This window comes from Micropterus dolomieu, linkage group LG19 (assembly GCF_021292245.1).
Source record: "Micropterus dolomieu isolate WLL.071019.BEF.003 ecotype Adirondacks linkage group LG19, ASM2129224v1, whole genome shotgun sequence".
NCBI classification, from domain to species: domain Eukaryota; kingdom Metazoa; phylum Chordata; class Actinopteri; order Centrarchiformes; family Centrarchidae; genus Micropterus; species Micropterus dolomieu.
In genome coordinates this window covers 162,351-230,358 of record NC_060168.1, presented here as the reverse complement: position 1 = coordinate 230,358, position 68,008 = coordinate 162,351, and the positions used below count along the sequence as shown (strand labels likewise).

At 39.2% G+C, this 68,008-nt stretch overlaps 1 long non-coding RNA gene and 2 other non-coding genes across 3 annotated transcripts; 1 reads left to right on the top strand and 2 right to left on the bottom strand.

Moving 5' to 3' along the window:
- Positions 1-7,308: 7,308 nt before the first annotated feature.
- trnal-uag lies at positions 7,309-7,390 on the bottom strand. Its single transcript has one exon. It is a non-coding gene; the product is annotated as a tRNA-Leu (tRNA).
- Positions 7,391-12,214: 4,824 nt separating this feature from the next.
- On the bottom strand, positions 12,215-12,296 carry trnal-aag. Its single transcript has one exon. It is a non-coding gene; the product is annotated as a tRNA-Leu (tRNA).
- Positions 12,297-27,406: 15,110 nt separating this feature from the next.
- On the top strand, positions 27,407-30,247 carry LOC123958269. The gene is made up of 5 exons (XR_006822022.1): positions 27,407-27,501; positions 28,672-28,695; positions 28,856-28,949; positions 29,123-29,324; positions 29,950-30,247. It is a non-coding gene; the product is annotated as an uncharacterized LOC123958269 (long non-coding RNA).
- Positions 30,248-68,008: the final 37,761 nt, after the last annotated feature.

The window sequence follows — 68,008 nt, the reverse complement described above, 5'->3', positions numbered from 1 at the left end:
GGTTCCCCTGCTTAAACCAGCACATGTCAAGGCCCGTCTTCAGTTTGCCAATGACCATTTGGATGATCCAGAGGAGTCATGGGAGAAAGTCATGTGGTCAGATGAGACCGAAATAGAACTTTTTGGTCATAATTCCACTAACCGTGTTTGGAGGAAGAAGAATGATGAGTACCATCCCAAGAACACCATCCCTACTGTGAAGCATGGGGGTGGTAGCATCATGCTTTGGGGGTGTTTTTCTGCACATGGGACAGGGCGACTGCACTGTATTAAGGAGAGGATGACCGGGGCCATGTATTGCGAGATTTTGGGGAACAACCTCCTTCCCTCAGTTAGAGCATTGAAGATGGGTCGAGGCCGGGTCTTCCAACATGACAATGACCCGGAGCACACAGCCAGGATAACCAAGGGGTGGCTCTGTAAGAAGCATATCAAGGTTCTGGCGTGGCCTAGCCAGTGTCCAGACCTAAACCCAATAGAGAATCTTTGGAGGGAGCTCAAACTCCGTGTTTCTCAGCGACAGCGCAGAAACCTGACTGATCTAGAGAAGATCTGTGTGGAGGAGTGGGCCAAAATCCCTCCTGCAGTGAAACGTTTGACCTCTGTAATTGCAAACAAAGGCTACTGTACCAAATATTAACATTGATTTTCTCAGGTGTTCAAATACTTATTTTCCTCAGAGTGTGTGTGTGTGTGTGTGTGTGTGTGTGTGTGTGTGTGTGTGTGTGTGTGTGTGTGTATGTATATATATATATATATATATATATATATATATATGTGTGTATATATAAAATAATGCAATAACGCAAATGGAAAAAAAGATGAAATACAATTAAATACTGTTAGAAATTAATACCTAAATATATTTTAAAAGTAAGAGCCCTTTCACTCACTTCAAAGCTTTCTACCTCCTGCTCGTCATCCTCTCTGGAGCAGCTCTGGGAGAACAAAAGAACAATGCAGTATGGCGATTTAAAAAATGTTATAAAACAAATCAATCAATATAGAAGAGATACAAAACATACAAACTCACTGTCCTGCGCTTTTTGTTATATATTGCTTGTGACATATGACACAAAGACATGAAAGCAAAAACAATGAAAGCAATATAAAAAGAAATCCCAATAAAACTGTATGTACAGTTTATGTCTCTTTAGTAGTTATTGCTGCCAAATTCTGTTAACTGACCTTCAACCCAAATAAGCAACCTTTGGAGCAGCGTCTGTAAAGTTTTATTTACTTTGTCTCATCTCCTGTACTGAGCACTACTAAGGCCTTGGAATTACTAAATACAATATTGTCACACAATGATTATTATATTACAACTATACATGTACCATTACAAACAGTTGACACTTTTGACCATAATGCATGATTTAGTTTATTTTTTGAACAAACATTTAGATAACAGAAATCTAAATCATTGTTTATGTTTCATTACCTTGGCCATAATAGCAGCATAGGACTTATAGAGACTGTCATTTCCAAGTGTTCTGTAAATAGGGAAGACAGATGAGATAATATTAGTGAATGTCATACAATTGCAGTATTTTAAAAATGGCAGGGTCCAGGTAAATCTATTGCTAATCCTCACGGGATCCACTCACAATACTTAAACGCCTTGATTCCACAGTCGAATGCAGCACCACCTCGAATCACCCCTGAACAGTGCACTACAGAGCAGTCTATAGTGTGACCCTGCCCAGTGGCACTGAACATTTTTATTGACCACGCCAGCACACCTGGAATCCGGCTGATTTGACTACATCTGTATGTTAAGTGACTGCACAATTAAAAGTGCTCTCCCGCCCCTAATGTCCTTGCAGTGATGTGGAGGGAAACGGTTCACTTAATGTTATTCTCTCAGATAGCATTTGAGTCTCTGCAGGATCATGATGGGATTGTCACAGAGATACCTCAATGAGATGAAAACAGCACAACAGGAATACATACTGACAAGTTTGTTTGACAAACAGCAGGTTAGGCATTACGCCAAAGAAATTGTCCCACCAAGACCAAGAGTTGTGTCCACGCATAACTTACCGGATAGAAAAATGAGTTAAAACTATTGGAATACTGTGTTATTACCAAAACTTCTATTTAAAAAGCATCTGAGAGAGAAATACATTACCAGCAAACATAACTGCAGGGTGAACCTTTATACAACTGAAACCAAGAAGATAGAAATTTCAGCCACAGATAACAAAAACACAATTGCGCTTCTGACCAATATTGACTTTTCTAGTGACCAGTAATAAAAGTAGAACAGGGTTTTCACTGCATGTGATGTTTTATAATTAACACACACACACCTCCTTTCTGTCAGGGCGCTTCGACTGAAGAGTGTAATGAGTTGTAGGAGGGGATCGATTGGTTTGGCACCGTCCTTTTCTTCCTCTCCTTCACCCCCACACCGCTCCATTGCTCTTCCCTTCTGCAGTCAAGAGAGAGAGTGAAGCCACTACTATGTGATCTTAAATGTCACACACTGACTGTCCACAGCCTCTGGTGGCTGACTAACGTTTACACACTGGCAGTTTGTTCAGGAAAACACACACTATACGGTATACACAAACACACGGTCAAGTTTATTTGCACAGTGACAAGACACAAGACAAAACTATATTTATTTGGAACTTCTGCTACATCTACATATAATTACAGTAAAGGGCCTGGATGTTAGAACTTTTTCAAAGAAAGAGTAAGAGTAAAAAAACATAATCACACAATAAAGCGTACGCAAGTCAGATCACAACTGTCAACTTGACCACAGTTGACTTTTTAAGGAGCTTCAGTGCCAGGGAGTGTGCCCTACTGGCAGCACTTACTCCATGTTGTAAAAGCTCCTTAATTCTGCCAATCCCATCTGTACGGTATGTACTGATTCTAACCAGCATTTAAGAATGTTGTGTTCACACTAAAAATAAAAAAAATAGGAAAACTAAAAACAAAATCAAGTACACTAAAATATGCATATTCAGTTCGCTTAGTTGTGATGACCAAATTGTGCATGGTGGTGAGAACGCTTCAATATTATTTATTTCCAAATTTGCAAACAGCAGTGGCATCTTGTATCACTTCTTATTGGTACAAAATGGTAAAGTATGTTAATTTCATGTATACTGCAAAAGTAGCATCATGCAGTATTAATATATTTTGAATTTGGTGCAGCAAAGGAGGTGGGATTTGTACACAACCTAGAGGGTGTGCTGCCTAAAAAGCTCAACTGAGGACAAGAAAATGGCCTTAGCCGCAGCCTTGATCACAGAATCAAGACACTGAGGAGGAGTAAAATGGAAATCTAGGTGAAATGTTTTATTTTTAAAATGCTGCCTGGGTGCTTTGGTATAGGAAACCTAATGTACAGTATCCCTATAACGTGCTAACAAAAGTTAAAACTGCAATAAATATGTTCATCAAAAGCAACTGTGGGCCATATTTAAGGTGCATTCACATTTGTCATGACAGATGTAGGTTATAGACGGAAAAGTGGCATTTTGTGTTTCTCGCTGATCAAAAAAGGAGTGTTTTAACTCTTGTATGTTACAGAATTATTTTTAACAACTGATGTCAATATGGCTTGTGTTTCCACTTACAGCTAAATCCTCCACAAGCTTCTCCTCAAAGCTGTGGTCCTCAGCTGATATCCAGGATTTATTGTAGCCTTGGAGGAACAGATTGACAGCCCTGTGCCTGGAGAGATAGAGGAAAGGGTGAAGAGACAAAAACAGATTTGCATTTGTCCTGTTATGAGATTGAAAAACAGGCAGTATAGAAGGAAACTATTAAACAAGCTCTGATTAAAACAATTTTTACTCATTCATCAAGGTTTCTTATGCCCTTCCAAGGTGGTGATTATTACATCCACTAGAGAGTAAAGCGTGTTACACCCAAATGATAATTCACATCAACAAAACACTATTCCTATATCACATACAAACCACATGCAGCTACAGGGTTTTCATATGCTAATGTATTTGCTCCCTTTAGACCTGACATAGCTGTGCCTAATTACGTTTTACATTACCTCTCCATCACAGTAAGGCAAGGCAAGTTTATTTGTATAGCACAATTTAACAACAAGGTAATTCAAAGTGCTTTACATAAAACATAAAAGCAACAGGGAAATATGTAAAAGTTTAAAAGCAAAATATAATAAAAGTTACAGTGTTACAATCAGGGTTAAAAGAGTAAAATGGAAAATAATAAAAAGCTAAAAACAAAGACAAAGAAAACAGGACAGTAAAAGTTACAGTGCAAGTTATCAGTAAAAAGAAAAATCTTAAATATTTAATTAAAAGCAATGGTAAAAAGAAAAGTCTTCAGTCTTAATTTAAAAGAACTGACTGTTTCAGCAGACCTGCAGTTATCTGGGAGTTTGTTCCAAATATACGGAATATAATAACTGAACGCTGCTTTTCCTTGTTTAGTTTTGACTCTGGGGACAGAAAGCAGACCTGCCCCAGACGACCTGAGAGGTCTGGATGGTTCGTAACGAAGCAGAAGATCGGAAATGTATTTTGGCCCTAAACCATTTAGTGCTTAACAGCAGGATTTTGAAATCAATTCTTTGACATACAGGAAGCCAATGTAAAGACCTCAGAACTGGAGTGATGTGGATCCTCCTTTTTGGTCTTAGTGAGGACTCGAGCAGCAGCGTTCTGAATCAGCTGCAGCTGTCTGATGGATTTCTTAGGGAGCCCTGTAACGACGCTGTTACAGTAGTTAAGTCGACTGAAGATAAATGCATGGATAAGCTTTTCCAGGTTCTGCTGAGACATAAATCCTTTAATCCTGGCACATCCAATCGTTGACCTGCTCAATACAGTTACTCAGCGCCTGTATGGGATCATAGTCCCCTGGTGAAATGGTTATGTAAATCTGTGTGTCATCTGCATAATTATGGTAACATATTTTGTTGTTTTTCATAATCTGAGCCAGTGGAAGCATGTAAATGTTAAACAAAAGAGGTCCCAGAATGGAGCCTTGGGGAACTCCACATGTCATTTTTGTCAGATCTGATGTGTGATTACCTATAGACACAAAGTAGTCCCTGTCCTTTAAGTAGGATTCAAACCAGTTTAGTACTGTGCCAGAAAGTCCAACTCAGTTTTCAAGTCTGTCTAGTAATATGTTGTGGTCGACCGTGTCGAATGCAGCACTGAGATCCAATAATACTAAGACTGAAATTCTGCCACTGTCAGTGTTTAAATGGATGTCATTGAAGACCTTAACAAGAGCCGTCTCAGTGCTGTGGTGTGGTCAAAAAACCTGACTGGAAGACATCAAAACAGTTATTTAGTGCCAAGAAAGCACTAAGCTCTAGATTGCTCTTTTTTAAGAGTGGCTTAATGACTGCAGTTTTCAGGGCCTGTGGGAAAAAACCTGTTGGCAAAATATCAAGGCAGCATGAGGAGGATTTCAGATGTTGTATTATGTCCTCCAGGTTTTATGGTTAATAGAATCAAATTGTCTCATGCTATATGAATTGTTTTTAAGTGGACACAGGGACAGGACATATCCTGTAACTGATATGGAGGCACTGATTACTTGTCTAATTGTTTGAATTTTGTCTGTGAAGAAGGAAGCAAATTCATTGCAGGCCCTGGTGGACAGGTGGTAGTTACAGCTACAGACACAGGAGGGTTGGTTAGCCTTTCGACAGTAGCAAACAGGGCATGTGCATTATTAGTGTTTTTGGTGATGATGTCAGAGAAGAAGGACCGCCTTGCATTTCTCAGCTCTAAATTACAAATGCGAAGTCTCTCTTTATAGATGTCATAATGAACCTGGAGATTTGTTTTCCACCACCTGCGTTTAGCTTTTCGACACTCTCTTTTTTGAGTTCTAACCAGCGTGGCATTTCTCCATGGAGATCTTCTCTTACCAGAGACCACCTTCACCTTGGCTGGTGCAATGGCATCAATAACATTTGTAATTTTAGAACTGAAATTATTTACAAGCTCATTCACTGAGACCCGTGAGAGGGCGGGTGTCGAGGAGAAAGCCTCAATAAATGTTTCACTAGTGTTTTCAGTGATATGCCGTTTTGTGATCACCTCTGTTTTAACATTTGTGTGCACGCAGATAGCACTCTCAAAGAAAACACAGGAATGATCAAAGAGAGCAACATCAGTCACCACAACCTTGGAAATGTTCAGACCCTTGGAAATGACCAAGTCCAAAGTGTGCCCCTTATTGTGCGTGGATGTTGAGTCAGTCCATAATTATCAAGAACACAAAACAGTTCTTTAGTCCCTCTTTCCTGGGGGTTGTCAACATGGATGTTAAAAACACCAACAATAACCACAGTCAAAGTCAACACAGATTATAGACAGCAGTTCACCAAAGTCATCAAAAAAGGTGGCATACTATTTAGGGGGCCTGTAGATATTTAGAAAAATAGCTCGAGAAGATGAATTCAGCTGAAGAGCCATATATTCAAAATAAGCAAAATTCCCATAAGACATCTTTTTGTAGCTGCATTGGGCAAGGGAAATCTCTGCCTATAGCTGTTACCACTGCTATAAATGGCTTGTTATCTGGCTCATCCTCTGTCCCTGCATCTTCCTCTAACTCCCTCATTACATGTCCTGGGAGGCACCTGGCTGCTACAGCTCTCCAGTCACTAAAGCTAGCCTTTGTCCTGCTGTTAGCTTATCTAACTGATCTAACTATAAACCTCCTCCTTCAGTTACTGTATTTTGTCTACCAGTGCCTGTACATCCCCTAGTGCCCAAGGTTTGTATTTTTCTGTGTATCCTCCTCCTACCTGGATCAAGGGCATTGCATAGTTAATCCTCCTGTTTTCTCTCAATCCCATTTTGTGACGTTCCATATCCTCTATCTCTGCTAGCTTTTGTCTTACTGCCTGACAATCTACTGCCAAGGCAAACCACTTCTGTCTTTCCTCCTCCATTTTCTCCGCTTCAGCTCTGCACTTAAGGTTAGAAACTGAATTCCAATAAACTTGAAACTGAATGTTATATTATGAATCTGAACTGAAACTGTATTTGAGCCTCACTAAAAAAATATGTTGCATTCCATATTTGGTCAAACAGACCGAACTGTCCTACATCAATAAACTTCAACCCATGTGAAAGCCCCTGAAGGCACAGCACACTCACCCAGCACAGTCCCGTTGCACCACTCTGCTCTCCAAGACCTACAGAGCTTCCTGTACAGAAATAGCAGTATTTGACCATAATTGAATTTTTTTGTGTGGATGGCATTCGTTCAGCGAACCGTTAACCAGTTTCAGTAATCTGGACATTGTGGACAGATATTCCATGCACCTGACATTAAAGATAGCAGTGGTGGGATTTGAACCCACGCCTCCATAGAGACAGGAGCCTAAAGCCAGCGCCTTAGACCACTCGGCCACACTACCACATGTGCCAAAGGTGCATTTGCTTGTACTGGTGGTTTTTCCAAGGGAGCACTAAATGATCAGATTCCAAACGGTCCTTGTCCATAGCGACATTGACAAGGAACAGTGCTGCCATCCAGCGCATTAAAGCGATAAGCCATACTAGCAGCGGTTTCACGCTTGTCTCTGCTTTGACTAGAAGTATTCCTAAAGCATAAATGCGCAAACATTTGTCTTTGGTCACCCCTGATATCCAGTTTATGATCGCCAAAACACGTTGCGGCTCCATTTGGTCAAACAGACCGAACTGTCCTACGTCAATAAACGTCAATACACGTGAAAGCCCCTGAAGGCACAGTACGCTCACCCAGCACAGTCCCGTTGCACCACTCTGCTCTCCAAGACCCAGGATCTAAGCCCACAATGCTGCTTGACAGGACCCTAGCCTTATCTGTTACAGTGAGTCTCTAAGGTAACATGTAACTATTTCTTTGTGTTTAAAGGGATACATTTTGAGTTTGCCAAGACACACAAACCTAAATAAGGCTACAAACCTGTTAAATGGTAATAATAAATGGCAAATTAGTTAGCCTCACTCGGCTACAATACACGGAGCTCTGAGTCTCAGCCTGTTGGAGCGGTTTGGACATTTCTACATGTAGATATCAGATGAATAATGGCAGGCTGTGTGATTTATTGTAGGGAGAACCTCCATGAAGTCCGTGTTCCAGTAGGTGAGTGAAATTCCTGTATTTTATTTGTGTTAACAATATTTAACAGGTATCGCTGTTGGCATATAGGTTGTTAGCTTAGCTCGTTACACTAATTAGCCAGATACGAGCAAGCTGCTCACATGGAATCTGATCTTTTCCAGTTCGGAATTGGGCCACTTCCATATGTGGTCCAAATCCAATACAGATCGGATCTTTTTAAATGCGACCTCAGTCTGGACACTCAGGTCGCATTTGATGCGACTTTGACATCACTGTAGAGCAGCTGTTCTGCTGCAGACGGAGCCACGTTGAAAGAAAAAGCTCCACAAAAAGCCATAATTAAACACATGGCTCTCTTCCTTCTCTACCTCGCTATCATCTGCTCACAAATTCCTTTTCTTATACCTAAAACTCACCGGACCGGGGCTGTCTTCTGGGCAGATGCGTACAGCGCCAGAAACTGTAAAGAAAAGAACAGAAAGTTGTGAGCACTTGTCATAATTCGGGAGAAATGTGACCCGTGAGAGGACAATAAAAAACGGGAGTCTCCCACGAGCTAACTGGAGATAACCTCTGTTGCTCCTTGTTTACTTCTGTAGCCTGCAACATCGCGCTGCGTGTGACATTGTGTTATTCTTCTGTGCATGCGTATCACTTTCAGACCGTGGCCAGTTCACACTGAAGTCTGATATGGGCCACATTTAAACAGTAATGCGAACTGTCATACAAAAACAATCGGGTCTGGGAAAAATATTGGAATTGAGCATTAAGGCCAGCAGTCTGAACGTAGCCAAAGACAAGTCAGCAAGAAGAGAGAAGCCAAAATGTATTAGATTAACCTTAGTGTTAAGTTATACTTCTACGTCGAATCGACGGTGTAGGTGACAGTTGCACCTCCTCAAAAATGTAACTAAACATCGAGTCGACGTGGACCGTAAACTCTGTGATTGGACGGCTGGGTAGCCTCGCAATGCCTCCGAGCCGACTGGAAGTACCCCGTGCTTTGAAGTAACATTTACTAGCAGCCAAAACGGCGGCTGTAACACAGTGAATCAATATATTTGACCATCGCAAACCGAGCGAAATTACTCGTTTCACTATCAGAATGTGATCCATCTGGTCGGTAACATTTGAAAAGGCTACACCAGCCGCACGTTTACAATTTTACCCCCATTTATGTTAGTGGAGTGCTAAAGCGGAAGTTAGCCTACTCACCCAGCAAAAGTCAACACAGTGGACGCTGTAGCGCTTCTGCCGGCTAGCGTTTGGTTGTGTAATTGCAGAATGACAGACACACCTACGCAGGAGTATAAATGGGCCTTTAGACATTAGGATGACAATGCTTTGAAGAAAAGGCGTCGGTGTGAAGTTGTAAAGGCTCAGCCAAACGTCTCTGGCTCAGTTCTGTTAGCTGACGTTATGTTAACTGTAAACTTTACAGACGGGCAATGTTAGATTTGGCTAACGTTTTGTACTGTAATGGAGTCACTGTTCAGTTAAATACTAGTTAGATACTATTATAAGTGCCCGCACCTGAACCGGAGGGACACGAAGCATTTAAAGGCAGAGAGCCGAGGGGGGAGCGGCAACAGAGTTCTGATGTAGCATTCATTGTGATTCAGCAAACAGTCTGAGGTGATAACTGCGTTTGATCAGCGACGTTTCTGATAAGGAGCTTAAGAGGTGGATGCATAATTCAGCAGAACAGATGTTGTAGGTTACCTGCAGAGATTTACATCCACCTTTTTTAACAGCATATAATGAGCGTTATTCCTGCAGACAGGTAGCTGGGCTATAACTAGGGCAATGGTTTAGTTAAGGCGAGACATTAGGTGTGTGAGAGCCGCCTCTAAGTTTGTTTGGTGGATTAGAATTTGCCAAAAAAAGGTAGTACAGTTCAACAAGAAATATAAAATTCTTATAATAAACATTCAATAACATCTGTATTGAGTAGTCAACAGGTGTCTAGCAGCATGAATTATTATTGCACAGTGTCCAGCAGGAAACTGTATATTGCACATATTAGTAAACGGTGTATTTCACATTGCCACCCCTAATTACTGTCACATGCCAGAGAGGTTATCATGCTGAGGCGATCTCAGAGTTCAGTAGCTTTATGGCACTTTGGAAGAAGCTGCTTAACTGTCTACCCATTGTTGTCTTTACAGGTGCCAGAGGAGCTGACTGCAGAACACATCCAGATGTGATTTGCTGTGTCCAGCTCTTCTGGAGAGAACAGCTCCAGCTCTTCAGCTCCTGCTTTGCACAGCCTTTTACTTTTAACACACAACACCTGAACACTACTGATGTGAAATTATGACACTGGGTTCTTATCAACAGATTCTATCATTATAATAACTCTTACAACACATTATTTCAAGTCATACAAAACTAATTTTACATTTGTTACCTTTTAATATTGATGTTTTCATGAATGCAAACCACGAGTTTAATATTATGGATGGTTATTATGGTTTAGTATTAGAAATACTAAATGTGACTGGAGGAAAATGTGTGATAAATGCTTCAGGTGATGAAAAATATAAAGTAAACAATACATATGAGTCTTTAATAAATAGAATATTGTGGTAAAGTTAATTTTCTAACGTAATTCTATTAAAAAGTGAAGCTTTGATATATTCTAGATTCATTACACAAAGAGAAGCATTTCAAACCCTTTTTGTTTTCATCTTGATTACGGATTACAGCTTGTAGAAATAAAAACTCCACTATCTCAAAATGTATAAACATTTTAGAATAGCATAAATACATTTCTGTATTGTAAATTATACAGATATGTCAAATGCAGAAGAGCTCTCTAATCAGCTAATTAACTCAAAACACCTGTAAAGGTCTGGTTCTGGTGCTCACAATGAACTTTTCCTCAGTGTTCAAATTTCTTGAGATGCTCTTCTAAAAGATGCCTGTGTTAAAATGTTGACAGCAATATTATGTCACATAAGTGGGAGAAATGGAACAAAGGAGACATTAACATTACTTACAGTTGAATATTTGAGTAGCAGATGTGGAGGAATCAGATCCTCAACTAAAATCTTGTGACAAATATAAAAAGTACCTTTCTCTCTCCAGTGTCCTATTCCAGACAATAATCCCACACAGCCCTGCCGTCAGCAGCAGCATTACTCAAGATAGCGGTGTGGGGGATTAATTAACATGATAGCAGCCATGGCTAACGTTTTACGAGTTATACAGCTTCCATCATGTAGCTAAGGACTCTGCTAGCTTATTACGTTTATTACAAGTAACATAATCAGATGACGTCCAAATAAACGACTCGTAACTAATGTTATGTAAAAGAGTTTATAGATTTGCTTCAAACTGATGGTTTGAGGTGTAAGTAAACGTTAACGTAATTAATAACTGATTCATAGTTAACTGTTAAAGTTGGTCTCAACAAAATCTAACGTTAGTGTCACAAAATAACGTTAACACATTTATATATTATATTATTTATAATAAACATTCAATAAGATCTGACTTGAGTAGTCAACAGGTGTCTAGCAGCATGAATTATTATTGCACAGTGTCCAGCTGCAAACTGTATATCGCACAGATTAGTAAACAGTGTATTTCACATTGCCACCCCTAATTATTAACATTTAAAACCTTCTGTCAATAACAGATATGTGAGTTACTTTAATATTTTCCGGTGTTGTACCTTGACTGTGAGCTGGTAATTACCATAGACAAAACAAAACAAAACGGCCACAGGTTCCAACCTCCAGCAGCACCGGGGGTTTAGAAGCTACCTCTGCTAATGCAGAGTAGTATATAGCATTAGCTCCTTAGCATGAGTTAATTCGGTCATGTCGAGCTAGGCGCGCGGTGAAGATGGCGACAACCAGCTCCGCCCATTTCGGGCTTCAAAACTGCTCTTCAGAAACCTGCGGGTGTTGTCACGGATACTACGTCCATTTTTATATACAATCAATGGGTTGAGCGCTAAATCATACCGGCAGCAGTTTCAGACTTCTCTGCTTTGACAAGAAGTGTTTCTAAATGAACAGGCTTGTTTGACCACAACTGGAATTTCTAGTGTTCAATCAACCGCTCCCCAGTTTCTGTAATTGTGAGTTTGTGGGCAGAAATTCCATGTGCCTGGAGATAAAGTTGGCAGTGGTGGGATTTGAACCCACGCCTCCATAGAGACTGGAGCCTTAATCCAGCGCCTTAGACCACTCGGCCACACTACCACATTTGCTAAAGGCCTATTTGCTTGTACTGGTGTCTTTTTTGGTCATTAAACAGCACAGGGCTGCATATCAAAACAAAATTTGGATTTCCTTTGTGCTACACACAAAACATATAATTAAGTGTAGGCCTATATTACTGAAAACAGCTCGATTGTAGTCCAGTCTTTTCACAGCAAAATCTGCGTCATAATGCTCGCCTAGCGGCTAGTCCGACATGCTATCAAAAACAGCGGTGGAAAAACACTGAGCTGCAGCAGACAGTGACAAGATGTCCGCCTGCTGCCTCTCCTCTCCCTTCCAAACAATACCTACCCTCCAGGCAGTCAATGGACAAAGTTGTTACTGTGATGTAGAGACAGTGCTCAGTTATAACTTAATGGATGAAAGATACATTTGATCCAAATAATAACTCACCACTCTGAAACTCTTGCTCAGAAGTTTAAAGAGTAAAAAAAAATTCTACTTCAGTGAAAGTACTATTACTTTGATAAACTTTTACTTAAGTACAAGGAAAGTTACTGGTATAAAAATCTACTGAAGTAAAAGTAAAAAGTAGCTCATTTAAAATGTACTCTTACTTACAGTAGTTACTTTTTTAACCTCCTAAAATAGCTTAATGATATTGATGTAAATCTTATACTTGTTATACTTATTTAATTAAATTGTAGTTTTTTGTGATTTATAACGGAACAAGGCAGATTTTGCTTAGTTTGTTTGACAGATACTTTGCCAAATCAGTGGCGAAAAACAATGACATTTAATGTTTTAATTTAAGTTTGAGAATGTTTTGGCTTCATTAAGAAACTGTGGTGGAACAGATTAGACTCTGGACTGGACTGGGAAAACAGGACTGTATATGAAGTCATATCCTTATTTTCTAACAGGTGGTAATTGTAATGGGATATCATAAGTCTTAGTATAATAAATACCTAGTTACCAGCATGTTGCTAATGTCAATCAAGACTGTCATGTCTATTTGTTGTCACTAGAAACTGAATTTGAATCATTTATATTTGAATTTGAATTGCTCAACTTGAATAATTGCATAAGAAACTGAATTGAATAGCACAATTTGAAATTAAATAGATAATTTTGGAACTGAATTTCAATAAAGTCGAAACAGAATTTATATATATATATAAATATTAAGTTTATTCAGTTGTCCTGAAACTGTAGTTTTTGGTCCACACTGAAAATTCAACTCTCTATATGCTTCCAATTTCAGTTTTAACTTAAATTGAGTTCTTGTAATTCAATTTCAGTTTACTGAGACACACATACAGTCTCTGAGGAAGAGGAATAGAGTAGAGCTTCACAGGTTTGTGCAAATGTAATATATATTTCTTAATGGTCAAGTGTGTACATTTTAGTAGCATCTAGTGGTGAGGTTGCGAATTGCAACCGATGGCTCAGTCCAACACTCACCCCTCACTTTCCAAGCGAGTAGGAGAATCTGAGGTGGCTGACAATGGACAAAAGATGTCGTCGTCTGACACAGCAGAGTAGCTAGTCATGCAATGAGGTTTCTTTAGATAGATATATTAAGAAATGATATTGACTTAATTATTCAGAATATGCAAGGCAAGGGAAATACATAACTTTTCTCTGTGATTTTGCCCATCTTCTAGCTAAAGCTATCAAACACAGTTTTCATTTGCATTGCTAAAGTTGGACTAACTTACCTGTCCACCAGAAAACGGGTAACTTTAGCATCGCTTTGAAAATCGATCATCTGTTCCGACTTTGTCTGTTTTCATCAAGTTTTCGCTTCTTTGACTACGGAGATTCATGCTCTGTCGGCTCTTGTGCTAAATAATACGAGTGGTCCTCCGTTAGTCGAAATTTCACTTCTCTTTTTACTTTTAATAAACCACTCGACTTCTTCGTACGAATTCAACGTAGTGACGATACGCACATGGCAACTTCCGTGTAAGGGGACCTGCTGTGTTGTAGATAGAAATGGCTCATTCTAAGTTAATAAAAACATAGTTCATTATGTAAGGTCTTTATACAGCACTGATGACATAGTCAGTACATTATGTAAATTACATTGCAATTCTGTCAGTAGATCCTCCTAAATATTACACGCGGGACCTTTAACAGAGACACAAAATATTTTCTGCATGAGAAAGTTGTAGTAGTTGCATTTGTTGAATAACCTGTGCCATCATGACAACAGTCTAATCCTTCCTTTCCTATAAGGTGTGTAAGTATCATCCAAATGGCCATTTTGTGTAAAGCCCTATTCCGTACAAATTATGGACATGTACAGGATTAAGATCACAGATGTACTCAGCAATTATTATATATTACTAGAGGTGGGGAGGGGAAAGGTACTCCTCTGTCCTGAGGGGATGATCATTTCAGTCAGCAGAAAAGTTGGCCAAATCAGCCTTGATGGAGGCCTTCCTTCCTTGAGGGAGGAAGGTGTACTGAGCACAGAGGAGAATAAGATTATCTGAAATGTTGAGAAGTGTTTCCCCTAGGTTTTTTTTTTCAGGGGAGGTGGGATTGGCTGTTGTGGAGAGCGCCCCGAGCCACTTTCTTTGTGTTCCATTTACAGACCCAGGTCTGTGGGGGGGAAAAAAAGAGCATACAAAGAGCACACAGAGCGAACTGTGAGGAAACATTTGTTGAATTGAATTGAGCTGATTAGAATTTCTTAGTATCCCTTTAAAGCTACATTCACAGGGAATGTAATCTGAATTTAGTGCAAAACAAAATGTGATTAACTGAAATAAATATATATTTGAGCTACAACATTAGCAAAAAGGATTTAGCTCATATCAGCGTTGGAGGGAGTTGACTACCTTCATACAGTATAAGTGTAAAGCTTGATTGATCTGTCATTCTGCAGTTACAACCCCAAACGCTGCATAGGTGACGGCATAGGGTAGGGGGCTATGCAGAGGCCATGCCGTCGATTCGACACAGAAGTATAAATTGCACTTAATCTCACAATAGTTTCAGTAGGATAGCTTGGATTGAGATGATCTGCTTAAGGGTATTTGAACTGCAGATACAGTGCTGCAAATGAGTGGAATGTGAGTTGAAAGAGATTGACCTCACTTAACTGTGGTGAATCAGGATGAGTACCAACGGTCAATCCTAAGGATTATAGCCAGCTCACCGCTTAATCATTAGGAGCAGCCAGCCTTTCTAGCCTTTAGTTTTTTACACTTTTGACCTGTTTTTTTTTTTGCTGACAACACTGGGAATAAAGCTTTTGTATCTTATAGTCAGGCTTCCCTTCACAACTCTCAACTTTTCATCTTTTGCTGAGCTTTGTAGAGTTTGATGGGAAATTGAAATTGTCAGCATCCTGCAGGTACCTCCTACATATTTAATATGTAGGAGGTACCTGCATCCATTTTTCCTCATTGACGCTGACTGTTATTAAATGGATACCAGTTATTTTGAGCCAGATGATTTTCATTGATATAACTGTATTAAAGATGACATTAAATATGTCAAAGATCGCTGTATATTAAACCTTTTATTAGTTATTGGTTGTTTTAACACACTCAGAGTTCTGGCTTATTTATTTGGCATTTAAAATATTGAATATTTCAGGTTGTGTAAGTGGTAGAATTTTTTTTCTGTACAACAATATCTCTGGAGTAAGTGCAGGTTCTGGAGTATTTGGCATCAATATTTGACTCTTATTATTGTAAGTTCACATGCTTTAAAATTATTTGGCACTTTCAACTAGGGATGGCACTGATCTGATACTGAAATCAGATATTGGTCCTATAGCCTATTGACTCAAATAGCTGGATTGGGTATCAGTGACAGGGGGCCTGATCCAGGGCCGATTTAGTCATTTCAATTACATGCGTACTATGCGATGTGTCAGCAGTGTGCCAGTAGACCAATACATTTGGCGAGGAGAGCTGGCATGGTACATGAACATGGCATCTTCAGCAAGCAAGGTATAAGAAGAAGCAAATAATAGTATATAATGTACAATGTAAGTTCTTTGGAAGAAGCAAGCTCAGTGGAGTTGCCATTTCAATGTTATTAATAAACATAATAATTATATTAATAAATTAATAATTATATAAAGGTTAGGCAAGTAGGTGGTACCGTGGTGCTCTATCTAATTGGGGCAGAAGGAAAAGCCTACTAGTTTTTGACCACCACGGACGCCGCTGCCGTCGCTGTTTGTTTGTTGGGTAGGATATCGGAAAACTGTTGATGGAGATGGGATATTGTACCATTATGGATGCTTGCCAGTTGTTGAAGACAAAGGGTTAGGGTTAGCCACAGCTACATGAAATAATATTTCAATCTCTCGACACACTGACAGGATAAATCAAGATCTAATGTCGATTCATGTTCGGTGTTCTTCTCCACATTCAAAAGGTCTCTCACACAATCCAGGTTCATACAGTGAACCTGTTTGGAGTAAAGCAGTCATCCTCCTGATCAATACTGATCTCCATCAGATCATCTAAACATTTCAGAGGCTAAAAGTTGAATTCTTTTTCCTCTTTCTGTCCTTTCAAATTTATTACTGCAGTTTTTTTATTTTGTCCCACGATATTTGCTGTGACATTACTGCATGCATGGAAACGTTGAAATGACTGCCTGCAGCCTCTCTAATCATCAAAGTAAATCGTAAAAGAAAACACTAAGTACAATAAACACAAGGAAAGAAAGAAATCACATGGAAAGCCATTGGAGGTGGGGGTAATCTGTGACTGTTTTCAACATACGCTATAATTTTTATTGAAACCTCTAGGTTGAAAACAATAGACAGGAGATGTGCAGCTGTGCAACATGTCATATTTAACTGACGTTGCTTTAAGATGACGGCTCCAAGGGAAGGACATCTCATTTCTTAAATGCGTGTTTCCTCAACTCCTCTCTGCTCACATCTCGTGTATGAAGGACTAAGATTCAAGGATCGAGGAGACACAAATTTGGGAAATGAGAAAAGCCCTGTGTGACAATAAATGTCATCTGTCATGACATTAGCTAATGGCAGAGGCGAAGAGACCGAAGAAGACGTTGACAGAGGAAGTTAAGAAGAGAAAAGGAGAGATGGCTTTGTGAAATAAAAGACTGAAAGACAGAAGCCGAGCTGGCATTCTTTCTGTGGACACAGTTGGACTAGTAAGTCATATTGCTCTGTCTTGTGTTGTTGCATTTGCTTGACGTTTGCCTGTGTTAGCAAATTTGGCAACTTCCTAGATGGTGATTGTAATGTAATCATAACAAATGCACATGTACAGCTGTCCTTATTTAGACAGCGGTGAATTACACTCACAGTAGAAGAGCCAAATCTCACCAAATCTTACATAATGTTGTCTTACACAGAAAAGAATGATTCCCAGTCTCTTCCTCACAGTGAGGTATACAGTTTACTTGGTATTGTCGAATATCCAAAGCTCGAAGTACCAAAGTATTGGTATCAGGACTGAAAAAGTCTCATCAGTGCACCCCTACTTTCAACCAAACAGGGGTTCTCACACCCACTCATTCTCGCTATCTCTCTCCTCTTCCACTCCTGTGTTTTTCTCTGTCTTTGTGAATATATTCTGTTTCTTGGGATGGAAAGATTAGTGACTGTGAGCTTGTTTGGTCTTAAAGTCTGTGTGAGTGTGTATTGCATTGAGCTGGTATTGAAGTGATCCTTTATCTCCAGAGGAAAGACATAAAAACTTGCTTCAGAGGGAAATGATTTCTTTAAAAACAATGTTTTATGGGCTCTCTCAACATATATTCTTTTCTTTTTCGGTGGTTGACTTAGCATGTTACTTGTCTTGTATATGTGGCCAGAAAGGAAGTTAGTTTATGTTGGTTAGGGCATATCATTTTGCTTGCATTGTCTCTTCTCCACGGCCACACTCTGATTAATACTAATACTAGTCCACTATGGCAATAGGCAATCTATATAAGGTGGGATCTTCAAATGTCTTCTCATTGATCTGTGTGATTTGTGTGGCTACTTCTTCCTCCTTAATTTTTATTTATGTCTATAAAGCAAAGACCCACTCTAGTCTTTTTTGAGACATTAAGTTGGTGTTCTCTTCCTTGTTATCCAAGCAGTTGTTAGTGATAAGATGTAAACAAAATCGTCATCTCTCGACCACTGGCAAAAATGCAGTACAATACAGCCTGAGCTTCATGGTCCATACCAACATTCAGTGTCTGCTGCTGAATCAAGACACCCTGTCCCAAATATATGCCTGCAGTTGCAGCCTTGGCCGTCTTCCTTAAATAAAACCTATCATGGCTTTGGTATAAGTAATCTGTGTGTGTAACATGTAAGACAGTTAAGATTCTATTACTTTCTACTGTTTTTATCAACATTAGTATTAATAGCCTCAGTTTAACACCTGAAACAAGGCAGCTTTCTTGGACATGCAATCTCTATTGCAGCAGTCACAGTCCACGTAGATCAGATGGGCGGGTGGTACCCTGGCATGTCGGTACCGCCTCATTAATCTGGCTACCATCCTAGACAGGCCCTCGGAGCAGGTGAGAATGCTTTTATCTTGCTTTTAGATGTCTGAGGAGCTTCAAGCTGCACTCACAAAATGCTAAGGAATGTCCTAATGAGGACAATGCTTAGGGTGGCCCTATGGTCAGAACAGGGAAATACTGTACACTTGGTTTACTCTCAGCATTCCCTTGAACAATTAATGGGCACCTGCCCTAATACCATGAGAACCTGCCACAAGCACTGTACATCTGTGTATTCTATACCACCATACATATTTAAATACACATTTTGTCATACTTTTCATTTTCATTAATTTTGCTTCTTTATATAATGTATTAGCTCTTTTAGATTGTAACATTATATTTCATATTTTGCCCTCTTGTTGTGTTGTGATTGTTATAATCTTCTGTTGTGACTTAAAATTTTATATTTGCTCCGTTATATTGTGTGTTTATTGTTCATATGTCTCATATGTCAGTGGAGAACGAAACTTAACATTTGACTGTTTGAATTTTGTGATGCTTTCTCAAAATGTGGGCAACTGTGGTGTCTGAAACTACTGCATTTGTTTTCTCAATAAAAAGTTGCAAAACTGGTGTCTGTGGCAATATGGGGCCCATTTGAGTGTGTGGATGAGATGCAAACAGTATTTGATTGGATTAGACTGGGAACCGATAATTAGACCAACCAGTCTTTGAAACTATTATACATCACACACTCAGCAAGCCAAATTGTTGCGGCAGTGGACTCAGCGTGTGCTGTGTCACCAGCTTGAGATAAAACTAATGATTCCTGTGGACATACTCAACTGCTGCAGCAGTAGAGAAAAAGAGATATTAGCAAAAGTAAAAGCAGTAACACTTTACTTTGGGTTGCTAAGAGCAGAGAGAGCCATTTCCAGGCACATTTGCATCTTTTTTTTTTTTACTGTAGATGAAGCCTTAATTGGAGAGAGCAAATGACCCTGTACAACCACCACTGTTACATCTCTGTGTCTTCATTAGTGTGTTACAGGTTACAGACCTCATACAGGCCACACACATGGACAAACAGCTACAACCATGACAAATTAAGCAAAATTGTGGTTTGGGTAGAAATTACTACTTTGTTAAGGTTACACCTTCACACATGAACACGTGGTGAAGGTTAGTGAATGATTAACCCGACTCCGGCTTCGGCACGGTTTTGATGCGTCCAAGTCCACTGGAAGCGTCTCAGAAGTGTTTCAGCAGCGGAGCGTGCAGCCTGCCCCACGTTATTGACTTATTAATTCGTCATTTTTGTGCTTCTACTACCTTCTTCATAGCTCTCTGTGACCCCGTTTTGTTCTGTCAACATGAGGCTGCATTTCCCACAAGGAGCATTTTAGAATCAGAGCATTTTGCCTGCCTGATTTTGCTGATATGTTTATGTTTGGTAATCTGTGTTTGCATTTTGTGCTTCTATTGTGATTAAGTAGGCTACGTATTCAAATGATTTCTTTTCTGTGTCTGTTTTAACCATGTTTATTGTTGTTTTACGATCAGGAGCCTCCACAGGGTGTTTTATTTTGAAAAGTGTCTGACTTCCTGCCCAGTTCGATCTGCTCTGTGCTGTTGACACGGCTAACATCAAAAATAGACCTGCTACCTATTCTCTGCGGAGCAGAGAGCCGCTTCTGGGACACGCTGGTGGACTCACAAGCATTGACTAGTATGGCCACGATTAGCTCCGGCAAACGCGGCGCAGTTTTAACGCGCAGTTGCCGAGGTCAGTGGATTTTAGGAGTTAAGGACAACGTATCATGGCCCAGCTCAAGACAAAAAGTGGACCAAACAGACCTGTATAACCAATTTTCTTTAATGAAATATTAACAAGGAGTACTGTCAGCGAGCAGGCGGAGACCAGAGGCTTTTAAAGCCTGCTCGCAGTTCACTTCTTCAAGACAATCACCAAAAAGACTAAATACTCACTAGAACATATAGATTACTGGGCAAAAGTAGGAGTGGTGAAGGACCGTGCCATGACACAATCAAACAAGACTGGAGATGGCGCCATAGAGAGACGCAACGATATCATGTCTGTGAGACATTTGTTGTGGTGGTGAAGAGAAATAAAAAACATTTTGATGATCATAACCAAACTCCATGTTGGAGATGATGAAACCCCCTCGTAAGCAGGTTGCAGTCCCTTCCCTGACACAGTCAAACTTGAGACAGCCAAAACCAAGGTGACAGTGACCGATTTAATCTGCAGCCAGCCGCTAACTGGCTTTTATCTCAATTCTCTTGGGTCCTGTGACGAAACTGGCCTTAATGTTCTCCCTGGCGTCAGTCGTCTCTCCATCCTGTTTGTACTTCTCTTCACCCCCATTCTTCCGTGTTCTTGTTTTTTCCATACTCTCTTTTCCTTCCACCTGTTATGCTCACTCTATTTCCTCTTTCTCTTGTTCTTGTTTTTCACTTCTATACGTCCCTTCTGACTGCAGTCCTCCATCGCATGTTGTATCAATACAGTCTTGTGTTGTTGTTTCTGTCATATTGTTCTCTTCTTCTCTTCCTTCTTTCCACTTGTTTCTTGTCCTCCCTCTCTGCTAGCTCTTCACTTTTTCTTGTTCCCTTTGCTCCTTCCACTCTTCTCCTGTTTTACCTTCTCCCTTTTCCTCTTCTAAAATACTTTTTTCCAACCTTTTTTGGAACCCTGCACCATCTCTTTCCTCTTGCCCTTCCATTCACCCATCTTCCTTGCTCTTTCCATTTTCCCTTTCCCCTACATTGTTGATCATCCTCCATCCTCTTCTCCTCCCTCACCTATTTCTTCAACATTACTCTTTGCACTCAGGTGCACTCAGGTCTCTGCACATCAGAGGTAGGACAAGATATAGCAGAAGCCATGAAGACAAAGAAAGAAATGTTAAAAAGAAAGAAAATAAAGTATGAGTTTAAGTTGACAGCCCATTAGTCTTCTCTTGGTGGCAGCCCTGTGTGCGTTTGTTGATCACAGTCCAATTATGCAGCAGAGAAGGGACAAAGATACAATTTACAGTAATATGTATAGAAATTTTGATGACATTTTGATCATCATATACTGTTATTGTTGCATTAGCACAATACTGTCACTCTAACATTTTCGTAATAATCTAGCCCTTACAAAATCGCGGCAGTTTGTTGTGGGTTGTTTAAAAAAGAGGAATCCATAAGTGAATCAAAAAAGACATCCTCCAGGTTTTGAGCAATATTCTTTCAGTTGCTTTTGAAATCCAGACCTCTGGAAAGATTTTGCAATAGATGGAAGTATCCTCCGTTGTCCATACAAAATCATCTTGGTTGCTTTCCACAGTTAATCTTCCACATTCATTGTCAGCTTACCAACAAAAATGTGTCTCTGGGTGATATTATCAAGATTATCAAATCACACCACAAGAATAAATTGGCAGTGAAACCTTAGATTCCTTTTAATATATTTTCCACTGGTGTCAGCTCATCAGTAACTCATTTGGGACCCAAGGTTACATCACCCACTGTAACATATTACAGCATCACTTTGAGCCTTGATGCATTATTGAGAAAAATAACTGACTGAACTCAGAACTGGTACTGTTCTTTCTCTCTTTTTATATATAAAGTAGAAGCATGATGATCTTTATATTAACGAAAGCAGGAGCACTGGTAACAGCAGCAGCTGCACAATTTAGTTTGGAGAAATAGCTTTTACCATGTATTCTGATTAGATTTGTTTACCATGATTGGCTTTTGAAGACCTTACAGTAAAAAAAACTAAATGAAATGATGCGAAAAAGTGACATTATGACCACAACAACAAGAAGTTCAGTTAACGCTTGTTGAGGTGTTTTAAATGGATGCAATGAAATGAAATCCTTTGCCATTGGAAAGTGAAAGCATCTACTTTTTCCAGTTCCAAAGTTCCAAGCCCTGTTTTCCACTAACCATGCCCATCAGTGATGTCACAGGGCCCTGGACTGCAGCTGTACATCACCACAGCAGAGAGTGTGCAGTTAGTCTTTAAGTCTTTCTTTTTGGAATTTTTATTATTATTATTATTAATAATAATAATAAATACAGTACAAAGAATTGCTTGAATGTAAATGTATTTTTCCAATTCAGAAAACTCTACATGAAATGCTGAGAGAGAACCAGAGAGAGAAATGGAACAACAAATACTTAAAAAAAATACCTGACAAAATAATGTCACCTGCCTTTTCTTCATCTGCCAAAAATGTTTTCCCTACCTGTTTCACAGATGTCCTAAAAAAAAAAAAAAGGAATCTAGAAAGATTATTCTGGCAAAACCTTTTCCCCATCTGTTCTTAGGTTATAAACAACGGAAAGAAAATAATTTACATCAGACTCGGTGGATCACCAGATTTTTTTTTCTCACTTGCCTCTCAGGGCTTCCATAAGAAACTTTTGGACAGAGTTTTGTGTAGTCACTGTACCTTTTAATAAAATTAAAGGCAGATTATAATGTATGTCATGATGTCTATTTTAAAATCATCCTTGTGAGAACAAATGGATATTTAATTCCTGATACGTTTTAATAAACAGGGCCAATTTATGGAGAGAAGCATGATAGATGTCTGAGATTTGCCGAATACACAAAGGGAAAGGTGTTAGCTAGCCACAGTGGAGAATGCAACTTTTAGCTGTTTAATTGGATCAGGCAACAAAAGAATTGTTTACCATTGTTGAAGCTTAAGAAGATCTTAGAGGCTGTGTTGGAAAAACACACATGGGGGAGATGGGGGGCAGTGAGAGGTAAATGAGGTATATAGATGTAAGGGGAGGTAGGTATAAAAGGGCGGGAGAGGGACTATTTATTATTTCTGTGACAAACTAAAATAAAGACAGGAGTAAGATCTTGACGAGAGGAAACAGAAAACTTATACGAAAATACAGAAATGGTTAAAGAGAAGCATCAGCCACGAATGAGAGAGAGGAAAGAGAACAAATGAACCCCTGTGAATAGAATAAATACAATTGTTTTTTCCCCCTCAGGCGAATTAGAGCCAGGCCTTGTGCAGAGAAACCTGACTGCCTCTCTTTGATCTTCCCTTTAATCAGATTGGAGCTCAGGGTTTAGGGAAAAGGCATAACATTGTATTGCCTCTTCTCTCTTTGAAAAAAGTATGTCTCATTATGCATAACTGTTTGTGTATGCATGTGGCTTGGGTCATGTGTTCAATACCAGATGGGATGTGTGTGTGTGTGTGTGTGTGTGTGTGTGCGTGTGTGCGAGTGGCAATGTTTTTAGGGGATGAATTGGAAAGGCCCCAGAACTATAACTGGGCCCGTGGCATACATAAAAAATAATTAAATGAATACCTATGCATTTTTATGTTAGTTGTTTCATTTTGTCAGCAGACAAAACCTCCACTGCAGTTTGTATGAGCAGTGTATGCAGTAAGACAGACATTCACTTAGTCAGATTTATAAAACCATGTATATGCATGTTTCTATTATGCAAATCTCAATTATGGACCAGGGTGCACATGCAAAAGCCTGAGCTACACATGAACAGCCATGAATGGATTCAAGCACACTTTGGATTGGATTGATATGTTAGGTAAACATACTACCAATAAGGCTTGTTTTGTCAATAGCATTTTATACAAAAAAAATAATTAATACATCTCACATTACACCATGCTTTGCGTACATGACTCACTCTTCTTCATGCATTCTTCTCTGCTGCTGTTATGTGCATATGGTTAATGACCAGCTCAGTAGTTGCGAGAACATTTTTTGGAATTAACTATTTTTAACTGTCTAGTTTTGTCACATCTGATTAGGTTATTAACTGAAAATACTGAAAACAAATGCAGAATGTTTGGCAAATAGTTCATTCCTAATTTAAAAAATTCCATTGGTCCAGTCATTGGTATACATCTTGATACAAGAGAGCACAGAGCAGCTTTTTATAAATAGCGGTTTTGGTAAAATGTAAGAAAAACATATCGAAATCTTATGTATAAACAACTTAGATAACGTCAACATATGTTGTGGCCTTTTAAGTCTAACTTGTGTTTACCATACAGTATTATGTATTGTTATTTTAAGAAGTGGGAATTGTTATTCTGGGGAAGATACACTGTGACTTCTGCGTTCAAAGCAAGGCCAAAAACAGGGCAGCAAGAAAGGAAAGTGACTTGTCTGGCTACATGCTGCAGTAGTTGTGTCTTTTTTGAAAATGTCAACAAAGAGTCCCCATGCATTTTAATGGGACGTTTGGGTTGAACTGGAATGACAGGGTTTTTTTACCATTTGTGCAAACTTGACCGGAGTTTCAACTTTGGTGTGAGTTGCAGATAACTGCAGATTTGTATTCTGAGATGAAATTTTGCTTCTGTTGAACATTTTGCCGATCATCAACTTTAATTCCAAGTATTTGACATTTGCCATGCTTGTATTACACCAGTTCACTTGTCAGTTCTTTCTGCGCCTACAGAAATGGTCCGTTCAAAACTGATGATGCAAGTACAGGCCAAGTGATGGCAAGACTTATTACAGCCAGAAGACCTTTAATCACTCGCTCAGACTCAAAACTGTGAAACTCTGAAAGAGACTTAAGTTGAACTTTATTTCACAAGAAATGTGCAATGAATTTATAAATGTACACATATTACAAGTATCTAAAGATTTACATTTAAGGTTTACATTTCAATTTATTGTGCTGCACTATTTTCGGTTTGAGATTTTACTGCTTTACTGTAACTGTAGTGCATATCACAATAAAGAACTTTGTTTGGCTCGGGTGGAACGTGGCTTTTCAATGCACAAGTAAGTTGTTGAAATTAGTTATTTCATAATTAATAATAATTATTATTAATAATCATAATTAATGAAGTATGTCATAAGACCAAAAACGCAGAAATTGAGCATTCAGTTTGTTTTTACCCAGGTTAGCAGCATGGCTCCTAAGATGACAATGTTGGTCAGTCTGTTGGTTGAAATATCTCAACAACTTTACAGTAAAAGACATTCATGATTCCCAAAACATGAAGCCAAGCCCTTTTTTGGTAATCCCCTAACTCTTTCTCAAGCTCCAACGTGAGGTTTTCACTTCTGGTTTGAAGTGGAGTGTCGCATACAGACACACCCAGGGCGTCTCACAGTCAAATAACTACGCTTTGTCACTTTTTCTGAAAGCGTTGGTATTGGACCCCCTGAGATGAGAACGCTCCATATATTTAGTACCATTAAATTTTTATTTTGCTGTGAATATTCCACATTTATTAACACTATGAAGTTCCACATAACACCAAAAAGAAAAATCCTTTAAAATGTTTTAAATGCTTTTATTTTTTTTTACAGGTCCCAGACTTTCTTGTAATTTCCTACTATGAACTGATTCACAGGAAAGTCTCTAGAAAGCACTACATATTTCGGGACTGGTATTAATTTTAAGATGCCCTGTGGACGTTTTGACCATTAGTAGTGTATACTCATCGGCCACTTTATTAGGTACATCTTGCTAGTGCCGGGTTGGACCGCCTTTTTGCCTTCAGAACTGCCTTAATTCTTCACAGCATGCTTTCAACACGGTGTTGGAAACATTCCTCAGAGACTTTGGTCCATATTGACATAGCATCACACAGTTGCTGCAGATTTGTCGGCTGCACATACATCATGCGAATCTTCTGTTCCACCACATCCCAAAGGTGCTCTATTGGATTGAGATCCGGTGACTGTGGAGGCCACTGGATTAAAATAAACGCATTGTCATGTTCAAGAAACCAGTTTGAGATGATTTGAGCTTTGTGACATGGTGCATTATCCTGCTGGTAGTAGCCATCAGAAGATGGATACACTGTGGTTATAAAGGGATGGACATGCTCAGCAACAATACTCAGGGAGGCCGTCGCATTTAAACGATGATCAATTGGTACTAAGGGGCCCAAAGTGTGCCAAGAAAATATCTCATCACACCATTACACCACCACCACCAGCCTGAACCTATAATACAAGGCAGGATGGATCCATGCTTTCATGTCCAAATTCTGACCCTACCATCTGAATGTCACAGCTGAAATCGAGACTCATCAGACCAGGCAACGTTTTTTCCAATATTCTATTGTCCAATTTCGGTGAGCCTGTGTGAATTGTAGCCTCATTTTTCTGTTCTTAGCTGACAGGAGTGGCACCTGGTGTGATCTTCTGCTGCTGTAGCTCATCTGCTTCAGGGTTCGACGTGTTGTACGTTTAGAGATGGTATCCTGCATACCTTGGTTGTAACGAGTTACTGTTGCCATCTCAAACCAGTCTGCCCATTCTCCTCTGACCTCTGACATCAACAAGGCATTTTCGTCCACACAACTGCCGCTCACTGAATATTTTCTCTTTTTCAGACCATTCTCTGTAAACCCTAGAGACAGTTGTGCATGAAAATCCCAGTAGATCAGCAGTTTATTTTTAAATACTCAGACCAGCCCCTCTGCCACCAACAACCATGCCTAAGTCCCCTTTCTTCCCCATTCTGATGATCTATTTGAACTTTAGCAAGTTGTCTTGACCACATCTACATGCCTAAATGCTAAGTTGCTGCCATGCAATTGGTGGATTAGCTATTTGTGTTAACAAGCAATTGAACAGGTGTATCTAATAAATTAGCCTTTGAGTGTAAGTGCGCAATGTTTTTAAGAGTGGGTCCCTGTTGTTTTCATTTCGAGCACATGTGGGACACATTTACAGTACTTCGGACGGTTTCACGCTTTTCCACTGATCAGCAGCAGGTGAAGCTAATGCATCAAGATATGTAGTAAGTATGTACTCTGTAAAAAAGAAGGAGACAAAGAAGACTGCTAGATAGCAAACATTGAAGTAAATGCTACATTTTTATGTTTTTATAAATTGCCTTTGAAAATGACTTATGAGGAAGGAAATTAATATTATCTAAACATAACTGTGTTTGTTTACAAGACATCTCGATGGGGTACCTTAAATTAATTCCAATTATTTGCAAGCATGACCTACAGTGTCTTTTAGTCAGTGCACAGCAGGTCATCTGAACAAAATATTACACTTGTCTACAAGCAAGTATATAATTCAACATACATGGAGAATAAAGTCTCTAATATGACTAATATATATATATTTACTTGGATTTATATTAGGCAGTCAATTTCAAGAAAAAGGAAAGTGCTTGAAACCCAACAAAGCTACTTAAGAAAGAAGAGACTTTATTCAAGGGAATTATTTCTGTAGACCATCAGAGTGATCATAAGATTTATACATTCCTATTTCACATGAAGTCAGTGCACACAAGCAGGCACGCAGGTACGCACACACGCACGAACAGGGACAGTAAATTAGTCCTCACATCCAACACACACAGCAGCGAACACATATACACAAATGGATGATTGTTCACATACATGCACTCTCGTATTTTACACACTCATTCTCTCTTTCTCTCACTCTCTCACACACACACACACACACAGACATGGTCTATGGATCATTTTGTGACAAGGCCAATCTTTAAGCCTGACTCTTTTTGATAAGTCAGTGATTGATCTGTAAAGGTCTATTTCCTGTATTCACCTGTGATAAATCCCCCTTACATTGTCGTGTGTGTGTGTGTGTGTGTGTGGCGGGGGGGTTAAAAGTCTATACAAGTATTAGTGCCACCCGGAGAATGAAACTACAATGTGTATTTCTCCATATTGCTAATATCAAAAGCAAACAGGTAAATTTCATAAATTAAGGTCATGTTACTGTTTTCCATCCATAAAATCCATCCTGTGTCATGCCAAATATTTGGCCCATCTCGCATTTGATTACAAGACACCATTACTTACGAAAATTAAAAAAATTTAACATACATTTTATTTATGAGAAAATGTTAAGATGAATTGTAATGGTAGAAGAAAGAAAAGAAGAGCTACAAGTCTTCAATTGATGATGAATTCTTTTTCTTATCTCCCAGGTTTGCACCGGGTAACTGGCTAATGTAAGAGAGAGAGAACTTTTGCTGTTTAATTTGCTTATCTAATGAAATGTATTAAATTAATTGTTCTTATGTACTTTATATGTAGCTTTGGCAATATTGTCTTATTATATTGGCGGCTGCTATGTCCCGTTCCATCTGCCTTCTCACCTGTTCTGATTAGATGAAAGCCTCTACAAGCATATGTCCTGCCTTCAACTATGTTACATTATCTCCTTGCCAAGGCCTCAGATACACAGCACTGCCTGTCTCAAAAGGTGCACCCTCTTCATCCTTCTCTTTCTACTTTTCTGATAATGAATACCTTCTAAAGTGACTGTGAACTTCTCAACATGGAGAACATCATTGAAGTCTGCACTTCAATCAAGTTCTTTCATGATATTGTTATGACCAATGTAGTTTTTTGTGAAGTTCTGTTCTTTTTTCCCAGGAAGCTCTCAATCAACTAACTCCTGTCCAATCTGTGGCACCTGATCCACCAACAAAAGGCCCTTCCTCTGCCTACCACACTCTCTTTGGGCCTTTCCGAAATTAGACCCTCGCCACTTCCACTCTGACACGAAGTGAACTCTGGTCGGAGTCAACCTCCAGACCAGCGACAACCTTGAGACAAACTACCCTCTCCCCCCAGAGTAAATAGGATCTGATGCTACCGCTGCACTCACTGCTATAATATGTGTATCAAATAAACAACAATTGTATTGTCTATCATACAAGATCATTTTTTATTAAACACAATGTTGTGAGTGTAGTTTCGGAATTAAAAAATCTTACATGTTAACCGGCGAGGTCACACGGAACTTAAATTGAAAGAAAGGTCCCCCATCGTGCAGCAAAGGGTGTTACACACCTTCAACAAGCCAGCATCGGTGCTCACTCAGCATTGGAGGGTTTGAACAACCCAGTACCAATCCGCCCTTATTGGTTTCAGATGGCACTCAATGTGGCGGACCCTCCACATGAACGAGCAAACGTAGTGGAAGTAGGTAGGGAGAGGGAGGAGCAAGCAGTTTTAGAAAGGCCCTTTCTCTCAGACAGGACTCTCTGCAGGATGTGACGCAGTCTGTGGGGTCATGTGTAGGCAGTCTCTCTCCCTTGCAGGTGAAGAGCTGAGACTGATTGCAGTAACTCTGGGCACCTGGGCTAATTGCCCTGTTGAGTATTTGTAAGGCCTTATTCTCATTCTTAGGGATGCTGCTGCTGGGCTGAGGTCACGGACCTCCCTGCTAACTTACTACCCTCTGTTTTCCTTCACAGGGTCCACCATTGCTTTGGTTTCTGGACATGCTGTTTTAGCTGACTACCAATGAGTAATGGCTAAAATACACCATCAGTCCCACCTTCATCGAAACGGTGAATGTCTTAGCTAAGCAGAAGCAGTGTTTTCTAACAACAACAATTTCACCCGGACAGCCTGGGGTTTTTGTTCTTAATAAAAAAGGACAGATAAAAGTTCATGTCCACCAAATTGTGTTAAGTGTATCAAATCAATGTCAGACATAAAATACCAACATGTGTGGGAAATTGATAGCAAATAAATACCATGTAAACAAAACTTGGTGTAGGTTTTGATTTATAGTTCATTGTCAGAATTGGTATAACTCATGTTGTTTTTACTATCTACAGTGGTCTGAAAAAGTGTTTGCCCCCTTCCTGATTTAGTTTTTTGCATGTTTGTCAAACTTTCAGATCAAACTAATTGGAATATTAGACAAAAATGCAGTTTTTAAACGCCGTTTTTTAATTATTAAGGGGAGAAAAAAATCCAAACCTAGACAGCCCTGTGTGAAAAAGTGATCTTATATAGTTCTTAAGGGATTTGGAATGATTCTTACAGGTACACAGATAATGGTGATCGTTAAACAGTGGGTGTAAAACATGAGTGTAGAAAATTCTGGAAATAAATTGATGAAGACGGTCCCTAGTAATTCAGCACACACCTTTAAAACCCTACTACTGGCACCATTATCCATATTTTTAATAATATATGGTGAGATATGGGTGAGAATAGTGTGGAGCTGATCAAATTTGTCAATAAAACCATGTTTATCAAATGAGGAACTATTTTCTATTCAACTGTATAAAAACATGTTTGCATCATCAGTACACTTCACTATCTCCCACAATATACTTGGCTATATTTTTCTGTTCTCATCATCTTTTCGAGAGTTAGATTTTCTCAGCGGCTGCTCTCTATTGTTCTGCGATGAATGCAAATTCTACATTTCAGAGCTTCTCCCGGGACGTGGAAATGGCCTCCAAAAATTACTTTGCACACCTCACTGACTGTCAGACAGAGAGGAGGGAGTCAGAGAGAGGGTCAGGGGGGAAGAAGGGGAGATAAAAAAGGAGGGAAAAGGGAAGACAAAGCAATTGAGAAACATATGAGGGAAGAGAAGACGGTGGCTGACGCAGCGATAGCTTGCGTACTAATGCCATAGGCTCTGTAGCCTTTCCTGACCCTTCCTCCAGGCCTTCTAACCTGAGAGCAGGCCTCCTCATTAGAATGGATTTTGTGATGCTTTTGTGAAGGTACAACCACTGGGTCAACTTTTAATAAGAGGGCAGGGCAGCAGGCCCACAATGTGTTTTGAGGGCTATTGACCCTGTTTGGTTTCTGCAGTCTAAAATGTTGTAAAGGTCATAAGGACCTGAAGACCATACAAAGTAACCCCCCTGTATTACCATAGTTAAGATAAATTTTTTTTTGTCCTTTCGTAGGATTAAATCAATGACTCAGAATGGGCAAGTGTCTGAAGTTCGGAAGGCTAGAGACACACACAAGTTGGGGCATGAAGCTGAGGGCGGTGGCGCTGAGGTTAGCACAACAAGTGGATTGGTGTTCGAGTCAGTCACACTATGGTGAGCGCCAGGGGTGGACTGGCCATTGAGAATTTTGAGAACAGTCCCGAACGGCTGGTCCATTTCATTTCATTTTTTATTTTTCAGTTTCTTATGTTCAACTTTAAATGATCTGCAACCGCGTTGGCCAGCCGGTCAGCTGCAGTGAATGCAGTCTGTTTCTATTAGACTGGGCCAAATACTTTCAATATAGAGGGGGGATACGGGCAGCCCCTGTCAACGGACCGATCCTCGATTTTGCTGAAATCTAGATGGCTCAACGGCGCCGATGAAAAGAGTTTACTCTCCATCTAGGACGAGTTTAATCTCAATACGTTTTGTCGGGCTGCCCAGGTTTGTGTGACAACCACAACAGTGCAGGAAAATAGGCCTATGTCGAAAAGAAAGAAAGAGGAAAAAGAAATGTTTGGTGTCGAAAAATAAGAATTTAGAAGACAAAAATGTTGGCACAACAGGCAGCTAAATGCTCCAAATTAACCAACCTCTTCCTTGGTGAAAAAGGTGCTGTGGCAGGCACAGAAGAGGCAGGAGGACCCAGCACAGGCACAGATAGGTAATGCATTTATTATAACCTGATGTGTTTTTAAGGGTGTGCTGGAGTAGACGCTTGGCGAGCGTTATATGAGGCGCATTTTGTTTTCATCCCTGTGTCGTCACAGCGGCTGGACCACAAACGAGCTGTTTTCAGTCAGTTCAGAGCAGAGCTTTCTGTAGGAGATGGGAACTCCCTTTTGGCTGGACTTTGGGCTTTTTCACTTTGCAAACCTGTTACATGCACAAAAAAGTTGTTATGTGCTGTGTGCAATTCAGTTGTAGGACACCCAAGATGATTGAATAGAACAGCCCCACCCACATTCAGAGGTTGGCAGAATGGAGCAAACAGAGAATAGTGTTACGCTGTGTCAGTTTGTCTGCATTTCCCGGTGTCTCTGGTGTTTTTCCCCATCCTTGTGTTTCTGTTTGCCCTTGTCTGTTTCTCGGTGTGTTGTCAGTCTAGACACCTGGGCCCTGTCCCAGAGAGCAGGTTTAGTAAACTCTGAGTCTAACCCTGACCTCTGAGTTGATTAAGCCTGTGATGGAAAACTCTCCACAACAGCTGATCAGAATTAGTGTAGTGTATAAGTTAAATATTCACATTATCTCCACCATGATAACTATGATAGGAATGTTTCGTCAGTACAACTAATCACAACATGGCCAATGATTTTTTTATAAAGATTTCTTTGATTCAAACAGTGATTTCTGCAGTAATGCAGCCCGCGAGAATTGTTTCACAATCTGCATCAGAGGGTGTATGGTCCCAAGTTGCTACCACAGCTACCTGTCAGGCGTAGCAATGCGTATCCCTCCCCAGCTCCACCGTCTTGTCCCAATATGGCCACAAAATCAAGATAGCTATGGCCAATATGCCAAACTCAAAACTTCAAAGTGGTAGTCCATAAACCATTGGGTGACATCACTGTGGCCACATCTTTAATACTCCAACCCCATCCCCCTGCTACCCAGAAATGTCAAACTTCTTAAGACATATTAAATTGTTTAATCTTATTTCTTACTACAACACTTCCATTCTGTAATTCATTGTGTTACTACCCATTAGTCACCTGGCAGAAGGTACATTTATTTTCAGGTGAATATTTCTTGAGACAAATGCTCACATTCACATTGTTGTAAATGGCTAAATAAGATTGGAATATAAAATATCAAATATACATGCTTTGTCCACCCAGAATCCCTCAAAGGATAATTCAATAAACTGAAAAATGCTTAAAAAAATAGGATAATTTTATTTTATTCATAATGTGCTCTTTTTAGTGCTGTTCTGGAAACTATCATTGCAGCATACAGCCTTTGTTCTCTGTCATCTTTAATTTATGAGAGCCGCAATTATTTATCCATTTTCCAACTGCCTCTCTGTACGTCATACCGCAGTACAACTGTTTTATTTTCAGGAAGTTGTCTGTTTACAGAGCAGATCTTTGGGGACTGGTGACGATAGACCTGCTTGTCCTGTCTGGAAAACTCTTAACTCACAGTCTGTTTTTTTTTTTTCTCACACAGTAATTGCATTTTTTTTCTTTCGTACACTTTTTAAAGATATGACAGTTATAGATGAGGATCAGCATGAGCTAGTAGATATGATGTAAATGTGCTCTTACACTGTTTAATATTTATAATAAAGCACTATTCAATCTTTAATTGAATGGGAACTTAAAGTCTTTAAAAAAAAGTCTTAACTTGAGTCAGAATACTTTATCAGTCTCCTATGGTGAGGCTGCCTCCCCCTCATGTGTAATGCTTGTTTTTAATCTCAGTAGCTTTTATATTTTCATTTATATCACATCTATTTACAGAATACTTCTCTGAAGAGACAACAAGAACATTGTTTAGGTCGCAAGAGGCTCACCAATGTGGTCTGGTGACATTTTTAAACATAGCACAATTAGAACAGAACAAAACTACAGAACTCCCCCGCTCTACTCTTGTATTTCTTTGCATGGAAATAAAACTTAAGTGCAACTTGAGTGCAAAATATGTTCACCATGATGGGGACGCAAAGAAAGAAAACAATACAAATAAGATACAATATTCTTACGTATGGCAACACATTATTTCTAGCTTTTATTGAAACTGTATTGATTCTAATTTACAATTTCTGAAGTGCATTCAGTGCATTTTTTGGTGGTGTTGTACTGTATACTATAATGAGGTGCTGCCTGTGTCTCTGATGGACCAGTATGAATATGTATCAACCTGCATTAACAGAGTTTGAGTGAATATACTATGTAGCGTTAGCTGATAGTGCATGTCATTGTCCTGCTTTGTATGTTGTGGCTAGATAGCGGTCAAGTACTGGCTAAAAGCTAATTCTAGCAGATAGTATAGTAATATAGTCAGAATTTGTCAGTTACTTTTTAACCTACAAGCCTCTTTTAAACATCTTGGCTGTTTGGGAGCAGTAGAAACAAGTTGTGAATCCAACATTGGCAGATCATCATGGCAAAGAGTTGCTTACATCCAGCTTTCTCATTCATTTGAAGTTGTGCTTCTGGACACCTGCTGAATGACAGTCCAATATCAACTCTGTAGCTCTGCTTTTGATCTCTACTAATTCCTGGGGAAAATATCTGGCTTTTTAGCTGCTTAATGCTCCATTATGTTCACCAGCTAGTTACATACTGTGTCTGTCTGCCATTTGGTGGTACGCAGGTAGTGTACAACTACCTTTGGCTGAATATAGCTCAACAAAGAGCTGAAACTCTGTGATGAAGCTCTGTAAAGCTGAGTGGAGCTGCAGATTCAGGCAACATGTCTCTGTAGGTTCATTACTACAAGCAGCCACATTGTTTTTACATCAATTGATACATTGTTATTATAAACATAGTGATTAGAGCCACTTCAAATACATCACATGAATATCTTAAGCACCTGAATTGGGATCTCCATAGCGTTTAATGATGACAAGCAGCTTTGCTGTTAGTGCTATAACTGTTATTTAGTGTTAAATTACTTTAGTTGGGTTAGGTTTTATATATTGTGAATGTTTTATTTAAATTTCTATTGTTTTGTATTTTCTTATATTTAAGAACCCTTTAAAAATATATTGTTAAATTTAAAGAATTTTAAATAAAAGAATTGACAAAAAAATCATCTCTTTAATTTGAAATTTTTTTATAACGATTTGGCAGCAAAATCCTAAAAAACCCAAATGATACCCAACCCTAGTTATTAATGTTGTAGGTGAAACCTTTGTGAGTGGCACACTTGAATAAGCACTGCACTACATCTAAAAAGCGCAGGGAGGTGTCACATCGGCCTCTGTGAATGGGCACAGCACTAGTTTTGTAATAATAGTGTAATGTTTTCACACTATTGTGTATTGTCCCTTTGGAGAAAGCAGTGACCTCCTAGAAAAATTACTGCAGGGGCCAGTCCTGGCTCAAATACTGCATCAAGCATCACTATTAAAATTAATGCAAACTGAGAACGAAGGCAGTTACGTCAAAAACTAGATTGGAATGTGCATCATAGTGTAACTTGCTACAGAAGCACATTTGTGTAAACCAGGCAATTAAAAATCCACTTCACCATGCAAGTATTCTAACTATGTCGGGACTTGGAGAATGAAAAAGGGAGGGCGTCTGATTGCTCCAGACAGCAATCACAACAGAAGATGTCATTGCAGTGTACACTGTTCCCCTGGTATGTAGTGGTCTCAAATGTATCTCTGTGGGGTAATTTAAGAAACAAGGTCCTTTTGTAAGATAAGACACAGTGGTACTCATGGTGCATGTTATCTGTTATGCTATAGCACAACAATGGTGGCCATCAGCCCATTTAGATCCAGAAGAGATGATGTTTTTGGAAATGAACATAGATGGGACTTGCCTTTTTGTATGTGTGCATGTGATAGATTGTGTGTGTGTGTGTGTGTGCGCTTTGTCATACAATGGAATTATCAGTGCATGTGTTTAATGCTTAATTTGACTATTTAGTGTTTTCTAAACCTCTAGAGCATATCTTGACTTACATAAACATCTAAATATGGGTCAGATGTAAATTATGTAATGTGATACTTACACCCCACCTACACCTGGTATTATCATTCAGTTAGAGTCTGGATACATTATATGTTTCTATGATATTATGTTTTTATGATAAGCAGCCTTGTCAATTACGCCTCGTATTAATTAGCATTCAAGTTATCTCAATTCTGCCCACATGTTGATTAGATATCAATTTCGCAAATGTACACAAATGCGACGGACTTGTCAACAAACAATGTGCATCTCACACTAGACATCCGAAGAATATTGCTGAACTGAAACAGTTTTGTAAAAAGGAATGGTTCAAAATTCCTCCTGACCGTTCGGGTCTGATCCGCAACTACAGAAAACGTCTGGTTAAGGTTACTGCTGCCAAAAGGAGGCACAACCAGGTATTAAATCCAAAGGTTCACATACTTTTTCCACCGGGCATTGTGTATGTTTACACGATGTGTCCAATAAAAACATAATAGTTTGTGTGGTATTAGTTTAAGCAGACGAGGTTTGTCTATTCTTATGACTTAGACAAAGATCAGATCACATTTTATGACCAATTTCTGCAGAAATCTAGGTAATTCCAAAGGGTTCACATACTTTTTCCATCACGCTTGTATCAAGCGGCAAACTCAGTCTCTCACTTCCGATGCAATCAGGAAGTAACAAAACTGCAATTCATCGAGTGGCCATTTGAGGCTGGCTGCAAAAGGGAGTCACTCCATTGACCCCCCATGTTTAAATGCCCAACTTTACAGCAGAATAAAACATGTTTACAGCCTGGTTCAAAAGATGGGTTTAGTGTATATTGCAAATTTTTCCCTTCATGACAACTGTGAGGGGGGTGAATTTTTTTTATAATTCACCTGTTTAAATTATATTAAGCCTTAAAGTTCTGCATTATTAGGGGCGTGGTCACTTTGACAGGTGGCTGCTGCCCTGTCAAAGCTAACAGACGGCCCTCCATCTGTTAGTCTCTTTGTCACAGAGCTCTTCATCTGTACTGTTTGAGGCTTTTGGACATTTCTTCATGCAAATACGGGATGGCAGGCTGTGCGGTTAATGGTAGAGGAGGCCGTTCAGGAAGCCTGTGCTCCAGTTGGTGAGTGAAATTCTGGTATTTTATTTATGTGTTAACATTAATTAGCAGCTGGTGAACAAAAGTTAGGACACAAATGCAGACACTGAGACAGAAACTGGAGAGGTGGTGAGGTTTATTGCAAAAAACATAGAAACTTACAGGTGCTTAGGTGTGAGCAGTCCAAAAGCACTGAAAATCCAAAGGTCCAACAAAAGTTTAAATCCACAAGGGCATGAGAAGCACAAAAAACACTGGAGAAACTAGAGACAAACACAAGATCCACAGGAACATCTAGAATGAAATGGCCGTGAGAAAATACACAGGTGAGTGAGAAACTAAATACACACAGGTGAAACCACTAAGACAATCAAGGGTGGGCACAGGAGGTAAAACAAGATAAGAAACACTAGGGCAGACTAACTCCAAACTAAAACAGGAAGTAAAGCTAACTGAAACACACAAGGAACTATGTCACAAAATGGAACATAACACAGACAAAAAAGTAACTAGCTGACAAAAAACCTACAGAACAAAGAGACAGTAAAACAAGACTAGAAAACACTAATGAACTCATAAGTAAACCTGACTAATAAACAAATGATCAAAGTAACACACACACATACAGAGAAAAGCAAATACAAGGGCAGGGAATGAACACAGAAACAAACACAAGACACACCTAACCAACAGAAACCCGTGACAGTATCGGTGTCTACATGCATAGCTTGTTAGCTTAGCTCGCTAAGCGAATTAGTAGCTTCGAGCAAACCCAAGCAGTGCTAACGAAGCTAAGTGAAATGGAGTGTGTGCTAACCTACTGTCAATACTAACCCCAGTTTTTAAAGAGTCAAAGAGAAGTCAGCGTGTATAAAAGAAGTGCTAGACATTAGGGTGATAAAACAAAAAGGGTCTGTGTGAAGTTGGAATGTAAAGCCTCAGCTCGTCTTTTAGCTGATGTAATGTTAACATTAAACTTTCCTATCGGGCAAAGTTAGATTTGGCTTGGTACTTGAAAGGAGTGACTGTTCAGTTACTAACTGTTAGTCAGATACAATAATTTATTACACTCTAAGAAGTAGCATTCCTTGAGATTCAGCAAAAAATATGGGGTGATAACTACACAGATTTTGCACAGCACATTGATCAAACTCTTCACTGAAAAGGACTTTAAGAGGTGGATTCATTATTCGGCAGAACAGATGTTGTAGGCCGCCTGCCGAAATTTGCATTCACCTTTTTTGTTAGCAAATATGAGCGTTACCTTCCGCGGGCTGCAAGCAGAACTCTGCAGCTGTGGTGAAGTCAGGTAGCTGGGCTGTAACCGTAACTAGGGGGATGTTCCTGAGTTGGGTAAAGTTATATTAGACAAGGTGTGTTAGAGCTGCTTCTGAGTTTGTTTGTGGGATAGAAATCTGTGATGTCAAGTAGTTGACTCAGTTCTTGATAATAAATATACATAGAGCTGACTTGAGTGGTCAACAGGTGTCTAGCAGCATAAATTATTATTGCACATGGCCTTTCAGTATAGATTATCACTGCGCAATGTCCAGCAGCAAGATTTATATTGCACACGTGAATAAACAGTATATTTCACATTGCCACCCTAATCATTGGAACATGCCAGAGAGGTTATCATGCAGAGGTGATCTCAGAGTTCAGTATGTTTATGGTAGTTAACTGTGTTTACTGTCAGTAACTCTGTACCCATCTTGTCTTTCATGTGCCAGCGCTGCTGATTGCAGAACACATCCAGATGAAACACCATCCAGCTACACAGGAAATAACAGTCCCAGCTTTCAGCATGGCTCTTTAAGATCCTGCACATTAGTGCTTGTTTAGCCTTTTCTTTTAACTTTTACTTCACAACACCTGAACACTGCTGATGTCAAATTATGACACTGTTTTCCTATCAGCAGGTTCTATCATTATAATAACTGTTACTGATGTTCTATATTCGTTTTATTAGGACATTTCTTTAAGAGACAAATGTGATATTCACTGAGAAGTTCAACTCTGTTGTGAAAATAAAGAATTATCTGCACTCTGAATAGTTTTGAAGCCCGTAGGAGGTGTTATTTATTGTGACCTCTGAGAAGGTTTAGATGCACCTATTTACCACAGGTGCATTCGATCAGCTCTTAGACTTTAGACTAACGTCACAATTAATGATACCACCTAGGTAGTCATTACTACTTTGTGCAGGTCAGTCAGTGTTTCATCACTTACCCACAGGTTAGTTTGGATGTGCACAAATGTTTGTGTTTAAATTAGATTTATATCAGAGCAGCAAAGAAGCCAGTCTTCAACAACAGCATGCTCTGGTACTGGGTATTTGACTCCTAATGTATCTTTAAGTATAAGGTAGAAAGTGAAAATACTGAAAGTGAAATAGCACACACAGAAATACACCGCATGATCACATTTCATATGAAACATGAAACATGTTTTGGGAGTATTTTCACTTTTCAACTTATACTAAATTTCTCTCATTTAGCAAAAGTTCAGTTTTAATATTTGATGTTTTATCTGTGTTGTATGATTAGCTAGTCCATGGAATTGACAGACATAATGTGAAATGTAATATTTTCAGTCCGTAGTAAAGACAAAGTGAGTTAAATGGACATAAAACACATGTGGACAATATTTAAAACTAAAAGTAAACAAAAGGGGAGAAGGGCATTCCATGTCAGTCCACCCCATCAGATACAGACATCCAGCAGACTGAGGATGCTTCACAGGTCTCTGCAGCTCTCTGGGCACCAGGTCTCATATGATCAACACTGTTGACTATGAGAGGAAAAGAAATGTGCAATAAATGCTGCAGGGAATGAAAATATGAAGTAAACTCTACCAATGCATCTTTAAAAAAAAAAAAAAAAACAGGATATCTGGAAAGGTTAATTTTCTTCAGTAATTCAATTTTAAAAAATCAAACTATCATAAATTCTAGATTAATTACACAAAGTGAAATATTTCAATAGATCATATAGTGATGACAATTTCTCTTGTCATTGTTCATATCGCATCTTAAAATCGCTGCCAGATAGATCAGTATGTAAGGCTGTACTAGCCTGTTTCTCTAACAAATCACTAATATTTTGATGGCAGGCTGCTTTATAAAAGAAGGAGACAAGTCCAAAACTGGTTCAGTTTACTGATATGACCAAAAAGCCTTTCTCATTAATGAAATCTTAAAAATTCTAACATTTACTTCTCTTGGTCAGTTGGGGCTACCAGCCGGCAAGGAATTTAAAGTTTTGCTTGAGAACTGATTCAACTCCACAGTGAGTGTTAATTAAAATGAGAACGTATTCAGGACTGACTCTTGACTTCAGTGATTGCACAGGTGCCTCTGTGTGTGTGTGTGTGTGTGTGTGTGTCGAAGTGAATGTGAGTTTCTGTACTTGCAGGTGGCTAATTACCGCTCTTAGTGTCTCTCTCTCTCTTGTGTTTGTTAACTTCTTTTCTCTTTCTTTTTAGTCCTGTCTCATTAAGGAGTGTTCAAACAGTTTGAGTGAGCAGACAGGGAGTTGAGGATTGTCATGCTAATCTTCTAGATTCATTATCTAGAAGACAATTACACTCTATGGTTACCTTTGCACGTAGGATAAATCACCAATGTGTGTTTGTATGTGTGAGTCAATGTAAGTCAATCTGGCTTAGTAAGGTACATGCAATGCCCAAACATATAAAGTACATCACCAAACATCTGAAATTCAATCACTGAACCATTTAAAACAAAAACCTCCCTCGTATGTGTGTATATCTGTATGTTTGTACACTTGCAGCAAAATTACCAAGCTGTTTAATATTAAGTCTGTCTGTGATTTTCTGTAGTGTGTATGTGTGTGATTAACGACAACACTAACAGCTCATAACAGCGCTTTATAGTGTAAGTTGTTAACAAAACACCTGTTAACGGAGACAGAGGTATAAAGCCTTTCAGTACACGCTCACACCTGCACACGCACGGACACACGCACGGACACACACACACACACACACACACACACACACACACACTGTAGTAAACATACCCAGCCAGATCTAGGCGGGAACAGCTGGGAACTTTATTGGAGCTCTTACTACTCAGCAGGATTTGCATATGAAAACATCCTGAGTAGTGCAACTAGATTCATTAATCATTAAACTGTGTGTGTGTGTGTGTGTGTGTGTGTGTGTGTGTTGCGGTTTCATCCGCAACTTATTTATCTGTCTATCGTGCATTGTCTCAGATGTGTAAATATTGTGAACAGTTTGATGTCTGCGTGTACGTGTGTGGTGTGTGTTTAAAAATCAGGAAGCTGTTTTTAATCACGTGCGCCTTTTAAACATTGACCCAGTCAATATATTCAGATTGGAAAATGGGCTCTAATCAGCCTTATCTTGTGGGTGGGGCGATGTAAATGCTGTATTGTTGTCATGTTCACGGCAAGGTTGAGCTTTAATTATGGGATTGATTAGCATGCAGTGCTAATAAGCATGCTTGTGCATTCCATCACAGTGGATACGAGTTAATAGTTGTTTTGCAATATTCAAAATATGTAGTGTGAAATTGTTAGTCATTGCAGCCACCGTAATCTGGATGTTGTGAAAGTCATTACAGGCATGTAACATTCTATGATGATTTCTATATTGGGGACCTATTATGCTTTTTCATATTTTCTGGCATTTCTGTATGTCACGGTGTGGTGTGGTTGAAAGGTTGGTGGACCCAAATGCAGGACACAGAGCGGAGCAGGTACGGTTCAAAAGGGTTTATTTAAGCAACAAAAGGCGAGCACACTTACTGGCAGAGTGGCTGAGTATGATGTAAACCAAAAACTAAAGAGAGTCCTGAGTTCCGATTTACCGAGGTAATCCAACAGAAATCCAAACAGGGTACAGATCCAGGACAGGCAGGGCAGGACACAGAACTGAGCAAAACTACATGCCATGAGACAGAGCAACAAACAAGCTACAATAACCGGATCAGGACTAACGAGGCAGAGAGACAGCAGGGGAAAACAGAGACGGGCATGCAGGGGGATAACTGGGGGAACAGACATAACCTTGGTAATGGACACTAAACACAGAACGATCATAAACCAATGAACAACTAACCAGGCAGTTCGTTAGAGATTAAAAACACAAGACAGGTAGACAGAAACCGAGCATGAAACAAACACCAGATAATAACAATACGACAAGAACTAGGCCGGCACATATCCAAACATGAACAGAACTGAACATAAGGCACAGGCAACTGACACAAGAGAGGAAACATACAACAGACTAAAACCTAATCATACCGACAGACTACAGACGTAACAGGGAGAACAGACCACAGAGCAGACAAGGGGCAAATAAATAACAACCTACACAGAAGTACACAGACCAGGAGTAACACTAAGACATGAAACCAAAACCCAGAGAAACCAAAATCAAAACACAGAGAACACATGGCCAAAATAATATAACACAGAACACCTCAGGACAGGCTCGTGACACTGAAATGCTGAAATGAGGGCCTGCATGAAGTGCCAGTATAAGATGGAAAAATCTTTTTTTGAACTTTGAATCATGCAAAGCTGCCATACCAGAGTAACAGAACTACATTATAGGGCTGGAAATGCAGTATAATAGGTCTCCTTTAAAAATATTATGTGTGACAACTTGGCGCAATGGCTGTAAACAATAACACTGTGGTGAAATGCCGCTTCTATCTTGATATATGAAAAATACAGGCAATCTGTTTTCAATGATTTACAGTCAATGTAGAAAATGTAAAATATACTTTCTCTTTTTGTGCACACAATACAGTGAATCCAGCTTAAAAACCTTATTAATTAATTGTTAAATTTCTACACAGATATAGTAATGGCATCCCTTGTATTTCATATATACAATGTATATCATGAGGTTTGGTTTTAACCAATAAAAAATGGTGGTGCTTTGAGCTTAATGCCAACAGCAACATGCTCACGATAACGATGCTTGCATGATTATGTATGCTGGGTATGATTTTAACACATTCACCATCTTAGTTAGCATGTTAGCATGCCAAAATATTGGACACACTGATATTTTGACCTGATGATAGCAGTAGATGAGAAGGATTGAGCAGGATTTGTCCGTTGGCCCCTCCTCCCCGGCGTAATGAGCGAGAGAGACAGACAGACAGACAGAGAGAGAGAGCGAGCCGCAGTGGTTGAGTGAGCTAGAAAGTGAATGAGGAGAGGAAGCAGCGTTTGCAAGAACAAGCAGTGAATCAGAGAAATAAAAAATTATTTTCTAGCTTCTCAGCTCTGCCTGTGTGTGTGTGTGTGTGTGTGTGTGTGGCTCAGCCCCGCCCTCAGGCCAACAGACACTCAGACCTGCAGCAATTTATACATCACGACACAGGCAGAGAGCAGAGGAGAGAGATGGAGAGTTTTAGAACCCTGCCCTCGGCAAGTGTCAGGTAGTTTCAGTTAGAAGCTCTAAAGCAGTGGTTCTCAACCTTTTTTGGACCAGCGCCCCCCTATCCATTATCCAGGTCCCTTACCGCCCCCCATCAAAAAAGATGTTTGTTATTTGCCCCGAATATTGCTGATATTTTTTTATTGTTACTATTGTTATTAAAAACATTGAAAAAAGCCATGTGAAAAGTAATTATATTTAACTAATAAGTGACTTAGGGTATGGGGGTCCTCCCCCAGAAGATTTTGAGCATTAAACACTTAATTTCCTGCATTCTGGTGAAAATTACTCCTCCAATTTCTACCTTTTCTGCCCCAATTTATGGTGGAAATATCTAAAAATTCAGGTGGCAGGTGACAATTCAAAATATCTAATTATAATAGAATATAATCTAGTGAGGCTCTCAGGCATTTTTATTGCTTTTAAATATTTTTCTCCTCTAGATCAACTTATTTAATATCATCCCTGCTGAGTCAACACACATGATTAAGTCTTACCTCCTCTTTTGTGGGGAAGTAACCTATTTAAATGTGTTTGTGGTCCCTTTTCATCTCAGTGATAAATTAATCCGTTTTAATTCAGTTACTGACTGGACTTTATTAGCTCATCTGCTTAATAACTTATCATAACAGTGTTTCCCACAGAATGACAGTGTAACTGGCGCAGCTATATACAGCGCGCTAGCCTCGAAAACCCAGCTGTATTTAACGTTAACTTAGCTCCCCTTATTAGCTAGGCTCCTTACATGCTTGCTAATAACTTTTAATAGCTAGGTCTCCAACATTGACAGCGTTGTGTTGGACAGAATGGTGCAGCTGTGTTCATGAGGGAGAGAGAGCGAGAGATCAAGGGACCGATGAGAGGGACGAGCGAGAGGATGTACTGCGCGAATACGATTTTAAATGGGCCTAGTATAAATCAATATGTGGCAGTCAGCGTTGATATTGTGGCAGGCCGCCACAAATAGATGAACGTATGGGAAACACTTATCTGCTCATGTTCAAAACTTTCTACACATTCAGAATCTCTCCCACATATCTGAGTTCTCTGACATGTAAAGGAAAAAAAGTCGTAACAGGAGACTAACGTCATTAGCCTATTTAAAGATAATTCATAATATTTTACTACATGCTCTATACTGCATTACGTTATTGATTTGCTGGAAGTATCCCCTCGACCGTCTAACAGAACATAGAACAGAACTGGGTGAGACGAGGAGGTGCTCATGCCGGTGGAAAACGAAACTTACAGACAACACCTGTGATCAGACAGAAATCTCACGACAAATGTTAACACGTTAACTTGAGCACCTCTGAAAAAGTGCAGCCTGAAATCCCCAACAGAGCAAGTCAGGGCTTCAGTTTTTAACGTTACATTTTTATAACCTACTGAAACTCCTGTATATGTCCGCTTTGGCACAAACTGTCTGCAACTCGCAGCGCGAGGTGGGTCCACGTCACTCGCTGGTGTCGCAGCGAAGTTGCTTTCAGGGTAAGTCCGATAGTGGAATATACCTCTTGTAAATGTGTAACCACTGCGATACGTTCACGGTGTATTCCTCAGAGAAATGAACACTTTTCCACCAAGAAAGAGAGCGTCAATTTTCTTGAGTTTACACAGTAAACCCATGTGGGTAAAATTTTAGAGATGATACTCTGACTTCCCGTTCCCGTGAAGGCAGCACGAAGCTGCACCACAAGTAGCTGACGGAGAAAAAATACAGTTTCGTCCAGTCGCAGTGGACTAAACTGGCAGGTTTTAATGCTGCAGAACACAATTTTTTGCAAGTAGTTTAACATTTAAACTCGTATTATTGTGAATCTTTAGTGTAAACTCGCCTTAGAATTTCCAACCAACAAACGCCCCCCAAAATATTGCTTCCAGCGCCCTCCCATCGTCCTTGGAATGCCCCCTGGGGGGCGGAACCAAGGCATCGTGAAAATATGGTAAAGGTGCCTGGGTTGAAGCCTCCCTAAATTATACAGAGATGTTCTGCTTGGCCACACCAGCAAATTCGCTGAGACACTCAAGCTTCAGGATTAAACTTGTTCTAACTGACTTACTTTTAAGGTGCCAAATTTTTTCAGTACTGGTAGTACTAGTATTTGAAACATGAGGGAAGAGACATTTAGCTGACATCTAATCAATTTATAGTGTTTCCAAAGTGTAGAACCTTTTCATATGCCAGTTCACATTTGCATGAAATTTAAGTCAAAATGCAGACTGTGACTTTAAAGGATTGACTCAGTAAAGCTCTCCAATTGTTGACACTTGGGCGATAATTAACTAATACTGCCAGATAACTACGCTGTGTGTGTCTGTGTGTTTGCGCACATTTGGATTCACCGCAGTGACATTAAGCCCTAAGTCAAATGTTAAATCTTGTTTGGATGTCATGTGTCCATAAAATTTAATGTCCAGATGGAGCCTTCTTTAAAAAGAAAATAGGCGAGAGAAAGACCCATTAAATGGGATATGCTTCCCAAAACAATCTCCTTATTTAGAGGAAATAAGCCAGTTAAGTGTGATGATGCATCAACTCCACCGTCACTAAAAGGCAGTAGCACTTAAGAGAGATAATTCACTTCAGTGCAGCATCACAGTTGGAGTGTAATCACTCACAAATTAATTTCCTTCTAGGTTTTGAAGTCTGAATTCATTTTATTTTCACATCAAAAAATGTCTCTCTCTGTGCAATGCGGAACACTACTTGTTGGGCAAGGCAAGTTTATTTGTATAGCACATTTCAACAACAAGGTAATTCAAAGTGCTTTACATAAAATATAAAAGCAACAGGGAAATATAAAAAAGTTTAAAAGCAACATAGGGAAATTGAAAAAATACACATTAAAATATAATAAAAGTTACAGTGCAGTGTACAATCAGGGTTAAAAGAGTTAAATGAAAAATAAAAACAGGCTGAGGGGTTGACCAAATAATTGAGTTACAATTATTTTGAAAAGAGAATAAACAGAGAAGTACACTTAATCTACTCTCTCTAGCTAGTCTGTACTCGGGTCCACAGCAATCTTTGGGTCCACCGAAACTCCAAAAACCCTCGGACACTACAGAGAAACCAGGACATGTCTGTCAGCAGGCCACTTTGACAACAAAGATTTAAGACCACTTCCTTCACTCTGTGCAATCTCACTCTGTAGGAGAATTTAAGGGTAATATTGGCACCATTGGTTATGACATGCTCCAGAGGCCAACATCAGTCAAGCCCATATGCTGAGCTGTCCAATGATGAAAGGGGCAGAAGCCTCATTTAGTCCTCAGTGTCCTAAATGTACAGTGTAAACAAGGCATGGTGAAGTGGTAGCTTCGATCTTACACCTGTGGTGTTGTAAGGATAAGACCACATTCAGCTGGCTGTGATGAAAAAACAGTGCCCTCTTCCTGTTTTGTGCTGTAAAAAAATTTCCATCACAAGCAATGTGCTGAGGTAGTGCAGTGTGGAGACTGTGAGTCTCCTTGCACAACAGGCCTCTCAGATCACAGCAATTAACCCATCTCAAAGTACAAATAGTGGAAATAGTTTATTAATGTTACATGACTACTGAGAAGCAACACCTAGAAATAAGACGTGAGTGTATGACTGAGGCAGAGGATCAAAGAATGTGAGCCTGCACGCAGTGTAATGCTCCACTAACACCTTAATTAGACCATAAAAACAACATTTTGATCCACAGAGAGATCTTCATCAGGTCAAACAGGACGCAGATCCTCCTATGAATCAAAACATTGGTTTATGGTTTAATAAAGGCATCTGTGGAGGGTTATACAAAACTCGGCCTCTCATGCTTTGATCTTCTCTTACACAAGTACTATATCAAACTACATGTGCGGTGACTTTTTCCCTAACATGATGCAAACATTTAAGTTTAATGGGGCTGCTTTCAAATTTTCCGCTACTGTCCAGTATTACTGTGTGCTTTCTGGTAGTTGGGAAGGGAAAAAAGAAACCTTAAGGATAAGCAGGAGATGTACACTGGTATATGTGATGATGTCACACTGTGAAACACTACAACACACACTGGACATGTTGTTTGGAGTGGTGGATCATGTTTGTCAAAGCAGCACTCTCTCAGCATTTATGATTTTTAAAGGATTTTTAAAAAATTGTCACTACGACCTACAACCAAGACCTGCAGCTCTTTATACGTGCATGACACAGGAAGAGAGCAGAGGAGAGAGATGGAGAATTTTTAGAACCCTGCCTTCGGCAATCGTCAGGTAGCATCAGTTAGAAGCTCTAAAGTCTACTACGGCTGCTCTAGTATGCTCTGTATCGTGATGTTTCAAGGCATCAATTTTTAAAGGGTTTTTAAAAGTTGTCACTACAACCTTTTCTTTGGAAGAAAACATTTCTCAAAACATCAGAGCATGAAGCAGACATTATCTGCAGAAGCAGCTACACAAGGGGTAAGTGTAAAAATATTTTAGTTTGTGTACTACTTGTACTGCCTGTGGGATAAGAATAATTATATTCTGTAACTTCCAGCAAGGTAAATAACACCTCATTGAGAACAGATAGGTTCTGTAATATTATTTTCAGACTCATCATGAGCAACAATTAAAAGAAAATAAGGAAATGTATAACAGCGGTTATTAAGGTTCAAACAAAGAAGGACTTTGCCGTTTAGACCCAATTCATTTGATGCATCTTAAGTGAGCATAGGCCCGTGAAGACAGGAGGTAGGTAGAATCCCCTGGAGTCTAGAGTCTAGTCTGGTGGTGGTGGAGTATAGACGACAGATGGAACCTTTCATTTGAAACACCCGAATCATCCTGAGGAACAAGGTGGTGATGGGGAGGTGGTGGGTTGTGCAATTGTAGGTCAGAATTACAGAAACACAACGATGTTTAAAGAACAGCCTCTGAGGACAGTTTTTTTTTCCATTAGACTCTTTACAAAATTATGCAAATCTTGGGTAGATAATAATGAGAATTAAAACAAAAATCATACTCCAAACCTCTCTAAACTAAAAAGAAACCAGGTTTGAATTTGATTGCTAAACTTGTTTACCAGATATTTAGTCGATGCTGATCAATAGAAGAAAGCATAAAGTCCATATTTGGATGGATGGGAAAAATAAAACTGAAGGGAAATGTTATTGATTCTTCCAGCCCATAAATAATAAATGAACAGTTACTGAACTCAAAATGTGGGAAAATGCAAGTGACAGAGTAGACTGAAGAAGAATAGAGCAGGAATTCTCCACAGAAAGCGGGAGAAGATCGTCCTGATAAACCTTTCACCAAAGCTGCATTAGTATGAAAATGCTACGTGCTGCAGCTCTGATGACCTGGCTGGACCTCCTGCTGCACTGGGGAAGGAAAGACAAACGTTAGGTGTTACGTCCCCCTACGATGTCAGACTTTCAGGCAGGTTGTACACTAGGTTGACTCTGCCTTCAGTAGTCCGGTTGCATAAGGGTGAGTCACACTCCCACAGTCCTTTGCTAATATAGAATCTCAACGAATACGAATACTGTTTGTATTTTCAGTAAATTGCAATCTTCGCTATTTTAAGATTTCACTTGATAATTTATGCAATGTGCCGGCTGAATTGTCCTCACTGAATGTGTTTCTGTGGCGAGTGTATAGCCTCTTATCAGCAGGAGAAGCACTCGTGTCTGTGGGGGCATGTGTGTGTGTGGCTGTGTGTTTGTGAGTGTGTGGGGTGTGAAATATTGCATGAATATGAAAATTGCTCCCATAAATAGGCTTTACTTAAAGTTCTGTGAAACTTTAATTTCGACCCCCCGTGGCATATGAATCTCATCTCCACATCTTCCCCCGGAGGATTCTCTCTGACGCTTGCTCTCAGTCATTCTCTCTATTTCTGTTTTCCTGCCTTTGTTTCTCTTCTCTGTTAATACATCTTGTCTAATACTCAACCTTTCCAATCTCCTTTCTTCCAAGCCTTGCCATCTTTCTCATGTCTCCAAACTCTATAGATTTCTTTTTGCCACCCTAAATAAGTTGCACAAAGATCAAAAACACACACACACACAAGGTGTAAAGATGATGCACCAGCAGCAAATACCAAAGGAGACACTTTCACCTTTTGAACAGGCAGCAGTCTAGGGTGTGTATGAGAGACCATTGGTCCATCAATATGATGACGTATGATCAAATCAGCATGTTTTAAATGGAGCCAATACAGACGAGTCGATGGCGGGGGGGTGCAATGCATGAGAAGAAGCAACGGAGGGTAAAGACACAGAGAGAGAGAAAGGGAGCAAAGGCAGAAAAAGAAAACGAGACAGAGCGATGAAGAAGAAAAATTGGTTCTCACAGCTTCAGATAATCACATCCACTGCACAAATATCTGACTGGGTAAAGTTCAGAGCTGACTGCTCTTTTGTGGATAAAAAATAAAGTTGTTTTGAGGAACACAGCAAGGGGAGAGGGAATGGAAGTCAAAAGGGGAATGAAGAAGGGAGAGGTGGTCACAATTTTCAGGAATATTGTAGCACTCAGCAAACACAACACTCTTCCAAGGCAGTAGAAGGTTTTCCCGTGATTCTAACATGAGTACTTCCTGGGAATATTTCATTTTCTGGGCTTCTCTTGATTTCCGAATGCACATATGGACACAAATGCTAAAAATCTTTAGACCCCACAGGTATTTGTCTTGAAAATGGGGCAGCTTTGGTGAAAAAGGATCTCAACACCCAGCATTCAATTTTTTTGTACAATCCTCTAAATTTGGTATTTTTTAAATATACAAAATATTTTTTTTTAATGTTGCTATGTCAGCATCCATGCACACACAGGCGCACAGTTGTGTGGCAGCTTGTTTAAATTCGTGCAGTAATGCATGGTAAAATGCTGGGCTGTAAATATTTAACACAAAACATTAAACATATCCGTTTTTAAATATAACAAGTTGTAATTTACGAAATGAAAATGGCATCTTAGGTCAAAGGTGTTGCTGACTGAGATTTTAAAAAGTTATAGAAACATTATTCCCATGTAAGAGGTGGGCGGGGGTTCAGAAATTAAAACAGCAACTTTGCTGATAATGTCTGTTTACACATGCATACCCTTAAACAACAATTTTATGCTATATAAATAAAATAAAACAAACAGAACAATAGTACAGAGTGATAGTATTGTACATAAATTTTGGCATAGAAAATCAAATTAACTGACAAAAAGGAAAAATGGACATAGTTTAGGATAGGTTTTGCTTGGCTACTTATCAATGATAAAAGTTAGAAATCCTCTATAAAGAAATGAAAGATTGAGACATTAAATGTAAAAATTTGTGACTCTAACCCCGGATTTCTACAGGAGCAGCACACAATCAAATAAACAATCAAATTTTTACAATAAAATTGTAAAAATGGTCCTAGTTAATTCAAAGAAACAGTGATGTCAGGTGCATTTACAAAATTTGACCAAGAATGGATAAAAAAAGTTGCAGTAAGAAGAAGAAATTGAGCTAAAGTCGGCATGAAACCAGAATGATCCTGTGAGTAATCCTGTAAATCCACAAAAGCTCTACCCCAATAATACGTGTAAGACACAGGCAATAAAGCTAGATGACAGAGACACATAATGCCCCCCCACACCCCCGCCCATGATCCTGTAACAGTTCATGAGACAGATGGAAGAACAATTGTGCAGAGCTCTCAGGTAACTGGAGAAACATTATCTTTGAGGACAACTGACCTCAGCAGCATCTGTTACATTCAAGTTGACTGGTCGGGGGGGGGGCAAACTATAATGGAAGACGAGAAAAAGATTGGAAAAGAAACGGCTCACCTCCAAATACACACTCTCACTCAGCTCATATTAAAGATAGAGAAGAGAGAGACAGAAGAAATATCGGCGTTATCAACATCACTCTTTGCTGAGTGTGTGTGGTTGGGCTGAGTGTTTTGATATCACTCACAATAGTCTATTTTGTCCCTCCTTCACTCCCATTCTCTTTATCTCTCTTTTCTTCTCTATCAGTTCCTGTCTGTCTCTCACTCTACGGGGAAACTCGAGGGTTTTCTCTGCGCCCTCCTCACTCCTTTCATTCTCTGTCCTTTTTCTCATTCCCTTCCCTCTATTTCTCTTTGCAGTCTATTATCTGCCGTCTCTATCTACCTCCTGCACACACTCCCTTTCCCCTTCTGTCTACCTGTTCTAGACTTCTCTTTCATTTTGAACAGGACTATTATTGCTCAACAATATTGAACCATAAATATAGGCTTTTCTTCAAAAGATTTCACATCATGAGGTGACACTTTTTCTCTTTCTCTCTCTCACACACACAGATTCCGTGAGTGTACATTTACATATAATTTACTGAATTTTACCCAGAAGTGAATAAAAAAGAGCAGCAAAGAGGCAGTGCAGCGTCGAATTGAATTCGGCAGATGCAGCATCCTGCGTATCTTGTCTCTACTGCAAATTGAATAAAAGTTTCAATTACTTATTCCTTTAAATGGCCATTTTTAGTATAGGCGTTGGCTATTGTGATAGATGGAGCACTAATACAACAGTATCAGCAGCAGTAGTAAAAGAGGCAGTGGAAGCACTGGTGGCAGTTGTAACAAAGTTGCGACACTAAGCTGTTTCCAGATTTATGCATAAACACACACGTACACACACACACAGACCACACCGATGCATTGGTTTTAACACAACCTAAGGTCAGTTCACTCAAATAAAAAAGAAAAACTAATGACCAATCGCAAACATGGACAAGTTTACGGGCAGCAGAGCAGAATATTTTACAAACGAAGAGCAAACTGTAATATTAGACAAACATGAAGAACACACAATGCAGGCTGAAAGCAACACAGCTGCAGCTGCCAAATGCTGGAAGGACAGCTGGCTGTGTAAATGTATAGGTTAATACACTTACAATATCACAGCCCCATTATTTGGACACGAGTAGACCTGACTAGAATTACATTTATGTGTTCTATAAAATTAATGGATTGTTTAGATGTATTCTTATGGCGTATACTAAAGTACAAGTACAAGGCCTTAGTACTTCAATAAGTCTGTTGTAGGATGATATCGGTATCCAAAAGCACAATGAAAGGGCTTTGACATTGCTTGCAGCCAACACAAATTTAATGAAGAAAACAGGAGGAAGCGCCACTGCATAGGAGTACACTCCTGCTGCTCCTGCAAAAAAATCATCAGGGAAGGCCAAAGGGGTTTGCCAGCCCCTCTGCACTCCTGCCCTCTTAAGAGACCCTCTCGCGATCTGCGCACCAAGCTCCACGGGATCTAATACGAACGGTAGGACAGAATTGATTGGTCAGTAGGCTGTGCTTTTATACACGCTGATCTCTTTTCTCGAACATAACCTGCTCCAGACTGCAACTGGGATCAAAATTCAAGGAATTTGACCAACCCCGTCAAACGAAGGTACTAAAAGATGTGTGTATGTACCTTTAATAGTTGTTTAGCTTTGGTATTAGCACTAGGCCTTGTTATAGCATCATCAGTGGCTTGTTTAGGGTCAATGTGTCTTGTTACTTTTGTCAGTCATCCTCATGGTTTTAGGGTCAATGTGTCTTGTTACTTTTGTCAGTTCAGTCCCCACCTCACAGACACTGGTGTCTTTTAACAAGCCCTGGGTAAGGAACTGTATTGTAAATTTTAGGCCTGGGTCCTTCACTGAAAAGGTCTAAGCACTTATGCCTTAAACAATTTATATGACTGAGGCTGTGACTGAGGGGAGGAATACAGGTTCTGTGTGCTGGAGATGTGTGGAAAGTGTTGCCTGGTGGTAGAAATATGGCTACTGCTGTCCCTGCTCCATTAGCAGTGCCCTTCAGCTAGCTTTAATACTAAGAACAGCTATGAATCAACACCATAAACACACTTTGGCACTGAAACACATGCACACAAATCTCCGAGGTCACGATTGGGTCAGTCAGATGGATGTGGTTGTGTGTATATATGTGTCTAGCATTAAGGTATTTTTTAATCATCACAGTGCTTTAATAAAGACAAAACTAAACGGGAGACTCCATCGGAGAGAAATATTCAAAAGTTTGACTTAGTATTCACTAAAACCATCACTTTATTTAAATTCCACAACTGTTCTTAATCTCGGGTTTTTGAATATTAATGTTGACAAAAAGAGCTAGACAAGCTAGTTGGGGGATACATTCATTATAGAACAGTTCAAGACAGCATAACATTTTCCGATTGATTATTTAATTTTTTTTTATAAACACCTGTGTAAGTCTTCTTTTGGGTCCCAAATGTTTACATTGTTAAATTGACTTATAGCCAAGTTTGCGCTGCAAGAAAGATCACCATCCATAGTGGGGTAAGGAAAGACAATAAATGGATGCTTAAAAAAATGGCAAAGAGTAAACAAAATGAACCTGTACTCAGGTAGGTTTTTTTAATGGTATTTTGTGTAGTAATTGTTGAGAGCTAGTGTGGATCTGCAGTGTCTATCTCCTACATGAGCTTGAATGAAGTTCAATGAAGTTCAGATATATACTTCTTAAACAACAGAACTTTAGAGTTAAGGCTACCCTGCAGAATACCAGAGAAGGGTGCAAAACAATAGATTTCTGTGTTTTCTGATAAAAAAAAAATCATGATAAACTGAAAATATATTTGAATCCAGCTTGACTCTGACCACCCCCGCTCCTTACCACCATAGCCTCATTTCGATCCAGGGTAAAACCCTGACACAGACCCTGGAGCAGCTGGACCTGATGAGTTTTCAAGGAGGCTTCAGTTACTTTTTCCTCTGGGTGACTGAGAAATATTGTCGTTAAAGAACATGAAAAGTCAAATCAGCCTCTTTTTATTTTTCTCTGGCTTCCTCTTTACCCATTTTTCTCATAGCAGGCTGTACTCATCATTAAGGAGAGCGATGTAGTTCAGCGATACCAACCTTCATTACAGTTAGATGGTCTTTTTATTCAAATGAAGCTATATTTATCAATGAAAGTGGCTGTTATGAGGAGGAATAATCCCTTTGATGTTTTCAGATGTGCCATTTTCACAACTTCCTGTATTTCCAGGGGAGGAAAAATGGGAAGTCATTTGGCTGAGGCAGAAATTAAATAAGGAAGCTTCAAAACCTTTCTCTCTGTCTCTCTGTCATTCTCTTTTCCTCTCTCACTGTTGATCCCTTATATGTAGATCATCTCACATCCTCCCTGTTCCCAAGCAGATTGCACCTATCTTCAATGGCCAGATTAATTGTGCTTAGTTTTCTTTATTATTCCTTTTTTTTCTTTGTTCGTCTCTACCCCACTGTCTCCTCATCTTCTCTCCTCCCTTTTCCTTTTTAATTACTGAGGCAATGATATCATCTCCTCTCCCAACACACTTTGAAAGAGTTGCTGTTCTTTGAGGCAAGCTCTTAGCAACACACCCTCAAGTACTGTACCCATGTAGATTGTTGCTGACCATTTTGCAAAGAAAGTTGGAGTGTTTCACATTGTTTTATGTTCTGTATTTCCCCCATTTGTTTAGGTAGCCATCGGTTTCCAGTAATTTTCATATTACATGAAAGTCAATTTGCGGACTCTTTTTTTTTCCTGCATGTTTTTTAGTTAGGCATAGTCATTACAAAAGAAAGTGTGTAACCTAAAAGCATCTTCAGAATGTCCAGTCTGCATGATTTGATCAAAGAATAACTATCACTTTTGACTTTCAAAGACTCAAAATCCCTCTGTGTTACAATGCATCATTAATGGAACTTAACAAGAGCCTGTATAATCATCAAAGAAATAAATGGAAACAAATGACTGGAAGGAAAAACAAACACGCCAAAGCATATTTTGGACAGTGGCAGGATTGAAAGTACTAATTATATGTAGTCCAAATTTGTGGACAAAATGTCTGGTCACCTCCTTGATAACAGAATATGAAATAGTGCACTAGTAGTACTGAACCTAAAAACAAATAATAAAAGACAAAAATGTTTAAGTAATTGTTCACCTCAATCAGACTAAAACTGCCTTTGTTTTGGAACAGATATTCCATTGGTTTGCACTTTAGAAGGACCCTTCACTGTGGTATGTACCCCAAATTACACTATATCAGTCAACTGAATAATTAAAAAATTAACTTTTTCTAAGCAATCAATTAATACGCCTTGGTTTTTGTGTATTACTTTGTGTACAAAAACTAGTTTTATGGAGCGTGGTTAGCTCACTTGTTAACGTTAAAATGTTTTGTGAAATCACTTCATTACCAATGAAGACACATGCAGCCAGCTGGAGGGCCATGGTCATTAGTCTATCTGTGATTTGAGCGCTCTGTAGCTGAAATATATGTCCTTTTGGAAGATAGAATTACCTGCCGATTAGGGTTTAGTGTCAAGTTATGTTTTCATGCAAGGAATAATGTAGCTATCACCAGTGACTTTGTTTTGTTTTACACATGTTCGCATCATAAATGGTTTAGTGTATGTTGATACTCTGATAATAAGAATCCTGATTAAGTTCCCTTTATGCTTCCATAATTAAACGGTTCACTGCAACAGAGAACAGAACACTTTTTTTATCGCTTGATTTCACCACTTATGTTGAAATAAATTATTAAGTGCTTGACATTACTGCTGGAATCATTTCATCACACTGCATTATAATAACCTATTATCGATCAGTCAAAGAGTCAGTATGAGGGGTTGCAAAGGTCAATCAAAACATTTTGACTTCAATAAGACCTTAACTGTGCATTTAGTGAGGATGCAGACTATTAATTTTGCCCAGCAAGGACCTTGTGAATTGAATATCTGTCTGGATAGCAATAAGGATGCTCAAGTGTGTGTTAGTGTGCCTGCTCTGCATTAGGGACAGCTTGACATTGAGCAGCAGCACCTTTCGCATAATCCACATCCCAATTGTCTTGAAGCTTTAAGGGTATTGGTGTAACACTGGTGTATCTTTCACAACAAGACGGTTGTGGGGGCTTGAATTGTAGCAGTGGTCCTTTTTTCTGTGAAGTTTGCATGTTCCACAGTGTTTTCATGTGGCTTTCCCACATGTGGTGTATTTTCCTTCCATAGGTCAGGGGCAGATCATGGATTACCTGAATTGCCCCTGGCTGTGAGAATGATTGTTTTGTATGTGTGGTTGGCTCACAAACAGTCATGAACTGCTCAGGGTGTTTCACTGAGTATGGATGAATGGTTAATGGTGTGAAAGAAAGTGTCTTGCTTTACTAGCTCATGCATGTTCGGTCAACCTGCACTGTATGGATAAATGAATACGAAAGTACAATAAATACATGCCAATATAAAGTTTAAACCTGTGCACACTGCTTCAGTGACGTTTCAGCTGTCTGTTCTACTGATTTTGCCTGGCCTCCCAAAGTCCTTCAAGACTTCAGTTATTTTCAATTATCCATTAACAACAGGACACACATACCAAAATGACTGTGGCATTATCAAGTTACGGCAGGAACAAAAACATCCGTACATTTGTTATTTAAAATGATGGATTATGAGTGCCAGTGCAGCACTTTGCAAGCTGTATTAAATAGATTTCAGAGAGCAGTGGGGATTGACTAATGGGAGGCTGGGCAAACCTGCTTTAGAACAGACAGTAGAACCTTTTGACTGTGGAAAATATTTTAATGGGTTTAGATTTGACATAAACAGAAATGGGCACAGAAAAGAACATAAGAAAAAACTTCTCTTTAACTAATGTACCGTACATCTCTTCCTTTGTATAAATGTAATGAGGATTGACCTTATCAATGTAGCCTACCTCAGTTTAAACAGTTTAAACATTAAACTCTCCACAATGAATGTGTGAGATTGGCTATCAATAACACATGTAAATATGTTTCACCAATAAAAATATCTGCTTCCACTGTCCATGTGTGTTTATACATTATTTCTCCAAATTCATGTGGTCAGCCAATAACAGCTAACTGTACTGCAAGCAGCTACAACTGCTTCAAGGTAGGCTGTTTAGCAGTACACTACACAGCACTTCAAAAAAAACATTACCAGCTAAATAACATAATGAGGGAGCTTTAAAATGTCCATTATACAATGAGCTGTGCGGTGGCATTCTGACAGCATCACTTTGCTGCACTTACAAACCTCACCAGGATTGCATTTACATTCACATCACGGCAACACTGGGGAGGCGATGCCCCCTCATGGCTGAAATAAAAGTCCTCCCAAGGTGTATGCAGACTGTCCATCCACCTACATTTCTCCTGTGTGTATGATTCTGAGCATGTTTTCTGGTGTATTTGTAATTCAGTGTGTACACCTACACAGGCTGCAAGTGTGTGTTAGTGTTTGTGTTTGTGTGTGTACATGTTCTAGCAGGAAGAGAACATTGGTGCAGATGGTGTGTTGGTGTTTGGATCAAATCTGCCATGCTAATGCTGCTACTCTGGCTAATCATAAATTGCCGATAATCCATCAATCATCATTCACCAACATATTTTCATGAGAGAAGCTGGAGAGGAAGAAAACTAATAAAGGAATTGCAGAAACATGTAACTAGAAGGTAGTAGGGAAAAGCAGCACAACTGGTATGTAATTAAATAGTTTTATAGCATTTTCAGGAACACATTTCCTTTGTTTTCTGCATATCAAAAAGTTAATAAATGAAAAGATAAAATTAGATAAGGACTTGAATACAAAACAATGTTTATGAGGCCAATAGCATTTACCCACAAAACTTTGTTCCAAGAATACAAAATTAAATGAAAACACAGTTAAAATACATACAAAACAGCAAAAATATATAGTCCAAATAAAAACAAAATATAGCAGGACTGCAGCAAAAAATATGTGAAAATACAGTGAAAGTATGATAACAATTTGGAGAAGAAAGCTTTTACAATGCCATTTAGCCACTAAAATGCTACTGCTTATGCTGGATGCACACTAGAGGGCTTATTTTGGGTCTGATTCGCCCCTCCCAATGTTGGTTGGTACCAATCATCGGCCCAAAAGATCCTGTAGTGTGAAGGGTTTACAGACATAATCTTATCTCAGACCACAGGCTGGACTGGGGCACCCCAATATAATATCGTAAGTATTCCAGTCCTCCAATCAGAAACCTGCAACAGCCAATTAGAGAACGTGGACTGGGAAGCATAACCAACGTATTGTGTATTTGCTTGCGCTATAAAATGTATAAACCATGCTGATTCTCAGCCATGACTTCATCAGTTGAATCAACCTTTTTTCTTTTTCTTAGCAAAAGATAGCACACACAAGGGCAACTAGCAGACAATGACAGTCTGCCTTCGTGTTTGTTTATGTCTAAAGTCACGTTTGATCACATGGGTTTCTGTGAGATCCCAAATTGAGTTGCCAGATCTGAAATCATCTGGTGGTGCTTGCGTCTTGACCGAATCGTCTGGTATGTGTTAAGATTTGAAAATCCTCTAGTGTGCACCAGGCATTACCCACAAGAAAGCAAAATCCAAGATGAGATCTCATAGTTGTTTCCTTCTTTTCTCCTAGACACAAATGAGCTGCTTTTAATACCAAGAGGTACCAAAGGCCTTTTCTCCCACTTCTCAAATTCATCTCAGGAGAAACAACCACATAAAATCTCATTTATGTCTGACTCTGATCAAAACAAGAGATCTCTAACTGATCTTAAATAAGTCTTATTTAAGTCTCCTGAACATTGGACCATGAGATCAGAGAAAGAGCTCAAAGAAAACTCAGCTATGACTCCTGGGATCTCATGATTCTTCTCAAATATGTCTCAGTTTTCTCATATTGGCCTCAGGAGCAAATAACTCATCTGGTATTTCTCTTTCTTAAGTAAAGGAAAATTGTACTCTATTTAAAGACAATCAGTCCTGCACTGTAACTTTTAGCTGGATGGCACAGCGGCAATGTTGTTGCCCTTTAAACAGCAGGAGCTGGGTTCAAATCCAGCATGCCTCCAGCATGGTTCTCCAAGCACAAACAGTAATGTAATATAATCAAGCTCATGAACATCTCCCCAGAGCTCCCAACTGCTTTTTAGGAGCAAGTTCAGCTAGCCAGTCTCCAATTGGCTGTCAGAGATCTCATCCATTCATCTTGTTTGAGCCCCTGGAATATTTGATGGTGTAGCAGCTTGTCTAATTAGTTTGACAGTCCTGATCATCTCTTTTTACTGGTGTCTCAGTAGTCTGGTTAGCAGGGTACCCTGTGCTGCTACACTGAATGCTGATAATCCTCTTCAGCACACACAGGGAGTTTTTGAAATTCAGATGGGTTCTCTAATTCATGCAGCATGTTGAATATTTTTATTCAGTCATTTGGAAGCTTTAGGCTTGCCTTGGCCCTTTTGGTTTGCTATGAGGAATGCTAGCATTGTTAAAAAGCAAAACAAAGTTGTGCATTTTAAGTTTGATTTAGCAATTCATTTAGATTATTATGCGCTGCCATGTACTGGCTATGTCATGCATATATTGGTACAGTACATAAACATAATTTATATATTGACATGGCCTACATTGGTAAAAAAAACCAAAAAAAAAACCTAAAAGTGATGTGTCAGAAATAAATAAATATTACACAAACTTTTTGAAATAGCAAAATATGCTGTCCATAACTAAAAACGCGATGGAAACTTCACCTTAAAGCAGAGTTTATACATTATTTATTATTCTCCGAGTGCAGCTGAGGATTCCATAATGAGCGTGGTCATGTTTCTCCCACAGAGAAACATCTGAACCATCTCTTTTTTAAAACCTCCTTCCCCCCTGGATGTTTCCGTAAATTAGAACTAGATATCAATCAACTTTCTATAGCTAGTATGGCTATAAATACACGCACAAAGACACTCACATCTTCTACCTATTATTTATCATTTCCCTTTCACTAGTTCTCTGTGTGAAAGAAGGAATAGTGGAAGGGAGACAGACAAGAAGAAGTGAAAGCCAATAAAATCAGAAAAAGAGAGGCCTTGGGAGAGAAAACATACAGCACAAACCCCACAGGCAGCAAACACACATTCAAAGAATTTTAAAAGATAGCAGAAAGACCATTCCCATGAACCCAGGAAATAAAAAGAAAGTAAGAAAGAAATGAGGTAGCAAGCTACATACAACTCAACATCATCACAGGTACAGATACAGTGGATCGCTTGGGAGTGTGAAGGCTGCTACATCTCAAGTATTGTTTTGGATTTGCAGTCATATTAATAGTTATATGAATACATAAAACAATTGCTAGTCCTTTACTAACAGAGAGCTGAAGCGAAAGTGGAATTTCCGTGTTCTGTTCCAGAAGTAAAAAATAAATCATAGTCAAAATCCCACTGACATTTGAAACGTTAATTAATAAAAAACCCTTAGAACAGAGCCTTGCTCAACAGTCTGTATGTCTGTAGCTGTATGTCTGTAGCTCGCTCTATAAATACATAAAGATGGTAGTTAAAAAAAATAAAAATAAACAACTATCATTACGTATAACATTTTTATGTTCTTTAGCGGCCTTTAACGAACACCTTTTCCCATTGGACCTAGACGTTCGAAACATCAGGATTCAACAGAAGAAGCAAGCCGATGGGCAAGTTGTTTAAAGTTTTAGACATTAGACATATAGAAATTACAACTAGACATTTGAAAAAAATTGGTTGACTTTTAAGGATATGGATGAAACCGAGTTGTCATGACGTTGCACTGGTAGCAATTTTCTTGGGAGCTGTAGCTTTTTCTATGCTCACAAAGTAAACATTGTTTAACTTTATTAAAATCATGAGGATTTTCATTTATTATACAGCAGCAACTGTTGTTGTAATGCTGTTTCGTCTTATAACATTCAAATGATGAATGAGAGATTGCATTCAGTTACAGAAGTTAGTGGAACAGAGACTAACCTGGACATGATGTCGTGACTTCAGCTCTCTATACTATTTGGAGCGCTATTTCTAAAGGTGTGTTCAGACCAAACGCAAAGCAACTTTTCACTCAGGAACTCAGGAAAGGAGTGTTGGCAGGTATGGCACTGACATTGTATGCAACCTTGCCACACTAAAAATTTGCTTTGCTTTTGGTCTGAACAGACCTTAAAACTTACACTGACTTATATTTAACATTAACATTGGACCAAATGGCATGATTGATAAGTGGGTTACTTGAAGTGACAAAACCACAGCCAATTATTATACAACTCTGCAGCTTTACACAACCGTATTGAACGTTTTAGTTTCATTAGCTTTATTTACTTGGATATTGGTAATATTCCACAAATAATAGGAATAATTGCCAAATCAAAATACCTCATGTAACCACCTCAATTGAAAGAGACTAGTCTAGTCGCGAGAAAATTTAAACACAACCTTTTGGTAATAATAACGTGCTGTTATTATATAGCCTACATGTAAATAAAGAAACAAAGCACTCTTTCTCTTTTTCTCTCTCTCTCACACGCACACTCAGTGACCGCCGTCATAGCCAGAACTTTGGGGCATTCATCCTTCTGTTGTTCTGCTTTAATCTATGAAATACATAGCTGTATGTCATGAAATTACAGCCTGCTTACAGCCGGTGTAACGCAATAAGTAACGCCACCAGTAGCAGTAGAACGTGGCGGCATGTCTGGTTTTTGATCAACCCAAAAGAACTCATGTCACCCCATTACTCGGTGACCTCCACTGGCTACCCATGGCCTCCCGTTTGAAATTCAAATCACTAATGCTTGCATACAGAGTGACTACTGGGTCGGCACCCATCTACCCAGACTCCACAATACAAACTTATGTTCCTTCTCAGCCACTGTGATCCTCCAACGAGCGCCGCCGATCTCAGTCCCGGCTGTTCTCATCTGTGACACCATGATGGTGGAACAAGCAACCACATGACATCAGAGCAGGGGCGTCCCTCTCTTACTTTAAGAAACTCTTGAAAACTCATCTCTTCTGAGAGCACTTCCTCTTATAACACCTCCAACCCCTAACCTGTAACATGCACTTGCACCTGTGCTCTTCTTCCATTTCTTTGCAATACACTTGTCTTGACTGCACTATTCGATAACTCTTACTTCTTCCCCTTGGTATTTATCCATTGATGCGGTATGCATTCATACAACTAGTATCTATTGTTACTCATAGATCTCTTTCTTTACTGATGCTTGTATGTTGATCCTCAAATGTAAGTTGCTTTAGATAAACCTGTCCAAAATAGTAAATGTAATATAATATAATAGCTAATATAGCCTTACACACTTTCCATATTACCTACCTGGTATTCCACCCAGCTCTGTGCTGATTGCTTGCCATGTGTCAGCTTTTCCTGTACTACCTCAATGGGATTTCAAGCTCTGATCATTTTATTCCGGGTGTTCATCATTCCAAAATTATTAGCTTCTCATTGTCCAGATTAATTTGTGCAAGGGAGCTAAGTAATGTGAAGTTATTATAATATTTTAACTTTGGACGGCAATTCCGTCTACCGTTATTCTCTACCAGCCGTTTCCCATTTATTCCATCTGCCTGAATGTGAATGCAGCCTGCAGAAATGCAAATACCTTGTTTCCAACAGCAGGAGGCAGCTGTTTTCAGTGAAAAAGCTCTGATAAACCTACTACCTACCTGCCCAGCACCAAAAAACAGACAGACGAAATGAGCGAATAGCTAGTGAATGTTGTAAAGCATTTAGCAGTTTTAGACCCAGATATTTTTCTGAGGAGTTGGTGGTTTACATTTACAATATTACATGTATTCATTTAGCTGACGCTTTTATCCAAAGTGACTTACGATCACTATATATGTCAGAGGTCGCACGCCTCTGGAGCAACTAGGGGTTAAGTGTCTTGCTCAGGGACACAGTGGTGGACACAGTGGTGGATGTGTCACAGTGGGAATTGAACCCAGGTCTCTCACACCAAAACATGTGTCTTATCTGCTGCACCACCTACCCAAATAGAGCTCATGAAAGTGTCTGTTGGACTTAAATTCATCGGGTTGACAGGAACACAAGTCCAAATGAATGCTAATGTGGCTCCATGCCTGCTGGAAGTATAAATAGTTATTATTTTATTTATTTATTATTAATAAATAAATAAAACTGTCATATCAACAGCTTGCTTTATAAGGTGATATGTCAATGTCGTGTCTTCCATTTGTTCTGGTGCTCCCCGAATGGCCAAAAAGTAATTACTGAGGTATTTAAATATCGTGTCCTCAGGAATTTAGCCAAGCTAATTACTTTCATATTTCATGAGTACATCTGATTATGGGCAAGTAGGAAAAGTAAATCCAACAAATATTGAACTTAATCTCTGTACAACAGCACTGTAAAACTTCTCACTGGACCAGCTTTGAGTAAATAGGATGACTACTGTGTGGGGTCTCAATTAGGGGTGATGGAGTTCTCTGTTCGAGGTTCCATATACAGTCTTGCCCATATGGCAACTTTAAGATAGATAATAACTTCTACTTTAATCTATCAATAAGTCAAATGTAGCTAAGGTAGAGTACATATCGACCCAGGTCACATTTGGCAGGATAGAGAGAGCGACAGATTACAGTTACACATGAGGTCAGTGACATTTTGCTGCAGAGGAGAAGCAGCAGCATCACTTGCACTTATTGACTGCTTTTGATGTATGAACAGTCCGGGGAATTTGTTCTCCGGCTGTCCCCTGAGGAGGAAAGCCACTGACACATTAGCAATGATCGCATCCTCCTAGATGACCTGGCAAAGAGAGGACGACCTGGAATACATACGGAGTGAGAGAAAGATCCATCTGAAAATCTGTCAAACACGTACACACATCGCTAAGCCTGGCCACCACAATCCATTGCAGGCAATTCCATTCATGTCTCTAATCTGCTCTAAAGCTACTGCTGAGGTCCAGCAATCAATAGAAAGCCATATTACTGAGTAAGGCAGCAATTATTAAAGGTCATTGTTAAAGGATTATCTCCCAATTAGATGTATTCCCTTCATGGTGTGCTTAGATTTTTGACATTTTGCAATGTATTGTTGTGCTATGTACACGTTATTGTGCAATCAGTTGATCCTGGCAATAGTCGTTATATGCCTTCATTCAGATAAAATCAAGCAATTCCTCATGCAAAGAATAACCCCACATAGATAAAACAGAAATCCACTGCCAGTGGTGTGGAGAGTTTGGAGTAGTAGTAGTAGTAGTAGTAGTTGTAGTAGTAAGCTAGTTAACAGCTTCCATTGTTTTGGGATTACAGCACATATGACCAGTCCTTCTCTGACCATGCCAGCTGACAACATGTACATTAAGAGACTTATAGCTGAGTCAGCTTAGTTCCTGCTGGCTCCCTGCATAGATAAATGGCATAAAATAATTGACTGATACGAAGAGTCTATTTTATGGGCCCCAATGGATTTAGGGTCCATGGAAAAGCAGGCCTTTACTGGTGGATGATCATTACATGTACATGGCTGAAATACATCCTGTACAGACAGAAGAAACGATAGAGGCATGTAAGAGCAACATCATTTAGAGCTGTAAGGGACATGGGAGTGTCTGTTATTATGGGGTAACCAGGGGCAAGGCTGTGTCTTGGCTTGACCGCATTTTTTAAATCACGTTAAGGGCACTGACTGTTTTACTCTCTCCCTGATCATCTCTATAGTAAACTAGTGTTAAGACTGTTCTATATTCAACTGCACAGTATACTGCAATACAGTATAACTGTACTAGTCTACTGCAGTTCTACTGCATTCTATTGAGTAAAGATGTCAGTCTATTCTCTTGTGTTCTCCTTTTATGTTCCCTCAGCTCATGAATTCCATCAAGTCAAATGAAATCTCACTATACTCCTTGTAAGGAAATCTTATAATTGGATGAGGTGAATACAGTGTCTTTTCTATAATTTTGCACATGTGAGGTCAGGAGGTCAAGGTACTTTCTTAATGTCTGCTGTTAATTGTTGCAAGGGAAACAGCAAATAGGACAATTAAAAATGTATGAAAAGATAGAGGCAGTGTATTGATATTGCCTGTCAGTCTCGGTCTCTCTGGCCTTGGTCACACTGTGTTCTGGACTTGAGTGATTCATACAGTTTGCACAGGCAGAGGTTTCTGCTTTGACTTCTCCTTGCTGGGTCAACTCACTCACTCACTCTAAAATTATGTTTACTGTATTTATTTTCCAAAGACAGCTTTTTGCAAGTGTTTCTCAGCAGTGGTCACAGATGGAGCTGTCTAAAGCCAAGCTCAAGTGTGCTCCATGTACTGTTTTAGCTGAGAGACAGAAAAGAAAAATAAGCAACATTCAGAATTTCTTCTAACATTCTTGTTTTGGATGGATGTGCATCACAGGGTTTTGTGCCAGCTAATAGGCACTTTACTCAGGCATGCGGGCTGAAAAAGCTTTTATCTTGCCTTTGTGTATTTGTTTTTTTTTGTTGACTCCCAATGAACTGTTTTTTTCAGTTGCTTTCACCAAGTCAAACGTTTCCTGGCTATGCCAAGTGATATAAGTAAGTTCTACCATCACCTTGAATCATAGAAATACTGTGATCCCTAAGACTTCCTGAGGGACAGGTGTTTGCTTAATTAAGTGCTTTCACTTTCTGGGTTGTGGTGGCAGGTAGCAGAGTGTCTGTCCATCTCCAGGTTCATCTTTTTCTCACTCATAAACAAGACCTAGAGATACAGTTTTTAAATATTTAAACAAACACTATACACAATAACACTATATGGCTGCATTCTGAGTATCTAGCTCATGTCATAGTGCTGTAGCCAAAGTGCACATGCCAGTATGGGGGTATTTATGTTTTAATAGTATTTGTGTGAACAGATGAGCAATCAGTGTGTAAATGTGTAATCTGTAAATATAAAACACAAAATGAAAATTTGTAAACTCCCAAAAATATTTTGCAAATAGAAAACAGATCTGCAAATGTACAAACAAATTCCACAAATAATAAAAATATCTGTGAATACATTTAATAGTTTACAAATAAATGAACCACATTTGTGAATATCTTCCAAACATTTGTCACTTTCAAACTGGCATTTGTGAGTCCCGCCTGTATTTGTCGATCTCTGTTCTTCACACACAGAGTTTTGAAACAAACTTTCCAACAAACTTTTGGAAAGAAAATCGACTGGTGTCATTCGGCTGTTTTTGGAGACCACGTGATAATGCCTGCTAAAGCCCGCTGATGACGTCATTTCCACATTTCAAAGTAAAACGGCCTCCGAACTGCCTGAATGTGCCAGCTTGTTGCTATCGCGAAGGAAATATCAGCTGCTGTTTCAACCAAATGTGAATGCAGACTGAAATTCAACCGTGTTGTTGTGTCAGGAGAGGCAGCGATTCAAACCAGAGGTGAGTAAGAAATAGTATAATTATATTATATAACAATGTATTAAGCTATGAGCACAGGGAAAGTCCGCTAGCCGCTAGGCTAATTTCAGCAGTTTGAAAATGCCACAGGCTCTAGCTAATGATGGTGTTTAGCAAAAAGCAAACCATGACTATGAGCCGAATGTTTGTTAAAAGTTGGTGTGAGCTATGTTTGATGCATGTTAGTGGACTGTACTGAATTTACATTTAACCATATACTTTTTTTACTAGTATGGCCAAAAGCAGAGTGGACATCGATGCAAGTTCCTGTGGTCAAGAAGTGGACAAAAAGAAGAAGACCAACAACAAAATTAAGAATTTATAAGTCCTTAAGATATATATATATATAGATATATATATGGAAAATCTTAGCAGAACATTTACGTACATTTTATGTTTATGTCTATATGCATAGAGAACGGTGTGTAGTGTTTTTAATGTGGTTTAACTGTAAAACTGCAAGCTGAGTGTAAAGCAAGACATGTACTTGTATTTTAGCAGAATTGGTTCAAGGGGTTGGTGCATCAATTACAGGTTGTGGTCATTGCGACTCAGGTACTGGTTTTATTGTGTAAACAATTGAGAAAAACTGTAGCAGCACTGAAATTTCAGTAACTTCTTTTTTCACAAGTAAGTTATTGAATCCAATAAAGTGAAAATACAATGTTATTTTTTACAGTTTTTCTCACTTACTGTAACATTTCTCAAAACATATCATACAAACAGCACACAGTGGATTACAGGCAAAAGCCCGTAATTTGCTCAAAATCCTTAGTTTATCTCTCAAAAACACATCTTTATATCAGTGAACATGTCAGTGCCATCAGAATGACAAGTCCTTGTGTCATTGTTAATGAACAAGATAGTCAAAATGTTCATGTTGTCAATATAACAGTGTACTCTGGAACTGTTTACTGATGTAAACTATGGCTAAAGTTTTGATGACAATGAAAATGCACAAGGTTGCACTTTTTCTGTATGGCATGTCTCAATTTCAACAGCACAAAATTATACATTGCAAGAGATTGGACAAGATTCACATTAGTGCCTTTACTGTTTTTACTGTAATTTGTTGACAAAGCATGTCAGTGTGATGCAGAAAAGAAAACCATGACTGTTTTACAGCATTGCATA